This window comes from Spinacia oleracea, chromosome 4 (assembly GCF_020520425.1).
Source record: "Spinacia oleracea cultivar Varoflay chromosome 4, BTI_SOV_V1, whole genome shotgun sequence".
NCBI classification, from domain to species: Eukaryota; Viridiplantae; Streptophyta; class Magnoliopsida; order Caryophyllales; family Amaranthaceae; genus Spinacia; species Spinacia oleracea.
The window spans coordinates 141,495,938-141,568,026 of record NC_079490.1 but is presented as its reverse complement, the minus strand read 5'-3'; the positions used below and the strand labels follow the sequence as shown (position 1 = coordinate 141,568,026).

Below are 72,089 nucleotides of genomic sequence, written 5' to 3'. Positions count from 1 at the left end.
CCTTGTTTTTATAGGACGTAAAACGAAGGAAAATCCAGCACATTGCTCTTTTTTGGAAAAACGGAAAACCAATCCTTTAATTTTTGGAAAAAGGGAAAACCAGAAAAGTTATCGCTGCAGCGACTAAGGACCTGCGCGGTTAGTGGCGCAGACCTCGCCGGCTGAAGATGGCGAGCCTGTCCGCTGAGGGTGGACACCCCGTCCGATAGAAGTGGACGAATCTATTTTGATGTTTTTGAAAATAAGGACCTACGCGGTTTGTGACGTAGACCCCGCCGGCTGAAGATGGCGAGCCTGTTTTATTTTGTTTTGAAGATTTTATTTTTCGAAAACTGAGGACCTGCGCGGTTAGTGACGCAGACCCCGCCGGCTAAAGATGGCGAGCCTATTTTGAAGTTCTTACTTTCTTTTCATTTTGCCTATATATATTTTTAATAAAAGGCTTTTGTGATTACAACCTGTTGGTGGGTCGCAATATTTCCCAATTAGGTGTGTCCTATAAGTGGGCCCACACTGTGTATGTCTTTTGTTAATAAATAACGAGATTTTGCAATACCGTTGTTTTTCCGCGGGAAAGAAATATCAAGACAATGGATATCTCACAGAAGGGGAGTCACGCGTGCCCCGACAACGAATATTCGCTGTCTGGGAAGCATTTTCAGCGCCCAGAACTGGGCGCGAGAATTTCTAACGCCCAGAGCTGGGCGTTGAAAATGCAAGGGGGGGGCTGGCCTTTAAAAGCGCGGTCCGTCTCCTTCTTCCTCCATCCTTTCGCCATTTTGCTCGAGTTTCTCACTCAATCTACTCATTTTCCACTCGTTTCTTTCACTTTTCTTCACGAATTTCACTCCAAGTCACTTCCTAATCCTCCCAATGTAAGTAATTTTCAGTAATTTTAAGCTTTTTGTCAATTTTCAGCATTTTTTGTTGAGTGTTCTTGAACTTAAAATTGATTTGGGGGTTTTTGATTTCGTGCCCCTTTCTTTCAATTAGATAGCTGAAAATGTTCTGTATGACATGTTAATTAGTTTGTGCATGTTAATTTTCGCAAGTATGTTGGTTTTTGTTGAATTTGGGCACATTTATACTAGCCCCCAAGTGTACCTACGATTCTAGTATTTTCTTGCAATGTAGGTGTTCTTGGTATACTGCTTGCGTTCCACATAATTCATGAGTGACAAATTATGAAAGAATTTCGACTTTGTTGGAGTTAATTTTTTGTTTAAGGAAGTTTTGCTCAATTTGAACTTAGTACCATGTTTTTAGCCCACACGCTGCCGTAGCCTTGGCGCGCGCTGGGCCTGCCTTGCGGTGGGCCTGGCGCAGCCTTGGCTGGTGCGTTTGTGGCGCGCTGGCTTGCTGGGCGATGGCCCGGCTTCGTGCTGGGCCTTCGTCGGGCAGGCCTCGTCCGATGCTAATTCGTACGATACGCTTCCGATTAATTTCCCGATTCCGGAATTCATTTCCGATACGAACAATATTCAATATTTCCGATTCCGGAATCAATTTCCGTTTCGAACAAATATTTAATATTTCCGTTTCCGGAATTATTTTCCGATTCCGATAATATTTCCGATTCTGACAATATTTCCGTTTCCGGCAATATTTCCGATTCCGGCAATATTTCCATTTCCGATAATATTTTTCGATACGTACCACGTTTCCGTTTCTGGCAACATCTACGACTTGGATAATATTTATATTTCCGATACGATCCATATTTCCGTTTCCGGCAATATCATCGTTTCCGGAGTATTCATTTTTTTGCCAGTGACGATCTCAGCTCCCACTGAAACCAAGATCCGTCGATTCCGAATATCCATAGATGGAGTATTTAATGCCATTAAATACTTGATCCGTTTACGTACTATTTGTGTGACCCTACGGGTTCAGTCAAGAGTAAGCTGTGGATTAATATCATTAATTCCACTTGAACTGAAGCGGCCTCTAGCTAGGCATTCAGCTCACTTGATCTCACTGAATTATTAACTTGTTAATTAATACTGAACCGCATTTATTAGACATAACATTGAATGCATACTTGGACCAAGGGCATTATTTCCTTCACTTACTAGCTTAGCATAAATAATTGAAGGGACATGCGTTAACTATTAAACTAATCTGAGTTGATTTTAAAAATATGCAACATATAATACTAGATCGATCGCGATTATCTGATTTAGATTGTTTAAAGGGACCTAGCATGATAGTTCAATTTCCCAAAAATATTATCTTTATTAGGCGTGATAGAACAATCAGATTCAATTAGTTTAACAGTTCATAAAAGGGCGAGGAAAGCAATTAAATCATTGAAAAGGGACACATTACGACGCACCCTTGAGAGGTGCGTCACGGTTCTCAGAAAACTAACCACTTTGACTTTGCTATTTCTCCTTTTATTTAACGAATCTCAAGTTACGGGCTTAATTCTTCAGCTACAAGGGACAGGATACGTTCTGTTCAATTTTTGGATCGATTGCGATAGAACGCGGGATCAATTTCGCAGCGTGAGGCTTAGGCTTAGGGGTTGGAGTCAATACTCAGAATATGAATTGTGTGTGTTTTCACGTCGAATTTGGGGCTATATTTATAGAAAAGAGTTCGTGGAAAGATAGAATTTTAGAGCTCTAATCCACGAAGAATTAGGAAAGAACACGTCCCAGGTAATTTCAGCGCCCAGGGCTGGGTGCCGAAGATTTCGGCACCCAGAGCCAGGCGTTGAAAATAGGGTTTGGGCCGTTTTCTTAGTCAGATTCAGACTCTTAGAATCCGGAGTGTTTGAGACTTAATCGAGTCTTTTAGTGCTTATTAACTTTATGACGGGATGCGTCTGGGCCCGTTACGAACTCTAGGCTCGTTTGGATTTTAATTAATACGTAACTATTATTTTCGAATCATATTAGGAATAGGATTCTCTCGCAATTTCTATCTCATTTAGGATTTATGTTGGAGTGCAACACCTAATTCCGACAGGTTTCTATCTTTTATGACTTGCCACTTTTAACAACTACCCATTACAGCAGTTACTATTTCTAGCAGGTTTCCATAAATAGCAGGTTTCTATAAATAGCAGGTTTCGGGTGAATGAAAGGGGTGATTTGAGATTCGTAATTTTATAGGAGATGCGTTGCCAAGTGGAGATTTATGTTCTCATCATCGAACCTTCCCTTTCGGGAATGAGGACAAAAGTAGGTGTCTACAGTGACCCTCCTGTCAAGAGAAAATATTGGGTCGAAGGTACTTACTGCAAATTCCATCAAGGAAATGGGCATGACACTAAAAATTGCTGGAATCTAAAAAACACAATCCAGGACATGATAAAGGATGAAGTGATACCTCTCCCTAACGTTGGCAAACCCAACAACAACAAGAGCCCACTCGGTTCTTGTCACATCTCTCTCGACCAACCAGAAAATGAGAACTTCGACCCTACGGTGTACATTACACCCCAAGGAGCACCACTCGCTGTGGTCCCTATGGATCGAATCGAGAGAGAAGTGTGCGGTGTGTGGGATGATAATGCTGAAGATATCTACCTATCTCAAGTATCGGGCCAGGACCTCTTTACTGAAACTTGGCCCGGGTATGCTCTCATTGACACCACCCCTCAGGAACCCGAAGTCGACAATCTCACCCGATCCGGAAGGATATACCAACCGGATATTCGCCCACCTCCCATGGACGATATCCCAGTCAGACAAACTCCTGAGAATGGACGGCACACCACCGTCGCAGAAGTCATTGAAACTCCTCTCTTGAAGCAACTAAAAAGATCTAAGGCCGAGATCACCATCTTGGATCTCATGTGTACTTCGAAGGAGCATCGCGAAAAACTTATTCGCTCACTTAACCTCATCTCAGTGCCTACGGATATCACACCTGACTCATTGGTTAACCACGTCACGAGAGATACTGGAGAAAAGGCCATAGTTTTTACTGACAAAGATTTGCCCAAAGAGGGGGGTGCTCACAATAAGGCCCTCTATCTGGTGGTTGGATGCAAAGGACAAAACATCCCCCTAGCGCTCGTAGATAACGGTTTGGCAGTTAACGTTTGCCCATTGCGAACCGCCCATTGCTTAGGGCTAGGAAGCGATGACTTCCAAACCGGGCCTGTGGCACGCACCACGGAGTTTCAAATAATCGACATCAAGCCCACTTTCATCCTCCTCTTGGGGCGACCTTGGCTCCATGACTTAGGAGGTGTGGCTTCTACCCTGCACCAAATGGTTAAACTTAACCACAACGGAGTGATTCTGGAAATCCGCGCCCCTCCTCTCGACATCAGTTGTACTATGGTTGGAACGGCCGAAACTGCAGACGACCTTTATGGGTTTCAAATGGATGAAGCAATCCAGTTCATCGAAGACTATGATCCAGCATTCCTAGACCCGCACGCATCCCGAGTCATCCCTAAAATGCTGTTAGCTCAAGGTTATTTCCTAGGAACCCCATTGGGCATAAGGAAGAAGGAATGCACGTTCCATCCTTTACCCAACAAATCTACTCCCTTTGGCCTAGGCTATGAACCAACGGAGGAAGATATTGCTGACCGCTTGTCTGGGCTACGCCTTAACAAGGCCAAACAAACTACCCTCCTTCCCCCGCATCAAAGAACCCTTAACGGAATGTTCGTTCGGGAAGGAGAAGAACACCCATGTTGTGATTTCCCTGAACCCTTCGTTCAGGATGGCTTGCTAAAACCCGGATTTGAAATTTTCCATGACTGCCACACCTTGGATGAGGCACCCCACCTCACCAAGACCAAAACAGCTGAAATATTGGACAACCAGGCTCTATGGACATTGTTTAACGAATCGAGGCCTATGGAGGACGAGACTGTGATGACTACCCTAGCTTTACAAGATGAAGGTTTCGATCCAACCCGGTTAATCTCTCCCGCGTCAACACCAGAGGAGGCCGAGAACGGATGGGTGAAGACATGTCAGTAGGTCAACACAAAAGGAATAGAATTCAAGATGAGTACCGGTGAAGGACCAAAGTTTTACGAGACTAAACCCAAGACTTGAGCCATATAGAGCACCTTAGTAAAAAGCGCCTAGTAGTTCTTTAGATTGATAGAAAAAAAAATAAAGGCTTTAGATGGTCCTAAGACCCTTAGAATATAGGTTAATTTTATTTCAGTGTGTTTTCCTTACTTCCCAAATTAATAAAGGCGTAAGATTTCTCCTAAAAAACTTTTGTTCTAACACTAAATAAGCACCAAACGTACTTGCAAATACAAAAAAAAGAGGCGGCCCACTCTAGGCCAATAAACACGGCCCACTCGGTCTTGAATCGTGACATCGAAGCTCATCAAAAAAAAAAATCCTAAAGAAAGCCATACTATCATATTGCCACAACATAAGGGTCTAACCCATGCAACCCAAAGAAATCAAAAAGGAAATCAAATTTAAAATGTTGCTCAAAAAAAATACATCCATAAAATAGAACACCATCATTCCCAGCCCACGCCTCAGACCACTCAAAAGCCTACACAAAGATCTTCATATCTTCCACACACTAACCCCATTCTCAAAACCGTTTCAAGTCACGAATAGAAAAAATTAATCCGGACAAAAATGCGTCTCACGCTAACATGAAGGAAATAATGCCCTTGGTCCAAGTATGCATTCTATGTTAAGTCTAATAAGTGCGGTTCAGTATTAATTAACAAGTTAATAATTCAGTGAGATCAAGTGAGCTGAATGCCTAGCTAGAGGCCGCTTCAGTTCAAGTGGAATTAATGATATTAATCCATAGCTTACTCTTGACTGAACCCGTAGGGTCACACAAATAGTACGTAAACGGATCAAGTATTTAATGGCATTAAATACTCTATCTATGGATATTCGGAATCGACGAATCTTTGTTTCAGTGGGAGCTGAGATCGTCACAAGCAAGAAATGAATACTCCGGAAACGATGATATTGCCGGAAACGGAAATATGGATCGTATCGGAAATATAAATATTATCCAAGTCGTAGATGTTGCCGGAAACGGAAACATGGTACGTATCGGAAAATATTATCGGAAATGGAAATATTGCCGGAATCGGAAATATTGCCGGAAACGGAAATATTGTCAGAATCGGAAATATTATCGGAATCGGAAAAATAATTCCGGAAACGGAAATATTAAATATTTGTTCGAAATGGAAATTAATTCCGGAATCGGAAATATTAAATATTGTTCGTATCGGAAATGAATTCCGGAACCGAGAATTTAATCGGAAGCGTATCGTACGAATAAGCATCGGACGAGGCCTGCCGGACGAGGGCCCAGCACGAAGCCAGGCCATCGCCCAGCAAGCCAAGCGCGCCACACGAACAGCCAAAGCCACGCCAGGCCCAGCGCAAGGCCAGGCCCAGCAGGCCATGGCAGCGCGCGCAGCGCGCGCAGCAATGGGCTGCGAGCATTGCTGCAGCTCGCGTGGGCCGAGCGGCCGTGTGGGCTGTGCGCGGGCATGGCCTACACGCTTGCGGGTCATGCTCGTGTAGAGTTTGTGTTCACATACGAAACCTAAAGAGTATAGGATTTGTTTAATGATTAAAATTCCTAATCCTAAAAGATAAATTAATTAAATAAGAATTCTACTAGGATTCTAATTTAATTAATTCGTATCCTAGTTGGATTCGATTACTTATTCCATGGTCTATAAATATGAGTTAAGGGCTCATAATTTATATCGAGTATTCAAGTATTCAAAGTGATTTTTGAGAGCAAAAATTCAGTCATATAATTGCCTACAATAGCCGAAAATTCTAAGTACCTTAAGGGCGATCCTAGTTGGTCAAGTTTAAGGCGGATCCGGACGTGCTGTGGACTATCTACGGAGGGACGACACTTGGAGTCCTAAAGACTTGTTCTTGTTCGGTTCGGGCGCAGCTAGGGAGGGCACGCAACAAAGCGTATGCATCTAAACTATGCTAAATGATTATGTGTAAATAATATGCTTTCCTGGCTTTATGGTTTTTCCGCATGATTTATGTTTTGTCATATGAATCATAACCTAACAGTGGTATCACGAGCCTCTTATTATTTTCATAATCTAAATTGCATAAACATGGTTAAATATTACAAATTTGCAAGAATTAAAAGGGGTGATTAATTTTCGTAATTGTTAATTAATTGCAAATTGCGTTTATTTAATTATACGTACGCAGTTTTTCGGCAGTTTCTTCGTTACTCATCCAAATCGAGTGATTTTTGTGTCAATTCCGCATGTAAAAGGCATTCCAAAATTTTGACAAAAAGAGTATTTTTCGGCCGAACCCAGAATTCTCAAATTCGAAGCCTAACTATGACTTTTCGGAGGTTTTAGTTTTTCGAGTGCAAAATTTTGTAAATTTAAGATGTTAAATTAAATATTTGCGATTCTTGTTGATAAATCTTGAATTTTTGATTGACCTACTGTATATGTTTAACAAGTTTGAATGCCTAGCCTTGTTAATTATGCAATCTAATTTGTAATTATGATTAATTTGTTGAAAATTGGAATAATTTAGAATTAATTTGATTTTCATAATTAGTTATAATTTAATTAGATACCTATGATTAAAAACCACCATAAAAATTGTAAATTTATGTTAAATTTTAAATTTTTATGACCTAAACTTGAATCCATGTTAATCGGAAATCAATAAATTAATAAATTTTCGATTTTTCGCCCTAAAATTATGAAATTAATATGATTTATTAATTTGTCATTAATTTTGAAAATAAAATTTTTAATTTTTATGCGATTCGCTCATATAACTTGCACGCGCAAAGCAATGGACGCTACGTGTTACCCTTAAGGGGTGTTGTATAGTGCGGGCATGCGACGACGAGCAAGGGAGCTCGTCGCCCATGCGGTACGAATACAGCGAGCAAGGGCATGGTGCACGAGCACAAGGCAGCAGCCCTGCCTTGTGTCGTGGGCTGTGTGCTATGGGCGCATGGGCAAGGGCAAAAGCAAGGCACGAGCAGTCGCGTGTGGGCAGCAAGCGAGCTGCGCCACAGCGCGCACTGCCTCGCGCAAGCGTGCGGAGCCTCGCGAGCAGCGAGCGCAAGCTCGCGTGCCACGAGCGCTACGCCCAGCGTCGATCGCTCGCGCGCAGCGAGCGCCAGCTCGCATGCCGCTGCCTCGTGCGATGAGCGCAAGCTCGCGTGCGAGAAAGGCAGGCGCGCAGCGAGCGATGGCTCGCATGAATCGAGCGCTGGGGCGCGCAGCGAGCACTGGCTCGCGTGTTCGATTGATGCCTTGCGATGGGGAGCAGCAGCGATGCGACGCAGCGCATGGGCTGCGCGCACATGGCCAGCGAAGGCTGTGTGCGTGTGGCCCATGGGCGTGCATTGCGTGGGGTTGTTGCGTTGCGATTAGATCGTTTTGAAATTTTAATTTGAAATTTTCAGTTTACGTAATTTTAATTAATTTTAAAATTAATAATTTAATTTATTTTCTTGGATTTTAATTTTGAATATTGTAATTATAATAAATTTTATTTATTCTAATTATTTTACTAAAATTAAAATCATGAATTAATTTAAATACGACTGAAATTAAATTAAATTTATGGATTCAATTATAAATTTATATGAGCTTTAAATTTTAATTAAATTTGTTTGTTTCCGGTTAGACTAGAAATACATTTTTATGTTTAAAATTAGTAAAGCATATGAATTTATTGGTTTAAGTGGGAGCCCTTTTAGTCATATACTCTTGATTAGGTCTACAAATCCTTAAGGTTAAAACAACTTGATTAGAATTAATAAGGACTGAATAATTGGTAGATTATTGGTGCCCTTGATTAATTGCTGCAAATGTTTACGTGATGCATAATGTGTTTTACTAACCAGCTATGTGGGCCATTCATGATAATGAATGGGTGAATGGTATATATTGTATATGTACTGTTTTGCAGGTTATGAAGTGACTAGTATGGCCCAAATAGGATAGAAAATATGGTCTGCGTACCATTAATTTGAATGTAATTGGTCTAAAGTACCAAAGTTGTTTTTCAATTCAAATATGGTCTGCGTACCATCAAATAGTTGTAATTAGTTTTAATTATAGCTTATCCTATTTGAAGAAAATGGTGCCTCCCACGGAGATTTTCAAGACGGACTTTGAAGTTGAAGCTTCAAGATGAACTCGGGCCATACCAGATCACATTTATCTTATGCATGCTTTAAGTTATTTATTGCTTTAAATATGTCTTAATAATGCATGAGATTATGGCTTGATTATGTTGCATGATTAAGGATTTTAGTTCACTTAAAATCTAACCAACATAGTAAGAGCCTTAAGTTCCAAACTTAAAAATTGAGTTAAAAGGTGCCATGCCAAAATATACACTTGCTTGGATATCCTTTACATCAATCTAGTAATAGTTTTCGCTCAGCGAGGTGTTACTTATTGGTCCTAAAGGGGCAAGGTACACAAATAATTGTGAGTACATGTTAGTTTTGGTGAAACTCAACCATATAAGTAAGGAGTCCTTTTATGTCGTGGCAAAATCGATAGGTTTACCTAATAAGTTCTTAGACGTACCTATCAACCAAGAATAGTTTCTAGACTATTAGCAAAAGGCTTTTGCTTACCTAAGATGTTTTAGGATTAAGTCGACAAACTGTGCTTAGTTCTTCAATGATTTTAGGGTCTTGGAATCATTTTATTCACACCTGCCGGAACACATAATTCGAATAAAATGCTAATGACTTGTTTAAATTGCATGATTGCTTTCATTTTCAAGTTATTATTCATGATAAATGTTTAGACTTTGCATGCTTCAATGTATGTTTTAATTATTGTTTATAATTAAATATCTTGCACTGCAATAAATCCTTTTAGAAAGGTAACAGTAAATTTCCTCGATTGGTAGTGAATCCAAGAACGATTCACGGAAATGAGAGAAAATGAGCAATTTAAAATGTACGTTTCTTATATCGACTTTTATGGTTGTTTTCGAGTATCAAAGTCGAATGGCAAACCGATTGGTGCTTGTGAATTCAAAATACAATGTAGTTTTGAGATCATAAAGCATTGAGTTTAAACGCTCAGCTTTACCAATGGTTAACAACCTAAAATCCTTTTTCCATTTAATTCTCGAATGAGTCTAGTTCCTAGACATTCGAATAGATTGATGCTTAGAGAACTTTAGAAGCTTCTGGTAAGATCATCTAGTTGAAACAGAATATTCAACATAAATGGTAAGAACTTTGATAAAATGACATTGGACATGTCTAACAAAGTATAAAAGTCAACACTAGAGAATTCAATTCTTAAGACTATAAGAAAGGGTACAAGAAATAGGAAAACAAAGGAACAAATGAAAGAAATTTACGATTCCGGTTCTACCTATAAGTTTATGTTTAAAGAGAAGTGACCTAGTAATCAAACTTCCTTGGTATCATATACCGCTTGAGGTTCTTACTTCGGTAATAACTCAAATAATGGAAGCTAGGCTACACTAATGGCCTACAAGTGAAAAATGAAGCATGGCAATGCTACATTAGTTGTAGGGTCATCTAGTTTGTTTTAAGTCCTTCAAGGCTGGAACTTAATGGCTATTTTGTTCCATAATCAGCATACCTAAATTTCTGTTTCAAACACAGAAAGACTCACATTCAAGAAAACAAAAACAATGTTTGTTTGTTTATTTGAATGAAATGGTCAATTACGGGTTGAGTCAATATGCTTGATTAAAACAAACAACTCTTTAACAATAAAACTTTACTAGGTTCAAATCAACCCCTTGATTTGAGTTCCACTAATCTTTGGCATTGTTGCTTAGACCATATCAACAAGTTAACATTCAAAAGCTCTATTTTGATGGACTTTTGAAAGTTGATTGATTTCTAGATAAATTTAAGACAACTAGTCTTACTTGTTGAAAGTAACAAAAGATATGAACTATTGTTAGAACGCCTAGACGATAGAGTTCAAAGCTAAAGAAAGATTTTATGACTTTATTATTTCACATGGATTTGAGTGAATATAGGTTTATTTACTCAAATGTGATATAAGTTGAATCTGTTTGGCTAGTTCAAAGATTCAGAAGTATAAAATCCACTTAGCAAGAAATCATAAAGATCTAGGTTAGATCATGTTGATGATTACTTGAGACCAAATATGATCATCAATGATTGTGTGTTGTAATTTCACAATCTAGCTCCATAAGATATGGCATATCTACGTTGGAATGATCAAAGTCAATTAGTACTTGATTCGATCAATGATGAATCATAAAGACTTTTCCTATAATTTCTAAAACAAAATGCTCAACTACCACCAAACTAAACCAAATTCGTCAAAGCTATTGAAAAGTAATTTCATAATATCTTTTCATAATATATCTAAAGAGTTCCTAAACTCAGTGGGAGCTTAGTGTTTGTTATTCAACAAACTAAGGCCAAAGTATAGATATATGTTTCATTGTGATTTATTCAAATGAGACACAAGGGTATTGTTTCTACCACGAATTTTTGAGAACATAATGTTTGTTTGCTCGAAATAATGTGCTTTTGGAGATTCGTTTCCAAAATGACAAGTGGGAGAAAATAGACCTCGAAAGTCTTCGAGGCGAACAACAAACATAAACGGATAATCTGGAGGCTTTTCGAAGTTCTTTAGAAAATACGAACACGTATTCTTTAAGGACTTTAGAAGTGGCTTTTAAAGAATAGACATCTCTTAGAAGACTTTACAAGTGCTTCAAGGAGAACAGAATATTCAAAGGACTTTCAAGTGGCTATTGATATTCTATTTGTTTGATGTTCTATACCCAAAGTAGGCATAGAGTTCAAGTCACTGGAACTATGATATTCTTCTATTGGATAGTGAAGAAACATGGAGTTCAGGTCACTAAAGCTATGCGATTCTTCTATTAGATAGTGAAGAAACCTACAACTTGCAGTCAAACTATTATCATATAGATTAATGAGTTTATAACCTGTGAGAAAGCTATGACGAAACCCAGATTCCCTAAAATGGTTAGAGGCCATATATAGACTCAAATGTTTTAAATGGCTAGAGGCCATAAAACATACTCAATGGTTTGATGACAAAATTAAAATTTTATTGATTTGCAAGAATAGTTTCACACCTATTGGTTGCAAGTTTGTTTTAAGGATAAAAACCATCAAACATGAAATTGTGTTCACACACAAAGCTAGATTAGTTGCTAAAGGTTACAAGCAAATTCACGATGTGGATTGTATTGAAACCTCATGCAATATCGTAATGCTTAAGTCTATAATTCAAGCAATGATTGCATATTGGTACATATGGCAATTGGATGACAAAACATCTTCCTCAGTCAAATGTTGGAAGAAACTATGTACATGGTATGTCATAGGATTTGTGGATCCAAATAAATGCTTGAAAAGGAAAGCTAGCTTATGAAATCTAAGTACAGATTTAAGCAAGCAATTGGGAATTAGAAATTTATTTTAGTGAAACTAATAAGTATTTTAGTTTCATAAAATGTACGTGATTCTTATAGATATATAAGAAGTTTAGTGGGAGTACATAAAACTTAATTGGTCCTATGTGTATCACACACATATCTCTCTATTGTGAAATAACTTTCAAATGCTAATGACTTAGATTTGAAATTATTCATCAATGATGGACCAAGGCGAAACTTAGTACATACTGGGTATTAAGATCTATTTACAAAGATCTTATATTAATGTTTTAGATTAAGTAATGGCATTTACTAAATCAAACACGAAAGACTCCATTGGAGATATTCGACCCATGTGAATAAATCTAAGTAAAGAATGTTTGAACTATGTATAAGCATTTACTAAGTTAAACATCAAAGGATCTAAGTAAGATTCTTAACCTATATTATATGTCAAAGAATTTAGCTGGATTTAGTATCTACTGAAACTAGATGAGCTAAACTTACATGAATAGAATTCAATTGGGAATTATTCTGCAAAAGAATTTATCATGTATGATATAATATGAGGATCGCCAAAAACGTATCGTATGACTTTAGGCATGACGAACATATACCAATCTCTATTGATCTAAGTGAAGATCAACTAGATTGAGATCAAGAATACTTATGGTACTTGAAAAGGTACATAGGAATAGTTCTTGATTCAAGGAAATAAAGATATGCTAAATATTGATGCTACACGCATAAACACTGGCAAGGATCAAGCAAGACCCTTTGGAGTTAACCATTGATAAGGACGAGCTATAGAGCATCGTGTTTTGAAATGGCAACATGGATTGGAGACCATGAGTTGTTGCGTGGGATATTAAAATATTAATTTCTATATTCTAAGATACGGCTGGAAAGTATTCCACATATCTTTGAACTGCTTGGATAAGTAATTCCAAACAAAGCATCACTAGCAACCTATAAAGTTGAAGTAAAAGTACTTATTGCCTAAGAAGCAATAAAACAGGGTTGTTTATGTTAAAGAGTTCTTCATTGAACTTGGGTAGATCACATGTCTGTTGACTTAATAGTTCTTCATTGCAAAATGCGTAGAACCACTATTGTAGCAAGAAAGACTAGATCACAAAATAAACATACTCAAAAGATCTTATCATCTATCTCGAAGAACATTCGATGAAAAGGATATTAAGATTGGCAAAGCATGATAACTAAACCTATGCAACAAGTGAGAAACAACACTCACATTGTCGCACTGGAAATCAAGCATAGCTTTGAATTCCATGAAATGTTTTAAAAATGGGTTAGAGGCCCATGGTTGTAAAACATTGGGGTTGAACATTTATCATATATGAAATGTATTTTCATATTCCATTTAATCTTGGTTTAGTATTAAATGATGAGTCCCTTCAATTTGACGATATATTCAAGATAGACTGTCAGGACCAGTCCTGTGACTAAGAAATGTCTATCAAGTGAACTTGAATGTCAAAGGTTGAAAATGGTCCCTAGTCGGAGTTTTCTATAAAATTGGACGCATAGAAAACGTTAGACGACTAGAATGCAAGATGACTAGTAGTTCTGTTTCTTGAACTATGTGGACATGGCAATGTCATAATCATTTGCATAGATACTTACTTTGAGAAGATTAGTATCGGACAGACCTATGAAACTTTACTGTAAGAGATGAAAATCTGTCATAAGTAAATTTCATTAAAATTATTAGACACTAAATCCTCAATACCTGAGTGATTTGAGATTACTTGTTTGAGAACTGGTTGCTTTGACGTTGACCAACCGTCGCACCGTAAAAGGAGGCTATAAAGGCAACGCTCAGGTAATCACCTATCAAACGAAGTCTAATCTCAAGATCGCAAGATTGGGATTGTCCTCCCATAAATCGGGATGAGATGCTTAAAAGTTGTACAAGGCCACTCGGAGAGCTAGAAACTGTGAAATGCATGGCCGTGCTCGGATGAATCATAGGCTATGATTATCTGTTTATTTGATCAGTTGAACTCTGAAACCGAGGAACACCTCTGGACATAATAAGGATGACAACTCTTACCTTATGTTCAAGAGCAAGCATCGAGCGACAAAGGAATTAGGAAATGCACACTTGTCCCTAAGGACAAGTGGGAGACTGAAGGAAATAATGCCCTTGGTCCAAGTATGCATTCTATGTTAAGTCTAATAAGTGCGGTTCAGTATTAATTAACAAGTTAATAATTCAGTGAGATCAAGTGAGCTGAATGCCTAGCTAGAGGCCGCTTCAGTTCAAGTGGAATTAATGATATTAATCCACATCTTACTCTTGACTGAACCCGTAGGGTCACACAAATAGTACGTAAACGGATCAAGTATTTAATGGCATTAAATACTCCATCTATGGATATTCGGAATCGACGGATCTTGGTTTCAGTGGGAGCTGAGATCGTCACAAGCAAGAAATGAATACTCCGGAAACGATGATATTGCCGGAAACGGAAATATGGATCGTATCGGAAATATAAATATTATCCAAGTCGTAGATATTGCCGGAAACGGAAACATGGTACGTATCGGAAAATATTATCGGAAATGGAAATATTGCCGGAATCGGAAATATTGCCGGAAACGGAAATATTGTCAGAATCGGAAATATTATCGGAATCGGAAAAATAATTCCGGAAACGGAAATATTAAATATTTGTTCGAAACGGAAATTAATTCCGGAATCGGAAATATTAAATATTGTTCGTATCGGAAATGAATTCCGGAACCGGGAATTTAATCGGAAGCGTATCGTACGAATAAGCATCGGACGAGGCCTGCCGGACGAGGGCCCAGCACGAAGCCAGGCCATCGCCCAGCAAGCCAAGCGCGCCACACGAACAGCCAAGGCCACGCCAGGCCCAGCGCAAGGCCAGGCCCAACAGGCCATGGCAGCGCGCGCAGCGCCCGCAGCAATGGGCTGCGAGCATTGCTGCAGCTCGCGTGGGCTTGTAGCTCACGTGGGACGAGCGGCCGTGTGGGCTGTGCGCGGGCATGGCCTACACGCTTGCGGGTCATGCTCGTGTAGAGTTTGTGTTCACATACGAAACCTAAAGAGTATAGGATTTGTTTAATGATTAAAATTCCTAATCCTAAAAGATAAATTAATTAAATAAGAATTCTACTAGGATTCTAATTTAATTAATTTGTATCCTAGTAGGATTCGATTACTTATTCCATGGTCTATAAATATGAGTTAAGGGCTCATAATTTATATCGAGTATTCAAGTATTCAAAGTGATTTTTGAGAGCAAAAATTCAGTCATATAATTGCCTACAATAGCCGAAAATTCTAAGTACCTTAAGGGCGATCCTAGTTGGTCAAGCTTAAGGCGGATCCGAACGTGCTGTGGACTATCTACGGAGGGACGACACTTGGAGTCCTAAAGACTTGTTCTTGTTCGGTTCGGGCGCAGCTAGGGAGGGCACGCAACAAAGCGTATGCATCTAAACTATGCTAAATGATTATGTGTAAATAATATGCTTTCTTGGCTTTATGGTTTTTCCGCATGATTTATGTTTTGTCATATGAATCATAACCTAACAGTGGTATCACGAGCCTCTTATTATTTTCATAATCTAAATTGCATAAACATGGTTAAATATTACAAATTTGCAAGAATTAAAAGGGGTGATTAATTTTCGTAATTGTTAATTAATTGCAAACTGCGTTTATTTAATTATACGTACGCAGTTTTTCGGCAGTTTCTTCGTTACTCATCCAAATCGAGTGATTTTTGTGTCAATTCCGCATGTAAAAGGCATTCTAAAATTTTGACAAAAAGAGTATTTTTCGGCCGAACCCAGAATTCTCAAATTCGAAGCCTAACTATGACTTTTCGGAGGTTTTAGTTTTTCGAATGCAAAATTTTGTAAATTTAAGATGTTAAATTAAATATTCTGCGCTGCCCCTATATAAATATCCATAAGAACCGGCTCCTGGACACTAACTTCCAAAGATGCCAAGGCTTCAGAAACATTCTCAGTTTGAACAGTTATAGCCCGCTCAGCCTCAAGGGCACAGACAATGGTGGGGGAAGGATTATCGACATCAACTGGATTAGTCACTGTTTCTACTGGCGGCTGAGCCTTCCTTACCCATACATTGTTCCGGCGACGATCTCCGCGAGAGCTTGCATTTCTTTTAGCAACGGCAGGCCCCTTCATGTTAGGCATCTTCTTAGGCCTAGAACTGGAACGGGGAGGAACTTCCTTTCGCTTTCGATCACGACGAGCTTTCACAGTCTTAATACCATGGGTGCGAGGATTGGCAGAATCACGACCCTCATATCTAACCCGAATACGAGGTATTAAAAGCTCAGCCGGCTCCCCATTTCGAGCCTCGGTCCTCATAGCTTTATCATCGGAACTCATCCACAACTTGTAGTTTTCAGAAAGACCCACAAAGCCATTTGTAGCTACGGCCCAACGCGGGAGACCATCATAATACTTAGCCCATGCCTGAACCCGTGCTTGTGAAAAGGCCGCTACTTTAAGGGGTACTATATCAGAAAAGGGGATAGTCTGCCTTAAGCCGTATTGACGCATGACTCGGTAAGGAAAGATATAAATGGGCCGAGATACCCCAACAAAGAAACATAAACCGGCACATCAGAACCCCCCGTCATAGTAGTCAAACCCCACCACGGTACCACCCACTTAATAGAACAGATACCATGAGTAATAAAGGAAGCCCACTCGGCCTCGTCCTGGCCTCGGTGCAAATACTTTCGGTTACCCAAGGCTATAGGGAGATAATGTTTAGGATCGGCAGGACTTTCTAAAAGCCTAAGTCGTTCCATGAGCCAAATCTGCAAAAAACGGGTACGATCAAATCAAAAAAATAAGAAAACGGAACCTGGGGCGCAGTTTCAACGCCCAGGACCAGGCGCCGAAAATTCTAACGCCCAGCCCTGGGCGCTGAAACTCAGCTCCAGGCAAGACGAGTAAAAAATATGCAAAAAAAAAACATATATGTGCGCAAAGAAAAGATCGATTACCTGCAGCAATAGGGGGCTCCCCTTAAAAAAATCAGATTTGGTATTCTTCTTCAACTCATCCGTACTCAGCAAGGTCTCGGCGACAACCAACGGCATAATAGAATAGCAACTTTCCATGTGGCTAATCAAGGGGATCAACCTTATTTCACCGAACTCACCATTGTTGTTCGACAACAAATAATGATTCAACAAACAAAATACAAGGGCTCGAATGTTCAATTTCTGTTCGGTCATATTTTTACTAGGCCTAAAGTGATGTTTTACAAGCTTTGCGAAATTAACCTCATCACCTACAACAAACCCAGCAAGCATGTTAGCATCTAGTCCTAGGAAAGCCCCCATGGTTGTTTTACCCTCTTCAATGGTGCCAGGGGTGGCAGGAGTAGCATTAGTAGGATAACCAAGGATCGCAGCAAATTCATCTGGCAAAGGACATATTTTGTTGCCCCGAAAGACAAAAACATGATGATCGGAATCCCAAAAGCTCAGGGCTGCATACAGAAAGTTATAATCAATATTAATTTGTTGTAAGCCTAAAAGTGCCTCTAAGTGGTATTCTTTCAACAAAGCCTTTTCTGTAGGAGTAAGGGCTCTTAGACAACGCCTAACAGCCCGTTGGAGTGAGAAGGGAGGAATCGACATGACAAAAGCAAGGAGGAATTAAAAAGCTAAGCAACTACAAGAGAGAAGAAAATTGAGAGTGATGGAAAAGAGGGACATATCTAGCCCCTATATATAGCTGAAGACATCAAGTGACATCCTGATCCCATTCGGAAACGCGTTAAGAAATCCGAAAACCAAAAATCGCCAGGAAAAGACTTTCAGCGCCCACGGCTGGGCGCCGAAATGATTAACGCCTAGCCTTGGGCGCTGAAAATGCAGCCTAAGGCCCAGATCTCATAAAACGCGGAACAGGAAAGGACTTAAAACCGTGTCGGTAGACACGAGGGGCTATTGCAATCAAGATCAAGCCCAAAAGCGCCTTTAGCACCCAAATAGTAAAAATGAATGTTAAAATTTGGTCGAAACTTAGACTCGTCTTAAGGAATATATATATGTACACTTTTCAAAACGAATATAAGCAAAATAAATATCAAGGTCATTCTTCGAAACACCAAAAAATGTTGATTAAGTCGTTGGTTTCTCAAAATGAAAAATGTTTGTTTGTCAAAAGGTTAATCTGGGCCAAGCTAAGCTTGATATTATTGAAAAATAAGCTTCGTCGCCTGGAAAATGAAGTCGCACTCTACGACTTCGCCAAAATAGCATACCACTATAAAGGTCACTTGCACATACGAGCACGACCCCAAACATGATTAAAGGATGTTATAAAATACGTACCTCTCTTGGCAAGAAATGACCATCAAGCCCGAATGCTTGGGGGCTCGAAAAAAATATACTCCAACAAAGAGTGTGCGAAGTCAAAATCATATTCCAGGACTACGCCAGTCCCATGTTTGGATAATCTCAAAAGAAAAAAAATCGGATTCCGACCTCAGAGTAAAGGTCGCCGTTGATACTTGTACATGGTCCTCTGATCAAAGACCAAGTGGTGGCAAAAAATCGAGCTGTAAAGACTAGCTCAAAACCACAAAAGAAGACGATCACAAGACAAAGGTCCGTCTAAACCCGTTGTCAACCCGCATTCAGGTTACAACTAAATCCGAGCATCCCTCGAAAGAATTCGCTCTTGCAAGAATGAATAAAAGAAATTCTCAAAAGAAATCACGATGAACAGAAAATAGGGACTTGCCCACCTCAATCGGGTAAGATCGCGCCACAAACCGCGCAAGTTCTAGATCGAAAAAAACGAATTCAGGGACGTCCACCCTCAGCGGACAAGGCTCGCCCACCCTCAGCAGGCGGGGTCTGCGTCACTAGCCGCGCAGGTCCTCAGTTTTCGAAAAATAGAATCTTCAAAAAACAAATGAAACAGGCTCGCCATCTTCAACCGGCGGGGTCTACGTCACAAACCACGTAGGTCCTTATTTTCAAAAAATCACAAACAAATTTCAAAATAGATTCGTCCACTTCTATCGGACGGGGTGTCCACCCTTAGCGGACAGGTTCGCCATCTTCAGCCGGCGGGGTCTACGTCACAAACCACGTAGGTCCTTATTTTCAAAACATAAAAACAGATTCGTCCACTTCTATCGGACGGGGTGTCCACCCTTGGCGGACAGGCTTACCATCTTTAGCCGGCGGGGTCTGCGCCACTAATCGCGCAGGTCCTTAGTCGCTGCAGCGATAACTTTTCTGGTTTTCCCTTTTTCCAAAAAAATTAAAGGATTGGTTTTCCGTTTTTCCAAAAAAGAACGATGTGAGTAGTTTTCCTTTTTTCAAAAAAATTAAAGGATTGGTTTTCCGTTTTTCCAAAAAAGAACGATAAGCTGGATTTTCCTTCGTTTTACGTCCCATAAAAACAAGGGGGTTTTCTTGTTTAGCTAACCCTGAAAATAAGAATCTTTAAAAACATTTTTACCTCGTGATTGGGCTTGGCCAGGCCCAATTACAATTTATAGCTTTGATTTCGAAAACATCTGTAGCTACTCCCAATGACAAAGTGAGGGAGTTTCTACGCATCTTTAGATACTTCCAATGACAAAGTGAGGGAGTTTCCATACTATCCGTTGATAAATCCCAATGACACGTCAGGGATATGTCGACACTTCAAGTGATGACCCTTAAGTCAAATTTATCACTCGGGGGCTCGTGAGACCCTCGCAAAACAGGTCACCATGGCTTTTGTGACGCACTCCGTCTAAAACTTTGACCATCGTCTTACTCCAAGACTCAGTCAAAGTGGGGGCTAACTGTAGACACCTACTTTTGTCCCCATTCCCGAAAGGGAAGGTTCGATGATGAGAACATAAATCTCCACTTGGCAACGCATCTCCTATAAAATAACGAATCTCAATTACCCTTTTCATTTCACCCGAAACCTGCTATTTATGGAAACCTGCTAAAAATTGTAACTGCCGTAATGGGTAGTTGTTAAAAATGGCAAGTCATAAAAGATAGAAACCTGTCAGAATTAGCTGTTGCACTCCAACATAAATCCTAAATGAGATAGAAATTACAAGAGGAATCCTATTCCTAATATGATTCGAAAATAAGAGTTACGTATTAATTAAAATCCTAACGAGCCTAGAGTTCGTAACGGGCCAAGACGCATTCCGTCATAAAGTTAATACGCGCTAAAAGACTCGAATAAGTCTCAAACACTCCGGATTCTAAGAGTCCAAATCTGACAAAGAAAACGGCCCAGACCCTATTTTCAACGCCTGGCTCTGGGCGCCGAAATCTTCGGCGCCCAGCCCTGGGCGCTGAAATTACCTGGGACGTGTTCTTTCCTAATTCTTCGTGGATTAGAGCTCTAAAATTCTATCTTTCCACGAACTCTTTTCTATAAATATAGCCCCAAATTCGACGTGAAAACACACACAATTCATATTCTGAGTATTGACTCCAACCCCTAAGCCTAAGCCTCACGTTGCGAAATTGATCCCGCGTTCTGTCGCAATCGATCCATAAATCGAACAGAACGTATCCTGTCCCTTGTAGCTGAAGAATTAAGCCCGTAACTTGAGATTCGTTAAATAAAAGGAGAAATAGGAAAGTCAAAGTGGTTAGTTTTCTGAGAACCGTGACGCACCTCTCAAGGGTGCGTCGTAATGTGTCCCTTTGCATGATTTAATTGCTTTCCTCGCCCTTTTATAAACTGTTAAACTAATTAAATCTTATTGTTCTATCACGCCTAATAAAGATAATATTTTGGGAAATTGAACTATCATGCTAGGTCCCTTAAATCAATCTAAATCAGATAATCGCGATCGATCTAGTATTATGTGTTGCATATTGTTAAAATCAACTCAGATTAGTTTAATAGTTAACACATGTCCCTTCAATTATTTATGCTGAGCTAGTAAGGATATCCTGCCTCTGGAGTTATCGAAGAGCGAGTACTCCTCTCGGTAGTTACGGTCCCCCGAACCCTCAATCTCTACCCTGCGGGTGTACGTTGAGAGATCCCCACACCAGGGATCACAAGGGAACCTATGGCCGTCGTGGTCAAACATAATTGCACTCTCTTTATGTCACGATAACCGGGTTTTGTCAGTTTTTCTCATTGTCGTTAAAAACTGAATGGCGACTCCTATGTTACTAGTCAATTGGGTGTAAACTCACTAGAAATCCAATTACACTTGATTTGACAAAAAGAAACGTCAAACCCACAAGGGACGAGGTCACGCATTAGCCTCGTGCTTTTTCGACCCCCTTACAGTACTATATTTCTAAACCAACGAAAATTTTTGAAAAAGAAAGGATTCCATATATTGTGTTAAAAAATTAGTTCGTACAAGAGTGCACACGTACTAGACTAGCCGACTACTTGGGGGGTATTACATATGTATATCTTCTTATGTCTATATTTGGGGTTTCCGTCCTTGTCGACTCGTGCTATACTCCTTTGTTGGGCTTGCACCTTTTTTAATTTTCGTGGCTATCTTTTTTGGACTTTTAGCCTTACTCGTGCATGGGTCGGGGTATAGTGCCCTTTGTAATATCTTTTCCTCTCGATGTGTTCCATGACTTTATTCTTTTTTGATTGGACCGAATCCTTGGTAAGGATTGCCTACGTATCTTGTCAGAATCAGGTCGTGCGTAGTTCTTACTATATGTGTTTTTTATGAAAGGGGTGTTTATTACACGTCTGCTACCCCCCTAAGTGTTCGTGATTCTTTTAATAATCCGAGAAAGGAGTACGAACACTTGCAAAAGCGGGATGACTGGTGGCAGAAGAGAATGACGCCCAAGCTTGGGCGTTGGAAAGATCGGCGCCCAGGCCTGGGCGTGAAAAATAACAGCGCCCAGCCCTGGGCGTTGAAACCATGCTCTTTGCGAGCTTCTCCGCCCTTTCTACTTTAGCGAGTCTTATACCGTTCGGTTAGAGTAATGTGCAGAATGCTTGCTTATGAGTTTAATGTGTATTATTAAATGTCTTAACTCCGGACTGAACTTTATTAAATATAATACTTTTTCAATTGGTCTAAATTCGTGAGGTTAGCGAATTCCGCTCCATATATGTCGGCCAGTTGGACTGCTCCGCCTGGTAGGATGGTTTTTACAAAGTATGGTCCGGTCCAATTAGGCCGGAATTTTCCTCGGGGATCCGTGGTAGGTGCACGGACCTCTTTTAACACGAAATCACCTTCTTTGATATTTCGAGGTTTGACTCTTTTATTGAACTGCCTTGCGATACGCTTTTGATACACCTGCACGTGATGTAAAGCTCTCAACCTCCGTTCGTCTAAAAGAACGAGCTCGTCGTACCTAGCTTGAACCCAATCGGCCTCGGGCAGCTTGCTTTCTAGGACGATCCGGAGGGAGGGAATTTCCAACTCGATTGGTTGGACTGCTTCCATTCCGTATACCAAGGAGTAGGGTGTTACCCCAATGGAGGTGCGGATTGAAGTTCGATAACCCCATAATGCAAAGTGTAATTTGTTGGGCCAATCCTTATAATTTTCGGCCATTTTTTCAATTATGACTTTAATGTTTTTGTTGGCCGCCTCTACCGCGCCGTTCATTTGCGGCCTGTAGGGAGAGGATTTGTGATGTTTGACATGATATGTTTCGAGCAGGTCTTGGACTTCGGCCCTAAAGTGGGAACCTTGGTCGCTTATGATTTCATGTGGAACCCCGTATCGACAGAATATGTTCTTTTTTAGGAAGCGAGCTACATGCTTGGCCATTAATTTTGCGTAGGAGACTGCCTCTACCCATTTAGTGAAGTAGTCAATTGCGACTAAAACGTACTCGTGTCCCCCTACGCCTGTGGGTGTTGCTTTCCCAATTACATCTATACCCCAGGTAGAAAAGGGCCATGGGGAAGTGAATGTGTATAGTTCTGAGGGAGGTAAGTGGTTAAGGTTACTGAAGATTTGGCATTTTGGGAAAGTTTTCACAAAGTGATGGCAATCGGTTTCCATGGTGGTCCAATAATACCCTGAGCGGGATATTTTTCGGGATAGCATTTTGCCGTTCATATGAGGTCCACACACGCCGTTATGGTATTCTTCCATTAGTCTTTGGGCTTGGTTTTGGTGAATACAAAGTAACTTGATTTTATTCGGCGTGTATTTGTACAACTCTCCCAGGATTATGCTATATTGTGACCCGAGGAGGCGTAGGGCCTTTTGTGCTCGCGGGGAGGTGTTTGGGGGGAATTCCCCACTTGTTTTGTAATGAAGGATGTCCGTATACCATGGTTCTTCTTCGGTATTTTCAGGTTCGGAGTCTATGGCACAGCAATAAGCCGGCTCTTTTCTTCGTTCGACCCGAAGGGTCATTCCGTCCCACTCACTCGGGATGTTGAGCATCGAAGCTAGCTTCGCTAGTGCATCCGTGGATTGGTTGTCGTCTCTTGGTAAGTATGTATACTCGATTTTTTATATTTTGAGAGACTAGTGCTTCGGACTTTGCAACTTTTGGATATGTGGTTGATTATTAGGGAAGAATCCCCGAAGACTTGTAGATGTTTGACTCCAAGGCGAACTGCGGCCTCTAGCCCAACTATGCAGGCTTCATACTCGGCGGCTTTGTTTGTGGCCTCGAAGTCAAGTTTGACGGAAATTGGTATATGGGCCCCTTCGGGACCGGCTAGGAGAACTCCGACACCGCATCCCTTCTGATTGGACGCACCGTCGAAGTATAGTGTCCAATAGTCGTCTCGTATCATCAGAAGTTCCTCGTCAGGAAGGAGGTAAGCTTCCGTGGTTTCCTCATTCGTAGCATGCTCGGCCAGGAATTCGGTTACCGCTCTTCCTTTGATTGTTTTTTTTGGCATGAATTTTAGGTCGAATTCTAAGAGCATGACTAGCCATCTGGATAGGCGATCGTTTAGAGCGGGCTTTTCGAATATGTATTTGAAGGGGTCTAGTTGTGACACTATATGAATGGTGTGGGCCAATAGGTAATGTCTGAGTTTTTTGGACGCCTAGACGAGGGCGAGGCAGGTTTTCTCAAGTTCTGTATATCTTGTCTCGTACTGTATGAACTTCTTTCTCAAGTAGTAGATGGCTCGCTCGGATCCATGTACACACTGTGAGAGCATAGCTCCTGCTGCAGTATCCGTGACGGTTAGGTATAGGCGTAAAGGGATTCCAGGCAAAGGGGGGGAAAGGACGGGTGGTTTGCTTAGATATTCCTTGATTTTATCGAAGGCAATTTGGCATTGTTCATCCCATTCGGCTTTTTCTTCTTTTCTTAATTTTTTAAATATTGGCTCACAAGTCAGTCATAGTAAGCTTGGAAATGAACCTACTAATGTATTGCAGCTTTCCTAGGAAGCCCCTTATCTGTTTTTCAGTTTTTGGTGGGGGCATTTCGGTAATGGCTTTAATCTTGGATGGGTCAATCTCGATTCCCCGTGTACTAACTACATATCCTGGTAATTTTCCAGAGGTTACCCCGAACACACATTTTTGTGGACTTAGTCTCATGTTATATTTTCAGGATTCGGGTGAAGAACTTCCTAAGTGCCGGAAGGTGACCGTGCCGGTCTTTAGATTTGACGATTATGTTGTCTACATAGACCTCGATTTCTTTGTGTATCATGTCATGAAGTAACGTGGTGGCTGTTCTTTGATAGGTGGCCCCCGCGTTTTTCAAACCAAAAGGCATTACAGTGTAGCAATATGTACCCCAAGGGGTAATGAAGGTTGTTTTTTCCATGTCTTCTTCTGCCATAAGTATTTGGTTATATCATGCGTACCCATCCATAAAGGAGAGAAGCGTATGTTCCGCCGTGTTGTCTACCAATATGTCAATGTGAGGTAGAGGGAAGTCATCTTTAGGACTGGCTTTGTTGAGATCTCGAAAATCTACGCACATTCGCACTCGTCCATCTTTTTTAGATACGGGGACAATATTGGCCACCCATTCTGGGTAGTTGGAGACTTTGATGAAGCCTGCGTCTAATTGTTTAGTGACTTCTTCTTTTATTTTCAAGGCTATCTCCGGTTTGAGCCGTCGTAGCTTTTTTTTTTACTGGCGTCATTTTGGGATCCAGCGGAATCCTATGCTCAGCGATTTCTCGATCTATTCCAGGCATGTCTTTGGGAGTTAAGGTGAGGCCAATTTTAATGAATTTAGGATTTTCTTCTGTTCCAATATTTACTGATTCTGTGTCCTCAATTATAGGGGTTTTGAGTTCTTGTTCTTTTACAGCTTTTATTAATTCGGTATATTCCTCTTCTGGCTCTTTTTCGTGCTCATTAGTGGTGAGGCATTCTGCATTACTACTCGGATTTTTAAGTGGCATATACTCGAAAGTTTTGTTTATCTTATCAAAGTCATGAAGCATTACATCAAAAAGATCTCCCGAAGTGGATATTTCCGGGTCTAAACTAGTTTTGGGAGGGATTACAATTTTATTAGGTTCAGACTCGGAGTCGGACTCGGATTCAGACTCTAATTCTTCGTACATTGGGCCCTCTCCCGCAGATATCTTGAACTTCATTCCACGAGCATTAGTCCATTTGAAGGTCTTGCGCCACCCTTGTCGGGTTTGGTCGACCTTTAAGGGTGATGGAGCGATCAGTTTAGTGGGATCGAATAATTCATCTTGAAGGGCCAATGCCATAATTTCTGTTTCGTTCCTTGCTCTTTTCTTTTCTAACCCAAACAATAGCCCGAAAGCATGTGAGTTGGGGAGCGCTTTTGGCATTGTGTGGTTCTTTGAGGCAAGTAGCCTTTTAGAACGTAGAGGGTCGTGTCCCAGAGCATGCATCTCTTGGGTTTGTGCGACCTCTAGGAATAGATGTTCAGGACATGCCACTTCCATTGCGATCCTTGATGGCTATCACGGGTAGGTATTCAGGGGCCCTGCATCATCGTTGTGGAGTAGGAGACACATTAGTTTATTTCATGAGCCGGCTTTCAGACACTTTATGACTACCCTTAAGTCGGACTAGTATATTTGGACTACTATGTGTGCACTTTTGAACTCTTTTATATTTTCGAAAATCTTTGCCCTTGTGACATTCATAGTTATTTAAATTAGCATGCTCGAGTTTGGGAGCCGAACATTGTCGTCATAGGAGGCCCAACAACGACACAAAGAGTTATTTATTTTTTATAAGTCGTTTTTAGAATCGAGTGCCTCTTTTCATACGTCCTCGCAGCAATTTTCACGAATTTTTTTTATTGTCACGTATATTTTATGCGCGGGTACCGAGGCTGTTGTGCCTGACCAAGAGGCCAGGCAGCAACTTCAGCGCCCAGCGGAGGGCGTGAAAATGTTTGGCGCCCAGCCAGGGGCGCTGAAAATGCGTCCCTGACTGGTACTCGTATTCTGTTCGCGTATCCTTTTTTGTACATGCGACTTAATTTTGCGTGCTTGCCTAATAACATCCTTTACGCGTTGTGCAGCGTTGTGGGATCCGTTACGGGCCGTCCTGGGCGTCGCTTATTTTTGTGGCGATCACCCGGGGTTGCGGAACACGTATTTTGGTATAACTCCTTGGCCGATTGGTGTTTATGAATGTTTGGACAATTTTTTAAGATCGTTGGTTTTCTAGTATTATTCGTCATACACAATCACATAATTCGCTACACATAACTATCATTACAACATGAGGCAAGATAATAATATGTCATGTGGTTTATGATAGGCTTCTGTGGGTAATATTTGCGCCGGCTTGGTACCGCTTCTATCGTAGATCCAACACATGCCCCGGTCGAGGTAGTGCCTTCAACAGACGAATTTCGTCCCAAGAGGCCAATCATGATGTAAGCCAAGGGGGCATGCACCAATGAGAGGGACCTAGTGAGCGAGCGATTGGGTTTGGGACGGGTGTACTACTAGCGAAAAGTGCCGAGTGGACAACATTCGAAGCGTATGCACCCCCCGGTTGGCGATGGGTATCCTTAGTCCCAACTCCCGAGATGAAACATGCCAAGGGATCCAAGATTCGTTATGCGGTTCTGCCAGTTCACATTAAAATGCTGATTTTCAGGTCGTCCCAACTTGATAGGGAAACAAACGCGGGGTAGGATCGTTTCACCCTTCGGCTATTTTGATTACCTACGAGCACGAGTATTTCCTTCACTTCCCCAGTGGAGTCGCCACTGTGAGGGGGTCGAAAAAGCACGAGGCTAATGCGTGACCTCGTCCCTCTTGGGCGTGACGTTGTCAGATCAAGTGTAATTGGATTTCCTGTGAGTTTACACCCAATCTACTAGTAATATAGGAGTCGCCATTCAGTTTTTAACGACAATGAGAAAAACTGACAAAACCCGGTTATCGTGACATAAAGGGAGTGCAATTATGTTTGACCACGACGGCTATAGGTTCCCTTGTGATCCCTGGTGTGGGGATCGCTCAACGTACACCCGCAGGGCAGAGATTGAGAGTTCGGGTGACTGTAACTACCGAGAGGAGTGCTCATCGATAACTCCAGAGGCAGGTTATCCTTACTAGCTCAGCATAAATAATTGAAGGGACATGCGTTAGCTATTAAACTACTCTGAATTGATTTTAGCAATATGCAACACATAATACTAAACCGATCGTGATTATCTTGTTTAGATTGATTTAAGGTACCTAGCATGATAGTTCAATTGTCCAAGGTATTATCTTTATTAGGCGTGATAGATAAATCAAATTAATAGTTTAGCAATTTTATAAAAGGGTGATGAAAGCGATTTAAATCATACGAAGGGACACATTACAACGCACCCTTGAGAGGTGCGTTGTGGTTCTCAGAAAAGTAACCACTTTGGCTTTGCTATTTCTCCTTTTATTTAACGAATCTCGAGTTTCCAAGCAAGGTTCCAGTATCCGGGCTTAATTCTTCAGCTACAAGGGACAGGATACGTTCTGTTCGACTTTTGGGTCGATTGCGACAAAACGCGGGATGAATTTCGCAGCGTGAGGCTTAGGCTTAGGGTTGGAGTCAATACTCAGATTATGAATTGTGTGTGTTCCTTTCACGTCGATTTTGAGGCTGTATTTATTGGGAAAGATAGATTTTTAGAGCACGAATCCAAGAAGAATTCGGAGACAACACGGTCCCCAGGTATTTTCAGCGCCCAGGGTTGGGCGCCGAAGATTTCGGCGCCCAGAACCAGGCGTTGAAAATAGGGTCTGGGCCGAGTTCCTTGTCAGATTTGGACTCGTAGAACACGGAGCTTTTGAGACTTACCCAAGTCTTTTAGTGCGTATTAACTTTATGACGGAATGCGTCTGGGCCCGTTACGAACTCTAGGTTCGTTAGGATTTTAATTAATATGTAACTCTTATTTTCGAATTATACCAGGAACAAAATTCCTTTTGTAAATTCTATCTCTTTTAGGATTTATGTTGGAGTGCAACACCTAATTCTGACAGGTTTCTATCTTTTATGTCTTGCCACTTTTAACAACTACCCGTTATGGCAGTTACTATTTCTAGCAGGTTTCTATAAATAGCAGGTTTGGCTGAAATGAAAAGGATGATCGAGATTCGTTATTTTATAGGAGATGCGTTGCCAAGTGGAGATTTTATGTTCTCATCATCGAACCTTCCCTTTCGGGAATGGGGACAAAAGTAGGTGTCTACACAATTTAATTTTGATTACAGCCTTTTTCTGTTTGCCTTGTGTCATGTGTGTATATAAATGTGGATTCTTTTTCTATTGGTTCATTAGGTATTTGCCCTCTTCTGTTTACTTAACCTTCTTTGTTCACTAGCAAGGTACTCTCTTGTTTTTTAGCTTAAACACTTTAGGTGGCTGTTTGTGAGCTTGAATTCTCTACATTTACATTTTTTAAATGTTATTCAGTTGTGTGTTAGTTTCCAAAGGCTAGAATAAATTAATTAACATATGTGTTTCTGTTGTATTTTAAGAAAATTCTTGAGTGCACAATTGTTTAATTAAGAGATTTGCTATTGATTAGATGGATTTCATTTTAGGTGGTTAAATGAGGAATGGTAATCTGTGTTTTAATTCACAATTTCTCTCCGAATTGTTACTGGTCTATTCAATACTTAAGGTTTTTAATGATTTAATTACTTGTGTGTGTTCTTAGGAGCTAACTATTATTTTGATAGAAAAAAAGTTATAGAACTTAAATCTGGAAAAGTGATTGTTGTTGATTTCTTTTATCTGCTGAAATAAATGGCACGAGGATTTGCTATGCGTTGTTGTAATCAAACATGTTTTAAACATTTCCGTATACTATCTGCAAAAGTGATTGTTGTTGATTTCTTCTATCTGCTGAAATAAATGGCACACCCAAGTAATTCATGAGGCATAAGTACCTGATCATTGTTCTTGTATGACATTCATAAGAAATCATTGTTGTTCTTGTATGGCCAACATTAATGTCTTTCGATGCCTTACTTGACTGTGCTTGCTTCCCTTTTCAGAGTGCATTGTTTGTCGTTGCGGAGGTTGTTCTGTTCCATCTCCTTCCAACTGTCACAAGGTACCACTTTGATCTGTTGCCTTACTTAAATTATGTCTTACCCTGTATCAATTAGTTGCTTCGGTTTCAGTATGTTGTTTGCATTTAGTGTTTTGGCTGTTTTATTCTGTATGTTGTTTGTGGATGTGGGTCTGCTTTAACTCCTTTGTATAGAGTTGTAGTTTAAGGTTGTTGTAACTACCGTGTAAGGGGCGATTGGTCTAGGATTGCTACACGGGTGTTTGATTCGAGCGTTTGTGGTTTATTTAGGCCCCTCTTTATTTTGTTGCCTCCCCTTTCCAAGCCACGCCTAGGATTGTATGCCTTTCACCTTTCACCTGAGGGATTCCTCGGCTGGTGGCAGGTGAAAATGAATTTCCCTACTGAACCATGCTTTGATTGTACATGATCCTTCCATTTTCCAGAACCTGACTTCTGGCTCTTTCAACCTGCTGCAACCATGTCTGTTTCTTAGGTTGTTATTTTATAACCCCCATACACCAGGCCCATTTTATAACAATGTGCAACTCATCCTTGCCATTTGTGATGGTTGCCTCTTAGGCTTGCAATAGCTGGTTTAGTTTACGACAAGGTGGTCTGTGGTTTGTTTTGCGGGTCCAGCAGATTCTTGGTATCGTGTAGCCTCCTTTTCCTCGCCTAAGGTGTCTTGATGTTGCTGGCTTGGTTGGCTGCTTGGTCGCCACGTCTAAAGTCATGTTTTGCAGCGTTACAGGTTATGGCTGTAGCACACACCAAGGTCGTGATCCCTTTTCACCCTCTGCTGTTGCAGATTGCTCAATGCCTGAACTTCTCTGAGCCGGTATATCAGTTTCTGGATATCTCTAAGAACAATGCCACTGTGGTTGTGAAGACATATTGTGGTCCTATTGCTTACGTTTATGTTGGCGGCCCAGCTGATAAGGTAGGAGACTCGTGTGAGAAGGCAGCACAAAAAGCCGTGCGTGACCTCATGAGGAAATTCAAAGTGACTGTTGAGGATGTCACATCTCTGAAGAGGCAAATGTTTGCTTGGTGTGGTAGGCTGTTTAGTCTAAAGAGGACCGAGTTCCAACGCATGGAGAAAGGGGAACCAAAGGATGTTTTGCATGAGGACTTGGACGAGGATGTTCCTACAGACGCTAGGTGTAGACACCAACTTTTGTCCCCATTCCCGAAAGGGAAGGTTCGATGATGAGAACATAAAATCTCCACTTGGCAACGCATCTCCTATAAAATAAAGAATCTCGATCACCCTTTTCATTTCACCCGAAACCTGTTATTTATAGAAACCTGTTATTTATAGAAACCTGCTAAAATAGTAAATGTCGTAATGGGTAGTTGCTAAAAGTGGCAAGTCATAAAAGATAGAAACCTGTCAGAATTAGGTGTTGCACTCCAACATAAATCCTAAAAGAGATAGAATTTGCAAGAGGAATCCTATTCCTAGTGTACTTCGAAAATAAAGAGTTACGTATTAATTAAAATCCTAACGAGCCTAGAGTTCGTAACGGGCCCAGACGCATTCCGTCATAAAGTTAATACGCACTAAAAGACTCGGATAAGTCTCAAAGACTCCGTATTCCACGAGTCCAAATCTGACAAGAAAATACGGCCCAGATCCTATTTTCAACGCCTGGCTCTGGGCGCCGAAATCTTCGGCGCCCAGCCCTGGACGCTGAAATTACCTGGGTACGTGTTCTTTCCTAATTCTTTTTGGATTAGTATCTTAAAATCTATCTTTCCACAAACTCTTCCCTATAAATACAGCCTCATAATCGACGTGAAAAGAACACACAATTCATATTCTGAGTATTGACTCCAACCCCTAAGCCTAAGCGTTACGCTGCGAAATTGATCTCGCGTTCTCTCGCAATCGATCCAAAAATCGAACAGAACGTATCCTGTCCCTTGTAGCTGAAGAATTAAGCCCGGATACTGGAACCTTGCCCGGAATTTGAGATTCGTTAAATAAAAGGAGAAATAGCAAAGCCAAAGTGGTTAGTTTTCTGAGAACCGTGACGCACCTCTCAAGGGTGCGTCGTAATGTGTCCCTTCGCATGATTTAATCGCTTTCCTCGCCCTTTTATAAAACTGTTAAATTATTAATCTGATTGTTCTATCACGCCTAATAAAGATAATATCTTGGACAATTGAACTATCATGCTAGGTCCCTTAAATCAATCTAAACCAGATAATCATGATCGATCTATTATTATGTGTTGCATACTGTTAAAATCAATTCAGATTAGTTTAATAGTTAACGCATGTCCCTTCAATTATTTATGCTGAGCTAGTAAGGATATCCTGCCTCTGGAGTTATCGAAGAGCGAGTACTCCTCTCGGTAGTTACAGTCCCCCGAACCCTCAATCTCTACCCTGCAGGTGTACGTTGAGCGATCCCCACACCAGGGATCACAAGGAAACCTATGGTCGTCGTGGTCAAACATAATTGCACTCCCTTTATGTCACGATAACCGGGTTTTGTCAGTTTTTCTCATTGTCGTTAAAAACTGAATGACGACTCCTATATTACTAGTCAATTGGGTGTAAACTCACAAGAAATCCAATTACACTTGATTTGACAAAAAGAAACGTCACGCCCACGAGGGACGAGGTCACGCATTAGCCTCGTGCTTTTTCGACCCCCTCACACTAGGCAGGTGTCTGTGGACTTCATGTCTATTTTGCGCGCTGTGTTCAGGACAATCGCGGTCCGTAGCACTCCTATCGAGACTGTTGAGCATGGTCCTGCTCAGTTCACTGCATGGTTCACTGTCACGCCCCCAACCAGCCTCTTTGACTATGAGTGCATCTTCAGTGACCGCTGCCTTACTCTTGCAGCTGCTAAACAAAACCTTGCAAAGAAGGCCATTCACTATCTCATGGCTGTGTACAGTTTCGATGTGGTTGATGCAAATTACAACCCTTCTGACTCAAATTTTGGTGATGTGCTCTGTACTTTAGAAAGAGAGAGTTACTTGACCTAAAAGGGCGTGTTCTGGGGATTGAGGTGGAACTGGAGCCTTCGTTGTTACTTGTGGAGCAGGTTTGTATCACTCCTCGGGCTTCGGCATACCGGATTCCTTCTATTTTGTCTGTCCCGCTCCCCCCTACAAATCCAAAAGCATCCCTCCCTATTTCAAGGCCGTCCTTTATTGCTGCATCAAACACTGAGCTGCCAGTTTTTTACTCAGTTCCATCTAAGCTCGACCTTGTCTTCAAGCGCCAGAAGAACGATTAAGTTGTTTAGAACCTTTTGTCCTAACTAGGTAGATGCATAGTGCATACTTACCTCCTTAGTTTGTACACTTCATAGGCCATGTATTTTGTTGGTAATGCATTTTGTTATCAGGCACTTATGATGCCTTTGTTGCCTGCCTTTGTCACTTACAGGCCAGGCTATTAACGTTGGGGTCTATGTAAGCTTTTGTGCTTTTCTAAGGGCCTTGGGATTTTGTAAGGGGTTTGTGTAATTTGTAATGTAGTTCTCCGAGAAAAACAACTGAAATGAAATAAGTCCCTTTTGAAGTACTGCCTTTGCCTTTCTTTTTTAACTTTTCATTTTTTAACTGAAATGTACTTGTTTTTTTATAATTTGTTGTTCGTTTCTGATGTCTACACTTAATTTTATTTAAACAACCCATAGTTATAGAGGATATTTAGTTTGTATTTACAGTTTATGGCCCCGTCGATGTCCCGGGTATTTAAATGCTTTTGAAATTGTGTGTATTTATTTTGACTTATCCGTTAAGAGTTGTTCCTAAAAGTCAGTTTACAAAGGGGGTCAGGTAATATTCTGTGAATTTTACGCTTACAATTGTGTAGCATACTGTAGGTTTTAGTGTACAGCTGTTGGAACCTACCTAATCGGGGAGTTTGATATGCAAGGATAAAAATCGAGATTTTACTCTTGTATCTGCAAGTAGCATAGTCTGGTCTTTGCCTATTTTTGCTTCTTTAATTTAGAAAGTAATCACCATATATTGTTAGTAAATCCTTGAAACATTCTGGATCATGTTTTGAATGTAAGATTTATAAGAGTGGTTACCATATATAGCTTATACTTTCCCTGCCGGAGATGTTGTTTTTGTTCTTTTCACTTGCCATAGTTGTCAGTGCATCAAGTATCTAAGTTTAGTTCTCCCACCGTTTTTTTTAATGTTCCCGTTTACTGGTATTTTTTGGGTAAGGATGAAAACACCTTAACTGGTTCATATTTTTTGATTTTGTATTCACATGGTTTGGGAAGTTCCAATGCTGTCATTTGTGATTATAACCAGTGTTTGTTCATGCAACCAAATAGTGTAGCTCTCCTAATTATAAAATGATGACTTGGTTGTTTGCTGGTTCACTGCCCTTGCTGGTTCATACTGATCTGTAAGTGTTCGTCTTCTAACTGCAGGTTATCACTTAGCTTGTTTGTTTGGTGTTTGACCATGGTTGCCGGAACCGCATAAACCATGGGTAATTTCTTGCCTTCTATAGTTACTTGTCTGTTCAAGTGTGACGTGCGGATGCCTGACATGTCTCATGTTTATTATATGGTGCCTACATATTATGCTCACAAAAGAGGCTCTTAAGCTCACCACCCCCCGGGGTAAGACGGAACAAACGTCTACGGCCTACTGAAAGCACAATTCATGCTGGCTCAGATAGGTAATGCTTACACTATGAACAATGCTCACATTTTTTTCATTCACAACCTTCTAACACGATTTGTGACCACTTTAGTGGAGCTGGACATACTAGGGCAGGCCCATCCAATCAACATGGAACACTATGTCCCCTGCCCAACCCAAGAAGTCAGACACCTATACCTCTCAATTGCATACCTTAACCAGAGCCCTTAGCTTAATCCCGTTTTCTCTTTTACATACCTGCAGCGCCTGTTTCGCAGCCAACATCGCAACCGCCAGACACTTTTCCGTATTACTCATCAACCTCGACACCGGGTACTGTGAGCCGCATGCACCCTTCTCCACGGCTATATACGAGTAACCTCACCCCGCCCGCACAAGCCCTTTCTCTTGCCAGTCCACATAGGTACTGTTCTCATATGTCTTTTTCCCTTCTGCATCTGTGTTGCATCACAACAAGCTAAATCCTTGTTTTGTCCTCTACAGTGGTTTTGGTGAACCTGGCCCGAGACCATCCCAAAGACCCCGGAAGGAGCGCCGAGTAACACAGAAAAAAAGTAAATATATTGGAACTCACTTCACTTATATTTGTTGACCTCCATGAATTGATTTTCTAACCCTTACGGTCATTCTGTCAAAACCAGAGGTCCCTCTAGCAGTTATTGGTGAGGATATTCCCCACGAACCATTGGCACTGCCTCTGCCTCAATATTTCCCTAAATGCAATGCGAAGAAGTTTGCTTATGAGTCCTTGCATTTCTGTTGCGGCAATGGAGAGGTCGAGATAGCTTCCAATGCCTATCCTGACGAACTTGTGCGCCTGTTCACTTCTCAAGATGAAGATGCTCTGCATTTCAGGAAGTATGCACGACTATATAACAATATGTTTGCATTTAGTTCACTTGGGGGGGGGGGGGGGCGTTGACGCAAAAACTCAAAAAGGGATCTATGTCTTTAAACTTCATGGCCAAATTTATCACTACGTTCCTGATTTGCTCCCTGGTAATGACAACCCTAAATATTTGCAACTTTATTTTTATGACGCCCAACATGAAGCTGAAAACCGATTAGGATGTTTCCCTGAGTTACGCGAAGATGTTATCAACATCCTCATGAATGTTACCCAAAGGAATCCCTACGCTAGATTTTTCCGCTCTTTGAAAGAGATGGAAATTAGAGAGAACACACATATAGTGCTTAATAAAAACACAGTGCCTGACCAACGTGTGTATAACTCTCCTACATCTGATGAAGTTGCTGTTATATGGCCTGAAGCCACCTCCTCGAGTGAATCTAGCAGCCACATATTGTAGTTTCGGGAAAGTCTAATGAGTCTCATAGGATTATGCATTTTTATGGCTGCTATGACCCTCTTCAATATCCACTCTTGTTCCCGTGTGGTGACTGTGGTTGGAACCAAGGCCTGAGGAAGGTGTCCACTGGTGGAAGGCAACAACTACGAACCCAACAAGATCCAGTCGTTTCTTGTGCTGTACACACTGCTGAGGAACTCTTGTCCGAGGAGGCCATACGAATGTTTTGTATTCTGTACACATTCTGATGTCTATGCTTACATATATGATTCTTTCAGCAATTGTTAGTTTGTTTTAACCTTTCATTTTTTGCAAGTCAGTTAAATATATGAATCCCTATTCTTTACGGTCATTCTTTTCCACCCTTTCATCTCCGCATGGTCCACCTGTTTTTAAGATTTTGTGGCCTATACCATTCTTCACTCGGTATTTTTTATATATAAATGTAGGCTAGTCTTAGGATTGCATGCATTTTTTCTTATTCAATCTGCTTATACCATTGTTTGCCATTTTTTTTTATTAAAGAGGTTATAACCTTGATCGTTTCTTGCACATCAGTATGTATCACTGCTCCAGCAATTGTTTCGTGTACACCTGCTTTTGTTCCCTATGACATTGATCTGAAGCATGCAATGTTAATCTTCTCATCTGATCAACTGAACTATGTGGATTTGTCTTAATTTTATCACTGGTTCGTTCAGATTAGGTTTAGCTTTAGGTTTAAGGTTTATATTTAGTATTTATATAGAGTTTTATATGTAGCCGGTGAAGTTTTGTTAGTTGAATGTTTGATGCGAGGGATGTTTTATGTGCTTAATTTGATTTACTGAGTGACATTTGGAGTTTGATTGGAGTTAATTCTTTTTTTGTTAGAATGATAACATTATTGATCTCGTAGTTGAAGCAATGATTGGAGTTAATTTGAAGTGATTGAAGCAATGATCAGATGCACGATTTCAGTCCCAATTATTACTATTTCTGTTCTACAGCGAATAATGAATTTTCCTACTTTTTTTAAAATGCCCTTGCCCTTGCATGAAACATAAGGGGCATAAGCTAATGAGGCAGCAGTCCAGCTTGTTACTTACATGGCATTGCAATGTACGCCCTTCACTTGTCCTTTTATTTGCAGTTGCTTATCTTCCATATGTGCTCCTTCTGTTTGCAGGTGCCAATGGAGGCCATACCAAGGCAGATAAAAATATCTCATCAAGAGAATACTATGCGTATAAACTCCAAAGCCGGCCGAATAATCTGCTTCTTAGAGCTGGTCGTTGCTTTCAACAATATATAGTGGATATGTACGTGAAAATTGAAAACACTCGCCTTGATTTTTTCCGGAGGAACCAGAGCACTATACGGGCAGACCTATATCAAGGGATCCTGGACACCGTAGAAAGCGGGGAAACAAATGCAGGGAATGTGGGGCATCGTGTTGTGCTACCCCCAACTTTTATTGGCGGACCTCGGGACCTTAAAAAAAGGTATTTAAACGCCATGGCGCTGGTGCAACGATATGGGAAGCCAGATTTGTTTGTCACAATGACGTGCAATCCTAATTGGCCAGAAATAAAGCAAGAATTGGCCATCAGAGAAGAATGGAAAAACCGTCCTGATTTGGTTTCGAGAATTTTTAGGGCCAAGATGCTAGCGCTTAAGAAGCAGATCATGGAAAAGCACGTGTTTGGGAAGGTTGCTGCAATGATTTACGTGGTTGAGTTCCAAAAACGGGGCCTTTCCTCATGCACATTTCTTGATGATACTCAAGCCTGAATTCAAAATCAAAACTCCTGCTGATTATGACAGGTTTGTATGCGCTGAAGTCCCCTCTGTGGACAACCCCCGGCTCAGGAAGATCATCCTCAAACATATGATGCACGGGCCTTGTGGCCACTTAAACCCTCAATGCCCTTGCATGAAACATAAGGGCCATACCAACCATTGTAAAAGTGGGTACCCCAAAAAATTCTGCCCTGAAACGAAAACCAGTAAAGATGGTTTTCCATTATACAGGAGAAGGGACACCAGTGATGCAGTTTCTATCCGCAAGGCACATCTGGATAATAGGTGGGTCATTCCCTATAATCCGTATCTATCATCTCTGTTTGATTGTCACATAAATGTTAAGGTTTTTTCAAGCATTCAAGCAGTTAAGTACCTCTACAAATATGTGTACAAGGGCCATGATAGGATCACGTTCAATGTCGTGCAACCAGGTGGGCAAAGGGCTGTTGATGAGATCGACCAGTTCCAATCGGGTAGATGGGTTTCTCCTTGCGAGGCTGCATGGAGGATTTTTGGGTTTGATTTGTATGAAATGCATCCGGCTGTTCTTCCACTTCAAGTCCACCTACCTAACATGCACACAGTTCAAATAAGACCCCATGAACGGCTTGATGCGCTCGTTGCAGCTGACAGACAATCTCGGACTTTTCTGACTGAGTTTTTTAGGGCAAACGCCGCTACACCAGATGGCACAGGGTGCCTGTATGGCCAGTTCACAGAAAAATACAGATGGGATGGTGCCTCAAAACAGTGGCTGTTGAGGAAAAACAAAACCATTGTCGTCGGTAGGCTAGCTTTTGTTGCTCCGTCTGAAGGGGAGCGTTATTTCCTGAGGTTATTGCTCGTGCACGTCCCTATCCCTAAGTCATTCGAAGATCTCTTAACAGTCGATGGCTATAGATGCGTGACTTTTCAAGAAGCAGCCCTTAAACGCAACTTGCTTGAGGAGGATGACGCAGTTGATCTTTGCTTAGCTGAAGCTTGCGCCGTTCAAATGCCTATTGCTTTGTGTAGCCTCTTCGCGACGGTTCTGATTTTTTGCCAACCGAGTAACCTTAATGCGCTCTGGCTAAAGTTCTATAGTGCACTGTCAGAGGATTTCAAGCATCAATTCCCAGATTCGGAGGCTAAGGTCAGGCAACTCACAACCAGGTCAGTTGAGCAGTGTTTGGAAGAAATGGGTAAATCACTCAAAACTTTTGGCCTTGAACACTTGATTGAACCTACAGATGATGAGCTTGCAAGAACACGGGACATCATTGATTCCCTCGATGCACCAATACCTAACCACTGCATCCGTTGTCGCGATAGTCTAAACCTGGCACAACAAGAAGCATTCACCTGCATCATTGAGCATGTGAAGCAAAAGAAACCTGGCGCGTTCTTTATAGATGGCCCAGGTGGCATAGGTAAAACCTTCTTGTACAATGCCCTGTACACAGAAATTCGACTCATGGGCCTGATTGTGCTTCCAACTGCTACATCAGGCATAGCTGCAGCCAACATACCTTCTGGAAGAACAACGCATTCCAGGTTTAAGATTCCTATCGATATTGAAGCTTCCCTCTCCTGCAATGTGCCCAAACAGGGTATCCTTGCTGCATTAATAAAGGAGACAACGCTGATCATATGGGATGAGGCTTCAATGGCCAGGAAAGAAAACGTTGAGTCCCTGGATTTACTGCTTAGAGACTTGTGTGATGGAAACCAGCTCTTTGGAGGAAAGCTGGTTGTTTTTGGGGGAGATTTTCGGCAAGTACTTCCCGTCCTGCCCCACAAAACACAACGGGAAGCAGTAGGTGTGAGCTTAGTGAGTTCTGCCTTGTGGCCTAAGTTAACAAAGTTCCGTCTCACAGAGAACATACGTGCCCGAGAAGATCCACAATTTTCAGCATTCTTGCTTGCCCTGGGAAACGGAGAACTGCAGACTGCTGAAAATAACTATGTCCAGCTCCCGAGCGAAGTAGTTAAACCTCTAGAGCATGGCAAGGACCCGATCAGAGACCTGACCTCGCTTACATTTCCCGAGCTAGACCTCCACAGCTTTACATCAGACATATTTACAACGAGAGCGATACTGACTCCGATGAATGATGATGTTGATTCCATCAACACAGAACTTATTAAGAAATTCCCAGGGCAGGCTGTTACATATAAAATTTTTGACATGATGCTTGATGATAATTGCAAGGTTTATCCCACGGAATTCATCAACACATTGTGTCCCGGCGGTATGAGCCCTCATGAACTCGTCCTAAAGGAGGGTAGCCCAGTTATTTTGCTCCGGAATATATTGCCATCGTCCGGCTTGTGCAATGGTACGCGGCTAATCTGCAAGGGGTTTTTCCCCAACGTCATTGAGTGTGTTATTCTAACTGGCCACCACAAAGGGAAGCATGTTTTCATACCGCGTGTGAAACAGAGGCCTTCCCCCTCCTCTAAACATCCAATTCTCTTTCAGAGGAAACAATTTCCCGTGAAACTCAGCTTCGCAATGACAATAAATAAATCTCAAGGCCAAACATTAAGTCAGGTAGCTGTTTACCTACCTCGTCCATGTTTTTCCCATGGCCAGCTTTATGTGGCCTTGTCCCGTGCAAGGCAAGCGAGCCAGGTCACTGTCATTCCACCAAACACTCCACAGCAGATAAGTGGAACACATGTTGAAAATGTCATATCTTATGAGGTCCTGCAGATGGCTGGAATTATCTAAGCTACTATCTGTACATGTAAGTTCTTCAATTTATATGCTTGATATGCTTTGTTTCATGATCGATTACTTTGTATTTCGTACACTTTTGACTTGCTGAATATCCCCTTTGGTGTAGTTTGGAGAAGCTCGATTTACGGTTCATAAAGATGCCTTATAACCTCAAGCTACTGCCTGTACATGTAAGTTTTTCCATTCTCCCCTGCGCCTAGTTTCTTCGATTGTGACTTGTGGTGTGGCTAATGACAATTTATGTAGTATGTGAGGAAATAATTGTTGCTTTATTGAATTAGGTGTTGGATTAACTTGCATGAACACCATTCCATGTTTTAGGTAATTCTTGAGAATTTTTATTCATACTATCACATTAACCAAATGCAGAAAAGAATATAGCCCCCCAAAAGCAGTGCATTAGAAATCTGTACACACTGTCATTCTGCAATCATAGATTTAGATACATGATAACCTTGGTGGAACAGTGGGTATTTCACAGGAGGCAACAAATCAACCCCCTAAATGCAATGCTAAATATATTTAAGCACATGCTAACTTGGTGAGTCTGATTTCACAGAAGATTGTAATCAATCCAAAATGCAATGTTAAACAAGGTTGTATACAAACAAATAATTATTAAACAACAAATTAATCAGAGCATTCACTTTCACATTTCAATTTTGTCTATTCAATGAAACTAAACCAAAATCAAACCATATCCCTCTTGTAAAAGCATATCTTTTGCCCCTGCTATCTCTTTGCCAAGAATGTGGAGTTTCTGGGTTCTGAAACCATGGTAGGATCTTGTACGGCTCATTGTATGCTCTAGGCCCTCGCCAGCAATGTTTGTTTCTTATATTGTGTACTTTTGGGGTTGTCTGGCTGTCGTCTTTGGTGTTATTAGTATTTATTAGTATTTTCTTCAAATTTATTAGTATTTTCTGGTTGTCCAGAGGATAAGCCAAAACCCTTATTCAAATTTATTAGTATTTTCTTCACCATTTTCCAACCATTGAAGCTTTGCTTTCCGTCTCAAAAAGACGGGAAAACCTCATGCGCTTGCTTATAATCGGTAGCTGCCTTTTTCTCCAGATTAGCTAACTCAGAATCTACCTCAGAAACCTGTGGTCATTGATGCATCTCTCCTTGCACCTCAAGGAGCTTTTGGAATGCCAAGGTGTCAGCTGCTTGAACATCACTAGAGCCTTCCTGGTTCAACCTTTTTAAATCACCTTTCAAGCCCCTTAACTTCTTTGGAACATGGAACATAGCACACCCTTGAACCCGTTGCAGCCATGCCCTTTTCACCAAGCCAAAAAGCTTTTGGAGCAGAAGCCCACGTATCAAAAAGGTAAAGAAGAGGAATACTCTTCTTAGTTAGATCTTTTGGTATCAAATATGTGGCTAATTATCTAAATGAATCTCTCACTTACAGGCTATAAAACAATGAATAGTAACTGCACATTTTTTAGGAATGTTGGATATAAACTTATAAACCTTGGACAAACTTTTTAGGATTTTTGAATCTGTTTCAGAAGTTTGATTAAGAACTTCAATTTTTTTGGCGTTTTCAAAACTATTCCTCCTGGTTTGTTCATGATATTTTAATTTTTTTCTCCTGGTTTGTTCATGGTATTTTAAATTCTGGGTTGCTTTAATTATCTGGGGTTTTTGCAATCTGAGCTGGGTTAATTAACTTTGTAGGGTTTGATTGATTTAGGGTTTTAGTTTCTTTACATGATGGTACTTTTTTAATCTTGTGGATAATTGAAGTTTTGAACTTTGCTAATTTGTAGGTTTCAATTGAGTCAATTAGCTTTTGGGGGGTTTTAATTGTGTGTATCTTAGACTGGGTGTTCTTTTGCTGCTAATTGAGATGAGCTGGGGTTTAGGTATGGCTTAATCTTGTTGTTTTGCATAGGTTTAAATAGTTTCTGGAGTTAAGTTTGTGTTTTCATGGTGTTGAAGTTGAAGATACAGTTTTATGGGATTTGGCAGCTGGATAAGTGGAGAGTGTTATGTGGATTGTTATTTATTAATCCGTGTTTTTGATGTGTTAAGTATGGGTTTTTGGAGTCTGGAAACGAATCATATAATGCACAAGTACAAGCTGTACAACACTCTTCTCTGTTTCATTTTCTCTTCCATAGTCTGTGTTAGACTATATTGGTAGAAATGTGTTGTTTAGCGGTGTATCAAGCGCCTTTTCAAAAGATTAGGGAATCTGAAAAGCATATGAAAAGATTTTGGTGGAAGAGGTAAAGAAAACACGTAGCTTTGTATACTCATATGACTTGCTTTCTCAAAAGATCAGATTATAGAGTTGAATTTGATGTTCATTATATGGATGACTGGATGAGGGTAGGTAGTGGTTTGAGTCTTTTGATTGGTAAGGGTAAGTTGCACAGAGTTACAACCCTCCTTCCTCACTCACTCCACCAGTAACGAAATTCTGATATCGTTGTTAGTTGAACCAAATAACCTTCAAATCATATTCGCTGTAAAGTCTTTTTCTTTTTTCACTTTTTAATTGCTTTGTTTGTCCCTGGAATTGATTCTGCAACTGTTACCGATAGCTTCTTTGTTTGTCACTGGTTTGTTTAGCTTCACAGAAACATATGTTTTTAGGAGCTGCTTTGCTCATCTTAACTTTATTGCTCAAAGAGTTTTCCATTAGGCAAAGGTGTTGACAAGTTTTTTAAATTTTTTAAATTTAAGGTGATGATGGATAAGTCTGACTGATGTGTTACATCTTCTTTTTATTGTTGGATAACAGGATGTTCCTTAGTTTTGTGAAGCGGCTTAGAATCATGAGAGGCTAATGGGCCTGGTAAGCTGATGCATTTTTAAGTTTACAGTAGGAAAATTTATTTATTTTTTAAAATTTAATGTCTCTAAAGTCATTTTTGAAAATCTCAACATTCAGCTCCGAGATCAGAAGAGAAGTGCAAAGCAAAGAAGCAGGCCTACAAAGTCTATTTCTTTGTCGTGTTTTATTAAGATAAAAAACATACCCAAAGCTACACGTGATAGTGAAGGGTCTGTCTTCTAACACAGGTGCTCGAGATGAAAAAAAAAACTTACAGCAAGATAACTAACGTAAACCCATACCTAATAAACAAAAAACTTCCAGTGATCTTTATGACCAATATATTCAACTGTGTAGCCAACTATAAACTAATTCTTTTGGATTCTTTTCGAACACAAATATTCACTTTTGAATGACCACAAACACAAGAAGAACATGACATTATATTTCTATGAATATATGCTTGATTTTTATTGCATTGGTCTTTTTGTTAGTTTTTATTGCATTGGTGTTTTTGTTAACAAGAATTGATCACGCTAACTTTCGTGCTTTATCTGTGATTCAGGACTCGGACCATGGAAGGAACTTTTAAAGCTTGTGGTTTAGGCATCACACTTTTGGAGGCATTTACGCCGTGATCAGCACTTTCTGAATGGGTACCGTATATTTAATGACGTGCCAGGTAAATTGGGGATCATATTGTCGAGGCATTATACGTAAGGACTTTTGTTTACTGGTGCGTCCTTTGCCCTTATGAGTTTAGAGTTATTGTATCCTCTTTATAAAAATTCTATAATTCATTCCTATTTTGGGCTGAACTTCTTTGTTACAAAAAAGAAAAGATGTTATAATTTATAAGACATTTTGCAGCAAATGTTATGTAGTACTACCCTGTTCAATCATTTTTTCAATTTCACACTCCTTTGTAAGCTGAGGAAAAAAAAATCCCCAAAATTTGGCCTAAATGGGTACTACACGTATGCTGCCAGATATTATATGATATTGCTTCATTTATACATCATAAACTACTAAGGTATGGCACATAGAGTGTGCTGAGGTTTGTCAGCCAACTGCCATGGTATGGCTGTTTAAACCATGTCACTGTTGTAAACAGTGTAACAAGTACTTGCCATTGTTCACAACAGTCCTCTGTGCTTTTCCCATTCAAGACCTAATGGTTCACCACAAATTTCCCCCCTCCCCTATATATATGTACTCAGTTCTTTGCTATTGTCCAGAGGATAAGCACTTCACTTCCAAAAGAATCAGAAAATTCTTCTTCCTGTTAGGTACAACAAACTTCTTCCATTTTTCTCTGGTTTGTTTTTGCATACATAAATGGTCTTTTTTTTTACTCTTCCCATGATTGGTCTGCATTTATGAATCATTCTTTTGCTACATAGCCACATCTATTAAATGCTTTAGGTCAAGACACATGCAAATCTTTGTTCATGCTTAGTTTATTCATTAATTCATTAATTCCATGTTCTCTTGTGTGCATTTGTGTTGTACTCAGTATTACACAGCCACATCTCATAAATGTCTATGCCGGTTTTCTACATGTTGAGCATTTTGGTTATTGTACTCAGTCCATGTCGTTTTACATGTTGTCACACTTTTTTTGTTTTTTTACAACACAAAATAACCTTAGAACATGTTATTAGATGTTGTTAATGTTGCAATAGAGAATAAGGATCATTTCTTGAATTTAAATGTACATTTTTGCAACTAAGAGTAAGAAAACCATTCTTTAATACAAATGTTTATTTTGTGACTACCACAATTGGAGTGTCTTTTGATATTAAATACAAAACCACAACGGAAATTTATCAAATTAATATGCTAACATCCTTGTCTCCCTAACGCTGTGAAGGTTTAAAGATGAAACATGAACGTGTACTCTTGAGTGAGCTGAACTCTACCAGCACGGCGTACAAAGTGAGGGTGAAGGTCATTGAAAAAGGTCGTGTCACCAAATCCCCTAAGAAAGGGCTTCTATATCAGCAGATCCTTATGGAAGATGAGAGGGTATGACACACTTTTTTTTTGTCGGCTTCATACATACTCCGGAATTGATAATTTTACTTGCAAATTTTTTAGCCACACATATAGAAGGCCTTGTAGTTATTTTCAGGAGCTGGTGATGTGTTTGGTTATCTGCTTGCTAAATTGGCTGAAATTAACAGATAGTTTCTTAAATTAATCTGTATGTTTTAATGCTTAAATAAACTGTAGTATTTTCCTTCTGGTTTCACCTGCCTAATTTCCTTTCTGCAAATTTGAGGTTTTTCATGTCCATAATTCTTTAAATATGAAATTTACTATAATAATAAATAATATTCTTGATTACTAACCTTAGAGGGTTTAATTGAGGGTTTGATATACCCTTGCAATGCATACATATTAATACTTTATTGATTTACAGAAATTAGCAATTTCAATTTCAAAATACATGTTAGTTTTGTAGCTATTTGTACGTCGTGAGACAGTTCGGTTCCTATCTACCGTTGGTGGGACATAATAACTGAAAGGATTTTAAAAGTCAATATAATACATGTTAATACTTTATTAATTTACAGAAACTTTGCACTTTCCATTTCAAAATACATATTAGTTTTGTAGCTATTTGTAAGATAATAACATATGTTTTAAAAGTCAATATAATACAATTTCGTTTGTTTCTTGGCTTGCCTGATTCTCATGTGTTTGAGTTGTTTTTGATTATTTAGGATAGAAACTCATTTCTTTTCCAACTTTTGGTTAATTCATGTGTCGGGACTTTAGTATTTTAGGACTTATTTATGGAAAATATAGATAACTGTTTCTCAATTCATGGCATTTTTTTTAAATGGTTAAAACACAATATAAATTTACTGTTTCTCATTTTGACCCAAATGATTAATCTTTCAAGTGTTACCCAAGAAATCACATTTTTAACATCAAATATTACAAATTATAAACATAAATTGACAAAGTACATAAACTCGTCAACTTTGTAAAAATAGTGAAAATAGTTATAAAGGCATAAAATTTCACAAGTTCAGAGTTAACATATCAACTATTGATCTGAGTTCGACAGAAGATCAGTTGACCTTCCGGTAGACAAACAAAATTTAGTTGACTATCTCATATTGAGTAGATCAGAACTATATAAGATTGAGGCGAAAAAAATCCCAAAAATTTAATACAATTTCAATAAGCAGAAATAAGTTACCTGGCATAAGTTGGATATAGTAAACTCGCCTCATATTTGACATGATCTGTTACAGAGACTTTAGATTGATCCAGATATAAGCAGAAATAAGTTACCTGACATTTACGTCGTTCAGAAAAAGGCTTAGTTATTTTGATTTCTAAATTTTTAAAGCAAGCAACTGGCAACATCAGTAGAAAATTGAACTGAGTTGCCGGTAGCAAAGGTGGCTCTCTAGATGCTGCAAACCAAGCCAAATCAAAGAACACTGACAATTTCTCTTATTACTAAAACCTATTATGTGATCAAAGAGTGCAGATTACACCTTCTTTTATTTATGTTCTAGAGCCCTTTTAATACTTTGACCTGTTATTTCCAACTTTTCAGCACACATATACGGCCATATATATCTGCACTATTAATGTTTCTGTACAGACTAATAAGGTAGTTGCTTCACAGGGGTACAAAATGCGTGGTGCGCTGTTCGGAGATCAGATTGCAGCATACAAAGATGCCCTCCAGCACAAAGGGACTTATGAAATTGCAGATGCTTCATTCCGATCTGCAGACCAGCAGTGGAAACGAGATGAACATGAGATGGACTTTCAGATGAGTTTCGGTAGGCAGACAGTTGTTCAACCTATTGATCCTGAGGCAGGTCCTATTGTGCCAGATTACCAATGCCTTGCATCTGTGCCAAGGGTTGGGGATCCGGATGACAGATACGGTAATGACCATCTAAAATCTTATACATGCACGGTTTCCATACACATTAACAGTAATGCATTAACTCACCTCCCCCCCCCCCACCCCACCCTATTTTTTTGTTTATAAACAGATGTTCTTGGTGTCGTGTTGTATGTCGATGAGGAAGCTAGGTCAGTTGACACAGCTCAGGGGTGTCGGGCCTTGGTCTGTGAGATTGTCATCTCTGACCACAGGTAAATTTGCAGTAACAATATTCATCACACTCACTAATTGCAGCCATTGAATACATCATTATCTTATTCGTTCACCACTCCGTGTTCACAACTCTGACCAGCCAATGGTTATTTCTGCTTGGAGTGATCTTGTTGAGGCTGAATGTGATGCTTTGTCCTCTTGGGCCGAGAAATTTGTTGTAGTTGGCTTTACTTCTCTTCGTGCTACTTCACACAAAGGTACTACAATCCCAGTACAAGGTTTGTAATTCATGGGCCACGATAGCCAAACGGTTAATATGTATATTGTCTTGCACAGGCTTCTCCCTCGCAACTAGCATTTCTACTTTGATTCACCATGATCCTAAGGGAGACAGGCCAAATGCACTTACTGAATGGTAATACTGTTAGGTTATGATTCATATGACAAAACATAAATCATGCGGAAAAACCATAAAGCCAGGAAAGCATATTATTTACACATAATCATTTAGCATAGTTTAGATGCATACGCTTTGTTGCGTGCCCTCCCTAGCTGCGCCCGAACCGAACAAGAACAAGTCTTTAGGACTCCAAGTGTCGTCCCTCCGTAGATAGTCCAAGCACGTCCGGATCCGCCTTAAGCTTGACCAACTAGGATCGCCCTTAAGGTACTTAGAATTTTCGGCTATTGTAGGCAATTATATGACTGAATTTTTGCTCTCAAAAATCACTTTGAATACTTGAATACTCGATATAAATTATGAGCCCTTAACTCATATTCATAGACCATGGAATAAGTAATCGAATCCTACTAGGATACGAATTAATTAAATTAGAATCCTAGTAGAATTCTTATTTAATTAATTTATCTTTTAGGATTAGGAATTTTAATCATTAAACAAATCCTATACTCTTTAGGTTTCGTATGTGAACACAAACTCTACACGAGCATGACCCGCAAGCGTGTAGGCCATGCCCGCGCACAGCCCACACGGCCGCTCGGCCCACGCGAGCTACAAGCCCACGCGAGCTGCAGCAATGCTCGCAGCCCATTGCTGCGCGCGCTGCCATGGCCTGCTGGGTCTGGCCTTGCGCTGGGCCTGGCGTGGCCTTGGCAGTTCGTGTGGCGCGCTTGGCTTGCTGGGCGATGGCCTGGCTTCGTGCTGGGCCCTCGTCCAGCAGGCCTCGTCCGATGCTTATTCGTACGATACGCTTCCGATTAAATTCCCGGTTCCGAATTCATTTCCGATACGAACAATATTTAATATTTCCGATTCTGGAATGAATTTCCGTTTCGAACAAATATTTAATATTTCCGTTTCCGGAATTATTTTCCGATTCCGATAATATTTCCGATTCTGACAATATTTCCGTTTCCGGCAATATTTCCGATTCTGGCAATATTTCCATTTCCGATAATATTTTCCGATACGTACCATGTTTCCATTTCCGGCAACATCTACGACTTGGATAATATTTATATTTCCGATACGATCCATATTTCCGTTTCCGGCAATATCATCGTTTCCGGAGTATTCATTTCTTGCCTGTGACGATCTCAGCTCCCACTGAAACCAATATCTGGCGATTCTGAATATCCATAGATGGAGTATTTAATGCCATTAAATACTTGATCCGTTTACGTACTATTTGTGTGACCCTACGGGTTCAGTCAAGAGTAAGCTGTGGATTAATATCATTAATTCCACTTGAACTGAAGCGGCCTCTAGCTAGGCATTCATCTCACTTGATCTCACTGAATTATTAACTTGTTAATTAATACTGAACCGCACTTATTAGACTTAACATAGAATGCATACTTGGACCAAGGGCATTATTTCCTTCAGTCTCCCACTTGTCCTTATGGACAAGTGTGCATTTCCTAATTCCTTTGTCGCTCGATGCTTGCTCTTGAACATAAGGTAAGAGTTGTCATCCTTATTATGTCCAGAGGTGTTCCTCGGTTTCAGAGTTCAATTGATCAAATAGACAGATAATCATAGCCTATGATTCATCCGAGCACGGCCATGCATTTCACAGTTTCTAGCTCTCCGAGTGGCCTTGTACAACTTTTAAGCATCTCATCCCGATTTATGGGAGGACAATCCCAATCTTGCGATCTTGAGATTAGACTTCGTTTGATAGGTGATTACTTGAGCGTTGCCTTTATAGCCTCCTTTTACGGTGCGACGGTTGGTCAACGTCAAAGCAACCAGTTCTCAAAACAAGTAATCTTAAATCACTCAGGTATTGAGGATTTAGTGTCTAATAATTTTAATGAAATTTACTTATGACAGATTTTCATCTCTTACAGTAAAGTTTCATAGGTCTTGTCCGATACTAGTCTTCCCAAAGTAAGTATCTATGCAAATGATTATGACATTGCCATGTCCACATAGTTCAAGAAACAGAACTACTAGTCATCTTGCATTCTAATCGTCTAACGTTTTCTATGCGTCCAATTTTATAGAAAACTCCGACTAGGGACCATTTTCAACCTTTGACATTCAAGTTCACTTGATAGATATTTCTTAGTCACAGGACTGGTCTTGACAGTCTATCTTGAATATATCGTCAAATTGAAGGGACTCATCATTTAATAAACCACAAATTAAATGGAAAAATGAATTCTCTTCATTTATTGTGAATGATTAACCAATAATGTTTTACAAAGATTTAAACTCTAAAACTTTAAAACATTAAATAGGGATATCAAAGCCATTCTCCAATATGCTTGATTCCCATAGCTGCAGTGTGCGAGTTGTGCTTCGCCTGCGGCAGAGGTTTAGTCAATGGATCTGATATGTTGTCATCAGTTCCAATCTTGTTTATCTCGACTTCTTTTCTTTCAACGAACTCTCGTAGAAGGTGAAATCTACGAAGTACAAGCTTGACTCTCTGGTGGTGTCTAGGCTCCTTTGCCTGTGTAATAGCTCCGTTATTATCACAATACAGGGCTATTGGTCCTTTAATGGAGGGGACTACACCAAGTTCACCTATGAACTTCCTTAGCCATATAGCTTCCTTTGCTGCTTCATGTGCAGCAATGTACTCCGCTTCAGTTGTAGAATCCGCAATGGTGCTTTGCTTAGCACTTTTCCAGCTTACTGCACCTCCGTTGAGGTAGAAGACAAACCCAGACTGTGATCTGAAATCATCTTTGTCGGTTTGGAAACTTGCGTCCGTATAGCCTTTAACAATTAATTCATCATCTCCACCATAGACCAGGAAGTCATCTTTGTGCCTTTTTAGGTACTTCAGAATATTCTTGGCAGCAGTCCAATGCGCCTCTCCTGGGTCTGACTGGTATCTGCTCGTAGCACTGAGTGCGTACGCAACATCCGGGCGTGTACATATCATAGCATACATTATTGAACCAATCAATGATGCATATGGAATCCCATTCATTCGTCTACGCTCATCAAGTGTTTTTGGGCACTGAGTCTTTCTTAGAGTTATTCCATGAGACATGGGTAGGTAGCCTCGCTTGGAGTCTGCCATCTTGAACCTATCAAGCACCTTATTGATATAAGTGCTTTGACTAAGTCCAATCATCCTTTTAGATCTATCTCTGTAAATCTTGATGCCCAATATGTACTGTGCTTCTCCTAGATCTTTCATCGAAAAACATTTCCCAAGCCAAATCTTGACAGAGTTCAACATAGGAATGTCATTTCCGATAAGTAATATGTCGTCGACATATAATACTAGGAAAGCAATTTTGCTCCCACTGACCTTCTTGTATACACAAGATTCGTCTGCGTTCTTGATGAAACCAAAGTCACTGACTGCTTCATCAAAACGTATATTCCAGCTCCTGGATGCCTGCTTCAATCCGTAGATTGACTTCTTTAGCTTGCATACCTTTTTAGCATTCTTTGGATCCTCAAAACCTTCAGGCTGTGTCATAAACACAGTTTCTGTTAAAACGCCGTTTAAGAAAGCAGTTTTGACATCCATCTGCCATATTTCGTAATCGTAATATGCAGCGATTGCTAACATTATCCGAATAGACTTTAGCATTGCAACTAGTGAAAAGGTTTCATCGTAATCCACACCGTGGACTTGCCTGTAACCTTTTGCAACCAATCTAGCTTTGAAAACTTCAAGTTTCCCATCCTTGTCCTTTTTCAGTTTGAAAACTCATTTGCTTCCAATGGCTTGGTAGCCATCTGGCAAATCGACCAAATCCCATACTTGGTTTTCAGACATGGAGTCTAATTCAGATTGCATGGCTTCTTGCCATTGCTTGGAGCTAGGGCTCGTCATAGCTTGTTTGTAAGTCGCAGGTTCATCACTTTCAAGTAATAGAACGTCATAGCTCTCGTTCGTCAAAATACCTAAGTACCTTTCCGGTTGAGATCTATATCTTTGCGATCTACGCGGGGTAACATTTCTAGATTGACCATGATTCTCACCAGATTCTTCTAAAGATCTCTGAGTTTCATCCTGAATGTCATCTTGAGCATTCTCTAGAGTTTGTTGTTCGACTCGAATTTCTTCGAGGTCTACTTTTCTCCCACTTGTCATTTTGGAAATGTGATCTTTCTCCAAAAAGACACCATCTCGAGCAACAAACACCTTGTTCTCAGATGTATTGTAGAAGTAATACCCCTTTGTTTCCTTTGGATAGCCCACAAGGATACATTTGTCAGATTTTGGATGAAGTTTGTCTAAAATTAATCGTTTGACGTATACTTCACATCCCCAAATCTTAAGAAAAGACACATTTGGAGGCTTTCCAAACCATAACTCATATGGAGTCTTTTCGACAGCTTTAGACGGAGCTCTATTTATAGTGAGTGCAGCTGTATTTAGTGCATGTACCCAAAATTCTAATGGAAGTTTGGCCTGACCCATCATTGACCTGACCATGTCTAGCAAGGTTCTGTTCCTCCGTTCCGACACACCGTTCCATTGTGGTGTTCCCGGAGGAGTCAATTCTGATAGAATTCCACATTCTTTCAGATGGTCATCAAATTCATAGCTCAGATATTCACCGCCTCTATCAGACCGCAGTGCCTTAATCTTCTTGCCTAATTGATTCTCTACTTCACTCTGAAATTCCTTGAATTTGTCAAAGGATTCAGACTTATGCTTCATTAGGTAGACATAACTATATCTACTGAAGTCATCAGTGAAAGTGATAAAGTAGCTGAAACCACCTCTAGCATTTGTACTCATTGGTCCACATACATCTGTATGGATTAAACCCAATAGTTCATTTGCTCTTTCTCCAACTTTAGAGAAAGGTTTCTTTGTCATTTTGCCAAGCAAACATGATTCGCATTTACCAAAATCCTCTAAGTCAAATGGTTCTAGAATTCCTTCCTTTTGAAGTCTTTCTAAGCGTTTCAAGTTTATATGGCCTAATCGACAATGCCACAGATAGGTGAGATCTGAATCATCCTTTTTGGCCCTTTTGGTATTTATGTTATATACTTGTTTGTCGTGATCTAATAAATAAAGTCCATTGACTAATCTAGCAGATCCATAAAACATCTCTTTAAAATAAAACGAACAACTATTGTCTTTTATTAAAAAGGAAAATCCCTTAGCATCTAAGCAAGAAACTGAAATGATGTTTTTAGTAAGACTTGGAACATGGAAACATTCTTCCAGTTCCAAAACTAGCCCGAAGGGCAACGACAAATAATAAGTTCCTACAGCTAATGCAGCAATCCGTGCTCCATTTCCCACTCGTAGGTCGACTTCTCCCTTGCTTAACTTTCTACTTCTTCTTAGTCCCTGTGGATTGGAACATAAGTGTGAGCCACAACCTGTATCTAATACCCAAGAAGTTGAATTAGCAAGTATACAGTCTATAACGAAAATACCTGAAGATGGAACGACTGTTCCGTTCTTCTGATCTTCCTTTAGCTTTGGACATTCTCTTTTGTAATGGCCTATTCCATCACAATAAAGACAGCTTGATGTGGACTTGTCCTGCTTTGATTTAGCATCGCCCTTGGACTTTCCACTTTTCTTGAACGGTCTCCTTCTAGCCTTGAGTAAATCTTTGGCTTCACAGTCCAGTATTATTTCAGCCTTTCTGACAAGGTGAACAAATTCTGCAACTGTTTCTTCTCTTGGTTCACTTAGGTATAGTTGCTTGAAGCGACCAAACCCACTGTGTAGTGAATTGAGCAAGATAGATATTGCCATCCTTTCGCTTATTGGTGTTCCTAGTAGACTTAGGCGATCAAAGTATGAACGCATAAGATCCACATGGAACCTTAGTGGGACGCCTACCCTCTGTTTAGTGCGAAGGAGCTGAACATGTGTTTCTTGGACTTCCATCCTATAACACCTGTTGGGAGAACTAACCTTTAGACCAGACATTGATTCAATCAACTCATGGACGTTCAGGTCCCTGTCCTCCGTGCTTCCACGACAGATATCCCTCAGATTCTTGATGAGCGTAAAAGGTTCATAGGCTACAAACCTTCTAGCCCAATCATCAGGGATATTGTTCAGCATGAGACTCATAACCTTTTTGAGATCCGCATCCCAGGCGTAAAATCTCTCAGGGGTCATGTCTCTGGTATAGTAGCTTGGCATGGGATTGGTCATTACATACTCAAGTCCATTGAGTCTGACTATTTCAACTAGCTTAGCTTCCCATTCAAGAAAATTTGCTAGGTTCAGCTTGACCATAAGCTCAGAACCCATGATGATGTTTTGATTGTTGTTTGCCATAGTTAAAACTACAATTGAAAAGAATAAACAAATAAATAACCATTCACAGTTTCTCTTAATAAACTTAAATTCTAGCATACATGCATAATTCAATGTTCATTAAGCATTTTATTCAAGTTATGTGTTCCGGCAGGTGTGAATAAAATGATTCCAAGATCCTAAAATCATTGAAGAACTAAGCACAGTTTGTCGACTCAATTCTAAAACATCTTAGGTAAGCAAAAGCCTTTTGCTAATAGTCTAGAAACTATTCTTGGTTGATAGGTACGTCTAAGAACTTATTAGGTAAACCTATCAATTTTGCCACGACATAAAAGGACTCCTTACTTATATCGTTGAGTTTCACCAAAACTAACATGTACTCAGAATTATTTGTGTACCTTGCCCCTTTAGGACCAATAAGTAACACCTCGCTGAGCGAAAACTATTACTAGATTGATGTAAAGGATATCCAAGCAAGTGTATATTTTGGCATGGCACCTTTTAACTCAATTTTTAAGTTTGGAACTTAAGGCTCTTACTATGTTGGTTAGATTTTAAGTGAACTAAAATCCTTAATCATGCAACATAATCAAGCTTTGATCTCATGCATTTTAAGACATATTTAAAAGCAATAAATAACTTAAAACATGCATAAGATAAATGTGATCTAGTATGGCCCGACTTCATCTTGAAGCTTTAACTTCAAAGTCCGTCTTGAAAATCTCCGTGGGAGGCACCATTTTCTTCAAATAGGATAAGCTATAATTAAAACTAATTACAACTATTTGATGGTACGCAGACCATATTTGAATTGAAAAACAACTTTGGTACTTTAGACCAATTACATCCTATTTGGGCCATACTAGTCACTTCATAACCTGCAAAACAGTACATATACAATATATACCATTCACCCATTCATTATCATGAATGGCCCACATAGTTGGTTAGTAAAACACATTATGCATCACATAAACATTTGCAGCAATTAATCAAGGGCACCAATAATCTACAAATTATTCAGTCCTTATTAATTCTAATCAAGTTGTTTTAACCTTAAGGATTTGTAGACCTAATCAAGAGTTTATGACTAAAAAAGGGCTCCCACTTAAACCAATAAATTCATATGCTTTACTAATTTTAAACATAAAAATGTATTTCTAGTCTAACCGGAAACATACAAATTTAATTAAAATTTAAAGCTCATATAAATTTATAATTGAATCCAAAAATTTTAATTTAATTTCAGTCGTATTTAAATTAATTCATGATTTTAATTTTAGTAAAATAATTAGAATAAATAAAATTTATTATAATTACAATATTCAAAATTAAAATCCAAGAAAATAATCTAGGCTCCGCATGCTTGCGCGAGGCAGTGCGCGTTGTGGCGCAGCACGCTTGCTACCCACACGCGACTGCTCGTGCCTTGCTCTCACCCCTGCCCACACGCCCATTGCTCACAGCCCACGACACAAGGCAGGGCTACTGCCTTGTGATCGTGCACCATGCCCTTGCTCGCTGCATTCGTACCGCATGGGCGACGAGCTCCCTTGCTCGTCGTCGCATGCCCGCACTATACAACACCCCTTAAGGGTTACACGTAGCGTCCATTGCTTTGTGCGTGCAAGTTATATGAGCGAGTCGCATAAAAATTAAAAATTTATATTCAAAATTAATGACAAATTAATAAATAATATTAATTTCATGACTTTAGGGCGAAAAATCGAAAATTTATTATTTAATTGATTTCCGATTAACATGGATTCAAGTCTAGGTCATAAAAATTAAAATTTAACATAAATTTACAATTTTTATGGTGGTTTTTAATCATAGGTATCTAATTAAATTATAACTAATTATGAAAATCAAATTAATTCTAAATTATTTCAATTTTCAACAAATTAATCATAATTACAAATTAGATTGCATAATTAACAAGGCTAGGCATTCAAACTTGTTAAACATATACAGTAGGTCAATCAAAAATTCAAGATTTATCAACAAGAATCGCAAATATTTAATTTAACATCTTAAATTTACGAAATTTTGCATTCGAAAAACTAAAACCTCCGAAAAGTCATAGTTAGGCTTCGAATTTGAGAATTCTGGGTTCGGCCGAAAATTATTATTTTTGTCAAAATTTTAGAATGCCTTTTACATGCGGAATTGACACAAAAATCACTCGATTTGGATGAGTAACGAAGAAACTGCCGAAAAACTGCGTACGTATAATTAAATAAACGCAATTTGCAATTAATTAACAATTACGAAAATTAATCACCCCTTTTAATTCTTGCAAATTTGTAATATTTAACCATGTTCATGCAATTTAGATTATGAAAATAATAAGAGGCTCGTGATACCACTGTTAGGTTATGATTCATATGACAAAACATAAATCATGCGGAAAAACCATAAAGCCAGGAAAGCATATTATTTACACATAATCATTTAGCATAGTTTAGATGCATACGCTTTGTTGCGTGCCCTCCCTAGCTGCGCCCGAACCGAACAAGAACAAGTCTTTAGGACTCCAAGTGTCGTCCCTCCGTAGATAGTCCACAGCACGTCCGGATCCGCCTTAAGCTTGACCAACTAGGATCGCCCTTAAGGTACTTAGAATTTTCGGCTATTGTAGGCAATTATATGACTGAATTTTTGCTCTCAAAAATCACTTTGAATACTTGAATACTCGATATAAATTATGAGCCCTTAACTCATATTTATAGACCATGGAATAAGTAATCGAATCCTACTAGGATACGAATTAATTAAATTAGAATCCTAGTAGAATTCTTATTTAATTAATTTATCTTTTAGGATTAGGAATTTTAATCATTAAACAAATCCTATACTCTTTAGGTTTCGTATGTGAACACAAACTCTACACGAGCATGACCCGCAAGCGTGTAGGACATGCCCGCGCACAGCCCACACGGCCGCTCGCCCCACGCGAGCTACAAGCCCACGCGAGCTGCAGCAATGCTCGCAGCCCATTGCTGCGCGCGCTGCCATGGCCTGCTGGGCCTGGCCTTGCGCTGGGCCTGGCGTGGCCTTGGCAGTTCGTGTGGCGCGCTTGGCTTGCTGGGCGATGGCCTGGCTTCGTGCTGGGCCCTCGTCCGGCAGGCCTCGTCCGATGCTTATTCGTACGATACGCTTCCGATTAAATTCCCGGTTCCGGAATTCATTTCCGATACGAACAATATTTAATATTTCCGATTCTGGAATTAATTTCCGTTTCGAACAAATATTTAATATTTCCGTTTCCGGAATTATTTTCCGATTCCGATAATATTTCCGATTCTGACAATATTTCCGTTTCCGGCAATATTTCCGATTCCGGCAGTATTTCCATTTCCGATAATATTTTCCGATACGTACCATGTTTCCGTTTCCGGCAACATCTACGACTTGGATAATATTTATATTTCCGATACGATCCATATTTCCGTTTCTGGCAATATCATCGTTTCCGGAGTATTCATTTCTTGCCTGTGACGATCTCAGCTCCCACTGAAACCATGATCCGTCGATTCCGAATATCCATAGATGGAGTATTTAATGCCATTAAATACTTGATCCGTTTACGTACTATTTGTGTGACCCTACGGGTTCAGTCAAGAGTAAGCTGTGGATTAATATCATTAATTCCACTTGAACTGAAGCGGCCTCTAGCTAGGCATTCAGCTCACTTGATCTCACTGAATTATTAACTTGTTAATTAATACTGAACCGCACTTATTAGACTTAACATAGAATGCATACTTGGACCAAGGGCATTATTTCCTTCAAATACAGCATCCTATCTCTTACCCTTTGGCTGAATTACTTAGTTTCTGGTTCACAAGGGCCCTCATTTCCTCAACTTTTTTGCAGGGCTCTCACACACAAGGACATTCTGTCCGACAGGCAAGCTAGGGTGTTGGATGTCAGGAACCCTTCTAAAGAAAGGGTGATCATGACCCTTGAAGAGCTGAAGCTCAAGAAGGCATGCCCCTCTGACTTTATCGTTTTTTTTTTCTCTAAATTCCCAAGTTATATGTTTCCTATTTCGTAACCATAAAATACACTGTGTAAATGTCTTTATATTTTCTCTTCACGAAGCCAACGGTGTTAGTATGTATTTAAACTGCCTGCAACTTTTGCTCAAATCCTCAAATGTAAATCCTTGAATGCAGTTCACATTAACGGTACCATTGTTAGCAGACTCATAAAATGTTCACCCACACCCACTTGCATACTATCTATACTTACATACTCCTCACACCCCACGGTAACACAAAATGAACGTGCCCTATAATATAATGCATATAAATGTCCATAGCTTAATTCATTAACCATGAATTCTTTTGACAGAACACCACCACTTTGCAAGAAGAGCGCCGCTGGTTAAGAGTTGTTGTGCCTGAGCCAGACTTTGATCGGGTTTATGCATACATAGGTTGTTGTACCTGTAGCAAGCGCACAGACGTTCCAGTAGGAGACTCATACACGTGCACAGGTTGCTCACATAAGGATTCTGTTGCTTCTCCCAGGTTTACTTCACTCTGCTTTAATAGTCTGCACTTTACCAACGCACCACACTGACATCTTCCCACATATATAAATGCAGGGTAATCTTTAGCTGTGACATTTCTGATGGCACCGGCGAGCTTTCGATGACCGCCTTCACTACTGATTCTGAAAGGCTATTCAGGATGTCTGCTGCAGACCTCTTCCGCATCAAACACACGGTATGTCTTTTGCATTCTCACACCCACATATGATTCTTTTGTGATTCCCTTTACATTACAAGACAATCATTCAATTTTCTTGCACTCTGTATTGGAAAAGAATATTATTGGTAATGATCCATGATTAGTGTCCTTGCTATTTTTTTTATTTTTTTATTGAATTTGGAGAAGTGAAAAGTTAGTGAGTGTTGGGGTGTTAAAATGGGCCCACCATTTTAACCCAAAAGCCAATAAAACCCACTCAAGCCTAATACCACCAACAAGGCCTCAAAAGGCCCAACAAGGCACTATATATACCCCTCAAAGGGCAAGGTAAAAGGGGCCATTCTCTAACCCTAGAGAAGCCACCCTACTCTCTCTCCCCCCCCCCTAAATACCTCATTTTATACATCAAATTGTACTGACTTGAGCGTCGGAGGCTCCGCCTCGGGGACCCCCCCTTGGCCCGGAGTTCATCTTGCAGGCACCGTACGAGACCGGAACTCAGGATATCAAGGACGCTCCTACCATCGTTTCAACCCCGAAACAGTGAGTGTGGTAGTTAGATTGTGCATTTGTGCGTGTTTCAGTGTGTGTGACTAAGGTGAGGGTTGTAAATGCCGTAGAAAAAGTTCTATTTACACCAGTTCTGTTTCAGACCGTTGGTAAACCAAGCATCAGCTTACACTAAAACAAAATGGTTCCACGAAAAAACCCTATCTAGCTTTCATCTCAATGCATTGGTCATTTGGTATCGTTTAGACATCGGTTAGATAGATATTTTCTGGTAGTTACTATCTTACACTCCATTTGTTTCCAATAAACATGAACAAATCATTAGAATCCATCTAATTCATTATACATAGCACACAAATTCCAGAAAATCAAAAGAACCTCAAAATTTTGAGTTATGATAATTACAATGCAGCTTCAGCTTCTTGTTTTGGTGGGGATAAACAATTTGGTCTTAGTGTTCCTGTTATACAATATTTTCGAAATGATTTCAAGTTGGTATTATATGTACAGTTGTTGATTCTTGAATTGTGGATTACTTTTAGAGTAGATTGTTGAGGGGATAATACGATACACCTGGTTATTGAGCAATCCATACTTGTTGTTTTTCAGTGTGATGGCCCTGCTATTGAGGTTGTGAAGAAGATGTTACGTACTAACCATGTCTTGGTTGAGGTTGGGCCAACAACAGCCCTTGCCAGAAGCAATGCTCTACAGTGGTGCCTTAAACAGGTAGCATTAGAAGACCCCGAGCCAGCACATGTTGCTGAGGATGTTGCTATGGATGTTGTTGAGGATCCTTTGGAGCACACACATGCTGAAGATGCTTCACAGCACACGCATCCTGAGGGTGTTTTGGAGCACGTGCATGCTGCGTGAATACGTCATAAAGCCCTCCCTTTTGTATGTTCACATGGTCTATTAGGTAACTATTATGTGTGTGTGAAAGTTAAGTAGTGCTACAAACATGTACACCTTTTTCAAGCAACGACCATTTATGGTCTAGACTTTAGTATCTAACCTATCTTGTGTGGTGCGGGTTTTTTAAAAGGAACATAAATCACTTATGATTTTATGTTCCTATGAAATACCCAATTGCACCTTTCCCTTATGGAATATGTATTAGGGGTGTGTCTGTAACCTACATTCACTAATTATTAATGCTTCTTATTTTCTCTATATTCATGTTTTTTGAGGATTACGCAAGAAAATACCAAGAAATTATGGCATATATGTAGAAATGGTCTATGTTAACCTTGAGAAAGATGACTTTTGTTGCCACTTCTGTTCAGAAATATTGCACCAAAAGCACATGTCTATCAGGTATAGAATTTGACAACTTGAAGGATATGTATGTTGGTTTAATGCTATATATATGCTACTGCTTGTCAACTGTTTTATCTGCTGCTGCTGCTACTGCTAACTGTAGTGAGTCTGCAAAGCAGCTATGTAATTTTGAAAATGAAGCTGAAGGTCAGAGTGAAGTTGATGATGAAGATGGCATTGCAGCAGAATTGGACTCTTCTAATAGACAGGAAAGTTCTTGCATGAACTTTGTCCTGGATGAAGTATCGATTGATGCAAGTAGTTTTCAACAACTACAAGATGTCATGGAGAAGGTATAAAGGCTAACTAAAGTACGTGCACTTTCAGTTGATACCTACTTGAACGTATGTATATCATCCTGTAGTGTTGTAGGGTTGTTTTCAGTTACTGAACTTGAGTATCTGAAATTCGCACCTTTTTTCTTGAGAGGAGGGGCTGGATAGGTGGGGAGGGGTCATAATATTGTTATCCTTATGGTCTTGTTTAAGCACTCCAGATAGGCAAATATTTGGTCTGATTCTAATTAGTTGAATGTGAATCTGGAAATGCTAATACACTAATCTTCTGCTTATCACAAACTGATCTTTCCAGGGAAGCAAACAACCAAAAATGTAAGGCACCCCTTGGTAAGGACCGAGGAAATAGATGTATCAGAAGCGTGTTCATTTCTCCCTTTATTTTCTGATTCTTTTTTTGATTCTGATTAGTATGATCTAATTTCAATTATGTTCAACTATTTTTCACACAAATACCCTACAAAATAACATCAATTCACTTCAATTTCTGCATTTCAGAATCGATTTCTTGTATTTGATTGCTATTTATCTCTAATTATGCTGATTATCTTGATGTTTTTCTGTTGGTATAAATAATATGCAGTATTTATCTGTTTTTGGTATTGTTGAAGCTCTAGATCAATTCTATAATTGTTTTTTCTGGGGGTTTGCTTACAGGCTAGAAAGGAAATCGATAAGGAGATTAATTGGATTGGAAAAGAGTTTTTTGTAAATTAGAGGAAATGGGGTGTCAAGGGTTTTGGGGTTGTCTGCTGAAGTTACTGAATGTTTTGATGACCCTTGTTGGATTGGCAATGGTGGGGTATGGGATTTTCTTGTTTGTGATGTACAAGCAAGCGTCACCGGATTTCGGTCTTCCACCGATTAGTCCTGAAGAGCCAATGATTCAGCTCGGCTGCCCTTTGATCATGTCCGTAGCACTTTCCAACAGCGTTTTTGATAATCTTCCAAAAGCTTGGTGTGTAGATCCTCACTACTTGGCTAATTTTGAATGTGGTTGTGTGTTCCATTGTTCCTACATTGTTGTTCTTGAGTTCTTGCAAGTATTGTGGACTTTTTTATGCCTGTTTTTGCTACCTTTTTGCTGGTAATTTCGATTGTAGTTCAAAAGTACAGAAACACGATAATGAGACCAATTACCTTGTTATTCAGTTGAGAGGATTGGGATTCAGACTATGTGGATATGGCCTGATTATCAACTTTAGTGCAGGAGTTCTATGAGAGAGCACTGGTTGGCCCTGATTCAGGCATTAGTGTTGCCCAAGTTAGTTGGCACACAAGAGAAAGAATTCACGAAATCTAATGGACTGCTTGGTTCATGATAATATACTTGTAGGTAGTATTCAGTTCATGTGCATTACATTAATTCATGATAATATTAGTTCATTAGTTCATGTGTTATTCAAAGTTGATTTGTAATCTAATATGTTTTAAACTATTTCCATATACTATTTAGGGTCGGGATTTGCTTTGCGTTGTTGTAATTATTTTCCGATAACTTGGGGGACCGTGCGCGCTAGCGCACGGGCCAACAACTAGTTACTAGTAAATATGTTACTTTGTAGAAATTAAAATTTCGAATTTTGTTTTTCATACTTTATATATAGGTTTCATAAAAAATAGGAATATGAACGAAATTGATCATGCATCGTGCAAGTAGAATATGACAAGTTAATGTTTATGTAACAAGATTCTTCACACAAGTACATTTCATAGATGCTCGTTTTTATTTTTAAAAAAAAGGTTTTTATTAGAAGCTAATTTTGTTGAATTAAATATGTCAAACAACCCAAAAAAATTACATTATACGGAGCATAAAACTAGAAGGAAAAGATAAACATATTATACATAAAAAGAAAAAGAAAAAAACGAAAAGAAGTACTCTGTTACTAGTTAATGAAAAAAGATAAACATATTTATACATAAAAAGAAAAACAAAAAGAAAAAACAAAAAAAGGTTATTAGATAAATATTTTAAACTGTTAAATAACTAATTTTATACATTATTAGTTATTTTGAAGAAATATATTTTTACAAAAATGAAAAAAAATTAATTAAAAAATTTATAACTTTTAAATATGTTAAGTTAACTTTAATATCAGTGTAAAATATTTATTGTACACACTTGTAAATAAGAATTTGTGCAAGACTTAATCCCTTGTTTCTTGTGTACAAAAACCTGACTTTCACCACTAAGCCACAAAGCTTCATGCCTATGCGACCATGAACTTTAAGCCATTAATTACTATGGTAGTCAAGAATTTATTGTTATTATAAAATTAATTATTTCACGCGTTTCTTTTTTAATCAAATTTTGATATTGTAAAAATATGAAAAATTTAATAATATAAAAGAAAATGTAAAGAATATTTTGAGACGTTCAAAAAGGAAAACGTAAAGAAAAAAAAACAAAAAGTATGTTATCTATATTATTAAAGCAGAGTGAAAGTAAATGTGAAGCCTCTAAAATCTCATCCCTCAACTCTCATCGACTCTACTATAAAAGGAAATTTAATAAATACAAAAAATCAACTAACAAAGTCAATAAAAGGAAACGTTATTGAAAAAAATATTGATTGCCAACTTTTTAAAATTGCTAACATCGTTTACAATATAAAAAAAATATTTCAACTTAATAAATTTAGGAGACGGATAATTTGTTTAGTATTCAATAAATTTAATAGCTTTGTAAAAAAATCCCTTAAAATATTTTATTGGTTATTAATCAATTACATTCAAATGGAAAAAATCATAGTTAACCCCCTAAAAAAATACGGAGTAATGGAGAACAAAATTGAAAAAAAAAGGGATGGATAACCGATTTTTAGATTTGGTATCCCGCTTAATTACTTGCCAACAGATTTCAGTGTGGGGGCGGGGGTAGTTGAAATAAGTTGGTGTTTTTTTTAGAGAGGTGGGGGAAAGTAATCGGAAAAGATTGGTCGGGTTTAGTGGTAGTGGTGTTGTGATGATAAAAAATATTTTGTTGCCTCTAAGTTAATTGGGAATGTGAGAGAAAGCGAAAAGTTGATATTAAATTGAGTTGTAGAGAGAGAAAGTATTGGTGATGAAGGTAGATGAGGAGAATGTCGCAGCGTTGGAGGAGGATTGGTAGTGGTGCAGAAGAGGAGACGGAAGTGGATTTTCTATTAGACAGCAATGAATAATCGATGGCAGTGGGTGAGTAGGTCGTTGTGCATTTTTGGTAGTCAATGGTGGAAATTTCTACATAAATGATTTTTACAAAGGTTAATGGTTCTAAATTTGAAAGTTGAATGTCCATAGACTATATAGGTCGATAAAGAACAAAAAGAACCGAAAAGTTTTAAAAAATATATGGTACTCCCTCATTTCTTATAACGATTTATGTTTTCTTAATCGAGTATCCCAGAAAATGTTTTATGCATGTTTCACTTTATTTCTATTTTAAGTCATATAATTCTTCCCACTTTTAGAGAAATTTGTGATTTTTTTTTTGAAGTATTGTGAAAAAAAAATAAAGAAATAACACATGATTGTTTTTTCCTTCTCAGCCATCCTATATCCATTTTATTTTTGTTCTTTTTCATCAAACAAACAATTAAATTTTGTACATTTTCAATAAAAATACACAACAATAATTATTTTTTCTTACACTTATTTGTCTTTTCCTAATACATGTGTTACATTATTCACAAAGCACGAAATGTAATAAGAAATAGAGGGAGTATGAAATTAATATTATGAATTAGTAGCCCACACATGATTATCAAATAAGGGACAAAGAAGATATTTAAAAAGTGTAATGGTATTATTGTGAAATAAAGTACACCTAAAATAAAAATATTCAAAATTGGAAGAATTTTATGGAATACCCTAAACAAAATGTAGGAAGAACAAAAGAAAACAAAGGGATCAAAGTATTATTACATCTTAGGCGACCAACATTATTGTTTAAATGTATCATCAATTTGTGTTAAGAAAATATATATCTGCATAATACACATGCCAATTAGACAAACTGAATTTCATCAACTTTAACCAATATTTTGTCCTTTTGAAAAAAAAAAGAAAAAGTCACAAAAATTATCTCTATATTTTCTATCAAGAATAATTGACATACATATAAATATCCCGTGCAATAGCACGGGCACAAACTAGTTTATTATTTTTTCAGTTTCATTAAGTTCAATCCCAGTGCAGTTATCAAGGTAATTTTTATTCTTTTGCTTTGTTCATACTCCGTATAATGTACAAGACTTGTCCATTAGTTAAGAGACTTTGACCTCAAACATCCTAACCAGTGAGGCAGTGGTCATTGTCCCGCGGAGGCTGGTCAGAAACAAAATAAGGACACGAAAGCCTGTTTTTTGAGCATAAGAGCATGTTTATCAAACACCTTAATTTGGTCTTCAAGCTAATAAAATATACTCCCTCCATCCCAAAATATAGTGCCTGTTTTTCTAAAATGGTGTCCCTAAATGATGTGCCTATTTCTATTTTAAACCATTAATTTTTACCCATAATACCCTCATGCACTAATTGTAATTCCAATATTGTCCTAAAAAATTCAGAATTTTTACTTTGAAAAATGTACTTTTTGACTTTTATTCAACTCATGTGCTTGATTTTTGTGTTTTTGAGGCCCATTTATTATGTACACACCTTTAATCTTTAATTTCTCTCTCCATATAAGCCATCTAACATGTATTTTATCTTAAAAGTACAAATAATTATTGTTTTATTAACAATGATATACTTTACGTTAATAACCGTGATTTTGGTCAAACGGGCACTATATTATGGGACGGAGGGAGTAATATTTTTCCATTTCTCTTTCCCCACACCAAACTCAACACCAACAACATTTATCAAACACCAAAAATATCATCTCTCTCGTACATCATCTATACTCCACCTACATTTATATCTCATGATATTTTTTTTTAAATCAAAATTAATTCATTAATAAAAAGTCATACGACATCTACAATTGATATATAAATCTATCAAATACATAATAAATCGAATCAAATAAAACTCATTTTCTGCAAAACTACGATCATCGCGTATCGAACATCTTGTATACCCTCTAACACATCGTTGTTTGATACAGCCTTCAACGAGGGGGTCTTTTGATCTGTTGTAATTTTGATATTGAATTAAATCAGATTCAATTGATTGTAGACGTAGAACTAACATCTGTTGCGACACCGCACAAATCTTCATCGCTGAATCAATTTCTCCTGCAAGATTAAATAAAATTTCCCTCATACACCAGACATTTAGGATCCTCTAACATAAGAACCCTAAAAGAAGAAGAAAAACATGTCTTTTGAGGGAGAAACGTTTCTCGCACAAGTAGGAAGTATTATTAAAACCTTAAAAACCAAACAAAATTAAAGACAGAACAACAAAATAAAAAGCTCGGGGTTTCACCGATAAAAATTGATGGAAGCCCTTCGATATTCACTAATTGAGGCTAGAGTTTAAGAGAGGGAGAAGAGGGAGAGATAACGATCGTCTAGAGCTTTGCACATTCAATCTTCACTTGAGAAGTTCCAACTTATATTTAACATATTTATAATCTCATGATATTGTTATGGATAATTATATATCTATATAATCAAACTATTAGTGGCATAATTAATCGTTATTAATTAAGTTAGTGGAATATTAATTGTTTATTAATTAAATTTTATAATCAGCTAATAAATATTTAATAAAGTGGAGCGTTACAAGTCGCCCCATATTATTCAAAACCGCCACATATACCCTCCTTTATTTATCCTTCATTCGACATTTACCAACTTCATTTACCCTCTTACCTTCTCACCCCAAACCGGACCACCACCGGCCAGCACCCCCGTCTACCATACCACCGCCGCCGCCGCGTCGCCGGCGACAAAATGCGTAGTAGTGGCCGAGTCTGTCGGTGAACCGTCGAATTCACAAGAGTTTTTTTTGTTAGAATTTTTTTTCCGAAACTTGTGCATTTTTAGCTTGTACCATTGTACGACTTATGAATTTTAAGCTTGTAACATGGTACAGACTTATGAGTTTTTAGCTTCGACCATGATATAGATTTATGCAGTTTAAGGTCGTACCATGGACGGATCTTACAATTCATAAGTCTACTCCATGGTACGAGCTTAAACTGCATAAGTCTATACCATGATCGAAGCTAAAAATTAATAAGTCTAGAATTTTTTTTTTTCCAAGTAGATTAAATCAAATTAAACAGCAAATCAAAACCTTAAATACTATAGACTTATGCATATTAAGCTCACACCAAATTGCATAAGTATACCCTGGTCGAAGCTAAAAACTCATAATTCTGTACCATGACACAAGATTAAAATTCACAAGTCTGTACCATGATACAAGCTAAAAATCCCAAAAATTCACAAATTTTTTCGAAAAAAAAAATAAAAAAAATATCGACGTTCCACCTGTATACTCGACCATTACTACACATTTTTTTGCCGGCAACGTGGTGGCGGTGGTGCTGGCCATCCGTGGTGGACGGAGGTGTGAAGGTAAAAGGGTAAATGAAGATGGTTTATAAATGAGTAGTGGGGCGATTTTGAGTAATATGGGGTTGTAATTATTTCAAGTAATAAACTTAACTTCACTTGTTAAGTATATATATAATTTTTTCAATAATAAACTTAACTTTGTTACCTAAAAACTCGATCATTACAAACTTTAAATTAGTGATATTGCATACTATCAACATATAAGTGATATAACTAATCCATCACTAGTTATAATATCCATTTTATAGGAATTGTAAATTAGCAATGGATATAGCAAGATTTTGATTTTCTAAACACAAAACCAAGATGTTTGATAACTATGGTCTAATAGCTAACGATATTAGACCGTATCGTAAGTACTAACCATATGTTGATGCATCAGCTAGGTGAAAATAAACCACCAGTTAACCAGTAACGTGTTCCTCTTGTTTACCATGTTTAAGCTACTAGCCTACCAGTTCTGTTCTGGATGAAGAAAATTGTGACGTATTCTCTAAGTATCTCCACTTGACACTCCACACCTCTTTCACAAATGGTTACGAATATTTGTACCGTCTTCCTCATGCCACATTACTATAGCCGTATCATAAATACTTATGACCCTTCAACCACAAGAAGAATTAAGAGAAAGGTCTTCCGAAGACAAACTCAACATGTGGACCCTATATTGCAACACTTCCTGCATCTTATCAATAAGAAAAACAATTGGTACGCTCCCTCCCACCCTAATACGAGTAATAATCACGCATAAGTCATCATTGCTAACTGTTCCGCCTATTGTGTATGGACTATGGAGTCCAACCATATCATCAACGAATAACGTAGAAATTCCCTGTAAACTCCACCGGACATTAATTTTCTTGTCCTATTTAATTTCACCATGACTTACCGTGTGTCCCACTATTCAAATTTTCTTAAATTATTATTGTATGTACTTTGTACGAGTACATGGAACTAAGGAAGTATTTTCGGATATCTGATATGTGTTACATATCAGATCAAAAGATAAATAGCTCGAATACAAAATAGGGAAAAAAGAAAGTATCATTCATGTTAAAAAAAGTAACATTTTTGTTTAAAAAGTATCATTCAATTTTATTTTTTGTCTTTTTCCTATTTTATCTTGTGCTATGATATACTCCTCCGTATTTATTTAAGAGATACACTTGGCCGGGCACGGGTATTAAGAAAAAGAATTGAATGAAATAAAGTACTTCCTCCATCCCAGATTAGTTGTTACACTTACCTTGTTTGGTTATCAATTGTTATTTTATTTAAAAAGTAGATGTGATAGGAGTTAATGGAGTATATTTTTAATTGAATGAGAAAGAGTATGGGGACAAAAAAGAAGTTAGTGGGAAGAGAGTGACAATATAATAATTGTAGGTCATTCCTATTTTAGAAGTGTAACAACTAATCTGGGACGGAGGAAGTAATAAAACAAGTGGGGTTGAGTAGATATTTTAATAAGAAAAACAAGTGGGGACCATGTCATTTTAGGGAGTGAAGGGTGAGGAGTAGATATATTATTTAATTAGATAGTGGGGTTGACAAGTTACTAAAAATGGCAATGTGATAAATACAACCGAAAAAGACAATGTATCTCTTAAATAAATACAAAGGGAGTATATTTGCAAGCACATATAGATATGCAAAAAGTACTTCCTCACATAGGACCGTGTCACCCAAATTATGAGTAGAAAGAAATACTCAAATCCCAAACCGATGCCATGTCATGGATGAGCATTATGCAGAAAAACGACAGATCTGACATATAAAGCCAACTTGAAATTTGCTTCCCACATTTCTAGGAAACTTGAAGCAATTCTAGATCATATAAACACACATAATATCACATTGTCTACCAATCTAACAACACTTTCCCTTGTAATTAGTTAATCACTGGGTTAATTTTGATCATGAAAATGGATGGTGAAACTGAACAGCTCCATGTAGTGTTGTTCCCATTCATGGCCCATGGACACACGTCCGCGGTCCACACTTAACAGTCCTTGGTTATCTCCATACAAGGTAAGAATGTAAGATGATTTAAGGATGCTTAATAAAGTACTTGTCCTTGGTCATTTTTACGATACAGTCTATATCAGTTGGCCGACGCCGAGAATCAAATTGCCCAAGCAAAACTGTTAAAAACACTTTTCACCGATACTCTAAGATTGACCTATGAACAACAATAACATCATCCCCTCCTCTTCATGTATAATGTATTTCATGTATAATGTATAACGTATTTGTGGCAGATACGATCAAAACCGACTTAAACAACAAACACAACGCAAATTGTGAAATAAATTAACTTTTTCTTCTCATGAATATACCATCCGCCATAGGGAAAAATGCATAGGCCAGAAAAAAGAAGAAATACTTTGCTTTAGCACCAAGCTCGTGTAGCATTTGACTAATGTTCAAGTAAAGCTACGTATTATTGGTGCTCACACATTCACAATCAACAATAAAAATGCTAAATGTAGTGATTTGTTCGAGGCCACAATCGAAATGAGTAGAGTTCGAAAGGCACGGAGAATCACAATGTTTCATATTGCCAACCTTCAATGCAAGATTTCATCATTCATCTAATGACCTCGCTCTGCAAATTGGCTATTTAGTTAATTGTAAAGAAACTTAAAATGTAGTGACTTGTTCGAGGCCATAATCAACACTAACATAATTCCAAAGGCACGGAGAATCACCCAATATTGTTATTGCCAACCTTCAATGCAAGATTGCATTATTCTAATATTAATGACCTTGCTCTGCAAATTGGCTATTTCATACCACAACCACAACGTACTAATGAATTATAATAAGACCTATAAGAAAGGGCAAAGAAGCAATCAGAGAACTTTGAAGGTATATTTCAGATGAAATAATTCCACATAAAAGAAATTCAGCTCAACTGATTTCATCATTTTGCTTCATAATTCCAATTTCAATAAAATTTGTGTAATTTCAAACATGTAATGGCTAATGGAGGCAGGCAAGTTAAAATTAGAGTAAATAGGTGAGAGAGACAAAAGTGAATGACTAATTGAAACTCCACCCATTTACCAAGAGCACAAGCCTGTACTATGATGCCATTCTTTCTTTCATGTTCGGGCATGCGTTTGCCGGGCACCCTGTAGAAAACCTACAGGTATTTCAGAGTCATCTTTTTACACTCTCCCCACTGCACGCAGCCCTTTGCACTAACTCTTCTTATTGCTTTTTCTAATTAAAACATTACACTCTCACAATCCATTATTCTCTAATCAACACTCGTCTTCTAAATAAAGTTTTAAGCTTAACTAAACAAAAACCAATTCAAGTACTTGAATGAATTAATCAATCCCTCAGAATACTTTTGTTCATCATGTATATATCAGTCCACTACTTTAATATTTTGGACATAAGTCATTCTTCATAGGGATGTATGATGTATCACATACAATTAAGATAATAATCACAACAACACATTTACCCTAATTACAAAAATAGCACACGCCAATATTCAGGAACACATACATACAAGCAGTCAAGCAAGACCCTCCAATGACAAAGTTTCAACATTTTAGAATAATTGAATCTCACAACTTTGATCAAAATCGAAAACAATTCAAGAGTAACCCAGAAATTGATGGAAAAAACCCAAATCGAATAACAGTAATTAAGCTTCAAGATGTTAATTTGGCAAGAAAAAAGAACAACCCTTTATATATAAATTAAGGATAGAAAGACCTTGAAAATTATGAAAATAGAATAATTTTCGTGGGAAATCAAATATAATTGACAGAAAATACGATTGACATAGCAAAGCAGCAAGAAGGAGGGGGGTGGGGGGATGATAATCTGTAAGTTAGTGTGGTTTATATAATACCGGCGCCTGAAATGATCACGGATGAGAGATTAACCTAACCATACCAAATGATAAAGCCCGTATTTGGGCCCAAACCAAATGGATCAAGTAGTCAATACTATGGCCCGTGTGACTCAATAGTAATTTTTTATTTTATTTTTTTTAAAAAAAAAGGAAAGATAAACGAAAGTTAGGATAGTCTTCTCTCAAGATTATATCCTAACTTATTTAAAGATATAAAACATGTCGTATATTTTTTTCGATGGCTAAAAGAAGACTACTACGAAGAGATGTTGCTTCAGCAAGAAGTGGAGAGGAGATTCCAAGATTGTAGGTTCGACTAACAATATTATCTCCTAGGTGGTCTCTGATTACTACACCAGTTGTTCCAGAGTTGTTACGAACTGACCCATCAAAGTTAATTTTCACAATACCAGGGGTCGGAGGTGTCCAAGCAACTTGCATGGTACGTGGAGACTTTGAAAGAGCATTATTATTAACGTTAACATCCAATAAATCAAGATGTGTATGCATATTCCATTCTGCAAACATCCTGAAAGCTCTACTTTATATTTGCACTGATGAGACAGGAGATTGTCAGAAAATGTGAGCATTACGTGTTTTCCAAATACTCCAAATAGAAGTTATGATCTTTTTAGCCGGTAAGGTAACATTGTTTCTTTTAGTCTCATAAAAGTTGACCCAACCTAAACGTGGTCATCCGTAGTTTAAAATTTTCTAGGTACAACAATTTTTTACGCAAACAAGCTAGGGGCAAAATTCATTAAAGAAACTAATCTATACTACTCCGTATATATTAAAATACGTCTATAAGAAAGTATACGTGACACGTGACACTCTGTTTATGGGTTGTTCGTGTTAGGTTATGATACATATGAATAAACATAAATCATGCGGAAAAACCATAAAGCCAGGAAACATATTATTAACACATAA

General features: G+C 38.9%; 2 protein-coding genes and 4 non-coding genes across 6 annotated transcripts; 2 read left to right on the top strand and 4 right to left on the bottom strand.

Annotated features, from left to right (window-relative positions):
* Window positions 1–37,710: 37,710 nt before the first annotated feature.
* LOC110805900 (uncharacterized) lies at window positions 37,711–40,335 on the top strand. The gene has a single exon (XM_022011518.2). It carries the CDS (start codon window positions 37,711–37,713, stop codon window positions 40,333–40,335), a length of 2,625 nt encoding a protein of 874 aa, XP_021867210.2.
* Window positions 40,336–45,016: 4,681 nt separating this feature from the next.
* On the top strand, window positions 45,017–58,501 carry LOC130471958 (replication protein A 70 kDa DNA-binding subunit B-like). Its single transcript, XM_056842329.1, has 7 exons — window positions 45,017–45,163; window positions 46,764–47,055; window positions 47,167–47,269; window positions 47,394–47,509; window positions 47,568–47,646; window positions 57,791–57,902; window positions 58,271–58,501. Exons 1-7 carry the CDS (start codon window positions 45,017–45,019, stop codon window positions 58,499–58,501), a joined length of 1,080 nt encoding a protein of 359 aa, XP_056698307.1.
* Window positions 58,502–69,764: 11,263 nt separating this feature from the next.
* LOC130460495 (small nucleolar RNA snoR86) lies at window positions 69,765–69,888 on the bottom strand. The gene has a single exon (XR_008920352.1). It is a non-coding gene; the product is annotated as a small nucleolar RNA snoR86 (small nucleolar RNA).
* A 38-nt stretch (window positions 69,889–69,926) lies between these two features.
* On the bottom strand, window positions 69,927–70,054 carry LOC130460494 (small nucleolar RNA snoR86). The gene has a single exon (XR_008920351.1). It is a non-coding gene; the product is annotated as a small nucleolar RNA snoR86 (small nucleolar RNA).
* A 75-nt stretch (window positions 70,055–70,129) lies between these two features.
* Window positions 70,130–70,215, bottom strand: LOC130460487 (small nucleolar RNA R160). Its single transcript, XR_008920344.1, has one exon. It is a non-coding gene; the product is annotated as a small nucleolar RNA R160 (small nucleolar RNA).
* Window positions 70,216–70,623: 408 nt separating this feature from the next.
* On the bottom strand, window positions 70,624–70,708 carry LOC130460507 (small nucleolar RNA R21). The gene has a single exon (XR_008920364.1). It is a non-coding gene; the product is annotated as a small nucleolar RNA R21 (small nucleolar RNA).
* Window positions 70,709–72,089: the final 1,381 nt, after the last annotated feature.

Bases quoted from the DNA above. Each gene is read 5' to 3' on its own strand.
- LOC110805900 (XM_022011518.2), top strand. From the start codon at position 37,711: ATGCACGGGCCTTGTGGCCACTTAAACCCTCAATGCCCTTGCATGAAA.
- LOC130471958 (XM_056842329.1), top strand. From the start codon at position 45,017: ATGAAACATGAACGTGTACTCTTGAGTGAGCTGAACTCTACCAGCACG. The intron at 47,270-47,393 runs GTAAATTTGCAG...TTCTGCTTGGAG, and splicing joins ATTGTCATCTCTGACCACAG to TGATCTTGTTGAGGCTGAAT. The intron at 47,647-57,790 runs GTAATACTGTTA...ACTTTTTTGCAG, and splicing joins CCAAATGCACTTACTGAATG to GGCTCTCACACACAAGGACA.